The sequence below is a fragment of the Tetrao urogallus genome, assembly GCF_951394365.1.
Source record: "Tetrao urogallus genome assembly, chromosome: 8".
NCBI classification, from domain to species: domain Eukaryota; kingdom Metazoa; phylum Chordata; class Aves; order Galliformes; family Phasianidae; genus Tetrao; species Tetrao urogallus.
This window is the reverse complement of record NC_136821.1, coordinates 2150272-2222360: the sequence shown is the minus strand read 5'-3', so window position 1 is coordinate 2222360 and position 72089 is coordinate 2150272. Positions and strand designations below refer to the sequence as shown.

The 72089-nt window shown below is 40.8% G+C and overlaps 1 protein-coding gene across 2 annotated transcripts; it reads left to right on the top strand.

Moving 5' to 3' along the window:
- Positions 1-31064: 31064 nt before the first annotated feature.
- On the top strand, positions 31065-70307 carry MBD5 (methyl-CpG binding domain protein 5; the record flags this gene model as incomplete). Of its 2 annotated transcripts, none has more annotated exons than XM_079539006.1 (10): positions 31065-31177; positions 35489-35591; positions 36198-36378; positions 39555-41693; positions 52671-52997; positions 55280-55491; positions 57056-58264; positions 63925-63998; positions 67744-67819; positions 70236-70307. In XM_079539006.1, 10 exons carry the CDS (start codon positions 31065-31067, stop codon positions 70305-70307), a joined length of 4506 nt encoding a protein of 1501 aa, XP_079395132.1. The 2 variants fall into 2 exon arrangements, with proteins under 2 accessions (XP_079395132.1, XP_079395131.1); XM_079539005.1 differs by having other exon boundaries at positions 52671-53699.
- Between the last annotated feature and the right edge of the window lie 1782 nt (positions 70308-72089).

The following is a 72089-nucleotide window of genomic DNA, read 5'->3' as shown; positions in this document are numbered from 1 at the left end:
GTTAATTTACTCTGTTAATGTACACCAGTCCATACTGGTGCCAAAAACCCTCTGACTCCCCAGGAGATTCATTCTTAATGCTGTCCCATTCGGATGCGTGGTGATGGGTTTAGCATGTGATGGTGGGACACGAACAGCTATTGCTTCATAGATAGACACTTGCATGGCATGGGTTCTAAATGCATAACGTCCCAGCTTGTGCCAGGGCTGCTGACAAGCTGCATGCTTATTAGTGTTTCCATTTGCACTGGACAGGGAGGCAGAAGGAAGGTCACACCTGGGTTGCAGGCCTCTGAGCAATCCATCCCCAGAGTGAGCAGCGCTCTGTAACTTTTCCACCATATAGTAGCACTAAAGCAAGGTAATGTTAGTGTTAGAAGGAATAGACTTGAGCTGGTTGTCTGCAGTTTGAGGAATTGTTCCCGTGCTAGGGAAGGTGTGGCTGGCAGAACAGATTGAGGAAAAAGAAGGAGCCCTTACTAAGAAACCTGACTATTACATAGGCACTTCTGAAATCTCTTGCATTTATGTGCTGTGAGTTCTTGTTCCTAGTGTAACTTCAGCTACGCTTTTTCATTTTGCCAACTATTTAAGCTTAACGTGTTGCTTTTGAAATAAAATCAATATTCTCAAAAGCAATCTGGTAACTGTTAGGATACACCTTTATAGCTCTATCACTTCTTGTGCAAAACAGTACAACACTTAGCACCGCTGTTTTAACCAAGAGACAGCAATAGTAAATCAGATGCCTATTCCTTTTTTTTTTTCTATTTCCTGAGGAACAGAAACTATGCTCAGAGTTCTGTAGTATCCCTGGCACTTTCTTATGAAATCTGAAAATATAATAACCACAAAAGGAAACAAAAAAGGGGTTTCAGATAATGTATGAGTAGAACATTAGAAAACACAATCCTCTGCCAAACAGCATAGAGCATATGAGATTGCACACGTGTGAAAAGTAGCTGCTCTACCCTCGATGCGGTCCCACAGCTTTCTTTATACTGTGACAAAAAGCTGTTCCCTGCCACAGCAGAAGTCTGTCCGTGTCTCTGCACAGCACTGTCACCGCTTTCTGTCATTTGTTCATGTCCTTTTCTTTCTTTTTGTCATAATTTTCTGTGGTCAGTATTTCATACCAGCATTCTGTGGTTAGGTTTTTGTTTGGGGAGTGGTGTGGGGGACTCTGGAGCGTTTGATTTCAGCTGTAATTTTGAGCAGTACCTCATTTTGTACTGTGCTGATGCTTCAACCTCACTCCAAAGCTTCTGGTGGTTGGAAGCAGCCTTCTGCTTTCCAAACATTGAGCTACATGTAAAGGTTCAGGCCTGAGCAGTGGTCTGAGAGCATGGAGGGGAGAAGAGAGAAGTGAAAGATTTGGAAGTCTTCTGTATCTCACAGAAGAATCATATGATCATTAAGGTTGAAATAAACTTCTAAGACCATCAAGTCCAACCACCAACTCATCAGCATCATGCTCATGTCACTCAGAAGCAGCAGGTAGCAAATCCTGCTGTCCTGTCTCCCCCCACAAAGGATTGTTACGCTTTGGCGTGTGCAACCCTTATGTATCTGTGCTTATGGCCTTACAGGGGACGTAAAAGAGAAGAGATGCTTCTCTACAAAGTCCATTACATTTTTTTGGTGATTTGAAAGTCAGAAAGAAAAAATTGTTTATGTTGGAAGGAAAAAATGAGTCTTTTCTGCTGCAAATCAAGCAATTATTAGTACAGGGAATCTTTATGGTCCTCTTGTAGATCTTGCTCAGTTACAGAGAATGTACTGGTTTTAAATGTATGCAAATTGGAAACTATCTCTTCCAGAACTTCTTGTGCTAATGCCAGCTGAAAAGAAAGAAAACATCAAATTGATAGGTTTCAAAGTTGACAATTGTGCTTGAGTACTATGCCTGTAAATCACTGAATAACTTTGCCTTTGGTATAGTAGCTACTGTCTATAAAAGTACATATAGTGCCTTTGCAATAACACAAAGCATCTGAAATCCTGAATTGCTTGCAAAGCTTGTAGGGTTGCCATTGCTGAAATACAACCTGATGCAACGTACTGCCATTCAGCTTAACCTGAGATGATTCCATGAATGTCAAAGAAGTTAATGCTAAAAGATATTCAAAACTCATGCAATACTTGATGTCAGTGTGTGTGACCTCAACTCCATCGTAGAATAATGTGTTGAACTATTTTCCTGTAGCTCCAAAAAGCTTCATCATGAAGTGAGTTTTGAAAGGAGGCTGCACTGTAGCCTTGACTAACAATAAAAATGTTTTAAAATTCTACCTCTTCAGTTGTTCATTGCACCTTGACATACCAAACCTCATGTGTCTTGAAATGTCCTTCCAGTGTGACACTCCCTGCCTGTGTCTATAGGCATTTGGAGCAGAAAAAATCTTTGCTATGAAGGTGTGCTGAGACTACTTGTCACTGTGATTCTTCACACCCAGTTGCATACGTGGCAGACTCCATGCAGTCTGTCTATTGCTGATGGCACAAAAATTTGAAAGAAGACAGTAAAATAAGCGTGGGTTCCTTTTCATTGGCTTTATATGTTTTCTACTCATAAATGACATCTGGAAAGCACACTACAGAAACTTTCTAGCAAAGGCACTGACAAAATTTGTGCAGAGATGCTTTATGCGCTGTAGGTAGGAAATTTGGAGACTCAGAGGTTCAGTAGAGAATTGTTTGGGAGACCAGTGTGAAACTCAACAACTTTGAGGACTTGCTCTTTAATGCTCGCACATAAAGATAGTGTTTCCACCTTTGAGCCCTGTTTCAGCTGCCCAGGCTGCCATTCATTTGCAGCAAATTCAGAGTTTACTGTGGGATTTTGTATTCGGGCTAAGCCAACAAATAAAAATGACAGAGCAGAAATGGTAGTTTGCTCTGTAGTGTCAGGTGAGCTCAGCCACAAAACGGCTTACTTATGTCATGGGGGAAAAAATGCTGATGAAAATGTTGTGGTACGTGGGTAGAACAATAATAGTTCCTGGGTATTAGGATACTTTATGGCTGTTATGCAGTGAATTCATGTTTTCTTCATGCAAGGCTGAAGGAATAAACCAAAAGTCTATTTAAAGAAAAAGCTTGTTTAAAAGTGCTTGTTTTGATCTGCTGCCTGAAATACTTGGACGTGCCAAAGTACAGACTGTATTTACCATAGCACACTTAGTTGGTCTGAGCCGCAGCAGTCGCAGACACCTCATTTAAATGTTCCCATTTCCTACAGGTTTGTGTATGGTTACAATAAATTCTCACCCTGAGGGCACTGACACTGCTTTGTAGCTGTGTTCTCCTGCACTCAATGGGGATCTAGCTGCATGAGTAGGTTTTTGGTTTTGGTAGGGACATGAGGACATGTTTGTAGCCAAATCATTCAGAAAACTCTGGTTTATGCTGTTTGGAACCCTACTTAAAAGTGACCAATGTGGTTGTTTCACTCAGTAACTGCTAACTATCACCTAATTGCAGCATTCTGACTTTTTTGGTGATGTCTGTACTCAGTACTGTGGCTTGGTTATGCAGGTGATGTTATGATGACACTTCTGGATGCTGATTACAGTAGTGCTTGTGTTGGTACTCTGAAAGCACGTCAGGCTTGCTTTCTGCATCTCTGCTTAAACTCGTGTGAGGTCCATCACTTTCATAGCACTGAAACTTCTTGTTAAGGCACATCACCACAAGTATACAAGAACAGAATTCTCAAAGAGATGTATCTGGAATCAAGGAGAGAGCTGTATGCTGTTATTTATGCTTGCTAATTCAGGGCGTCAAAGAACATACTGACATATTCTTCATGTAAGTTGTTGTGAGGCTACTAGGAAGTTTGGATGCTGCGCAGCAGAAAACTTTTCAGTTATAGGGGAAGTTGGGTTGTAATTTTGTTGGTATGCAAGCCAGCAGTTCCTCTGGATAAAGCTGCTTTCGTTCCTGCCCACTGTTCCCACATCTGCACTGCTTCCTTCCGTCCCGCTGCTGTTTGTGCAGCCACATGGTGGGCCAGGCTAGGAGCACACAGCCACAAGAGAAAAGCTGCACCAGTGGGATCCGGTTTGAAGACATGGCTGTTACAGGGGGAGGATGTGTGCGTTTCCTTGCTTGTTCCCTGAACTGCTTTTCACTCACTAATTCTGTAACCCACTTCCATAATCTGGTGCCACCACGATCCATGCAGTCCCAGTGGCCATCAGGTGCCTTGGACAGCTTGCAGGACCGTGCTGTTCTACCACTGTCTGGTGTCAGGACGTTGAGAACCATTTCCCAAAATCTGGAAAATATGCTCTTACAGCTCAGTCAACTTTAAAGCAAGTTTATGTGAAGGTGAAGATGGGCTCTGGTCGTTAGGCTTGGGCTTACTGTTAGCATCTCAGTGCTTGGTTTGAGCAGAAATCTTTTTATCTGCTGAAAGATCTGATTGTCCCATCGATTTCAATCTAGCCTAATTCAGTAGGAATTTAAAGTTCTTCTACTTGAAAGGCTGTCTCAGGGCTCTCTTTGGGAATGATGTCTGTCATGTGCAAGCTCCCTTCAGCTCCTTCCTACCAGTGGCCATACTTCTGAATTAGGGAATTCTGCAAGTACAGAAGAGCAAACAAAGCTTCAGTGGTTAGAAACTAGCTTGCATTAAGCCTAAATCCAGATAGTGTCAAAACATGCTATGAAAGAGGAATCTGGGAGGTTTATGTAGTGGTTTCTGTGAAGAAAGAAAAAAAACTTTTGATTAAATTAGACCATTTGACATTGTGTAATTTGCTGTTCTTAGATCCATGTGAAATTGTAAGGCTATACTGCTATTACACTTAGATTATTTAATTACTAAATTAAGATAACTTAGCAATTAGAAGTGTTTAAGTTCTTGTTAATGACCGCAGGCCTTAAACGATTCAAGTCTTTCCCATAGTAGGTTAGGAGTTTCTTTGGTTTGAAAGGGTTTTGGGTTTCAGTGTTAGAGAAAATTTTACATATAATCTTGTAATAACAAAGCAAACTTTTCTATTGACTGCTGCTATAATTTGTATTCTTGGTTCTTTTCTATCTGTGTGCTCTGTTGGTGTGAAAAGTTGGCTAAGGTGAAGCCAGTACAATTCATTTGTTAGCTGCTGTAATGCATGGAACGCTCCTCTTGTCTGTGTACGACAGCATTAATATGGCCAGTCATCGAATGACTGCTGGATGAAAAACTTGTTTGAGGCAAGAAACCTAACGCACCGTATGTTTTGAATTTATATTGTACAGTTATATCTCTGATTTTCTTTTTATGGATTTTATTTCTCGTGGCAATAGTTTTCTGTTCTTCAATCCTTCAGTGTGTTTGTGTGTTTCATTTTAGAAGTGTGGGTTTTTACCTGCTCCTATTGTTGATTTACCACTCTTGACAATTTTAAGTGCTTACTTTTACTGTCCCCTCTTTTTCTTGTCTAATAATACTTATGGAGCAGACTTGGGATTAAAAAAAAAAAGGCACATCTAAGTTTGCAGAAGTGTTGGAGGGGTGGTTGTTTTCATGGAGGCATTGCTAAGGCGATCATTTGTACTATTCTTTTCATCTCCTCACCCCCAGAAGCTAGTCAGTTGTCTCAGCCAACCAAGGGGATAGCAAAGTTGTTATTCTCTGTGATACAGTTTTCTGAAATTTTTTTATTAAAATGTTTTTTCCCCTCTTTTTCTTTTTTAATTTACTGCATGAATAGCTGGCACTTCGCTATATACTGCACACTATATACTAGTGCCTTTAACTTCTAGCTTGGGATCCCACCTCATTCTTTCTTGTTGGTGAATTGCTCAGAGCAAAAACAACACCAGATTTTATGAAATAAAAATGATTGCTACTGTTTTACGTAATAAAAATTGAAAAACGAACCAATAAAGCAGCTTATGTGCCTTTGTCTACTCATTTTTCTTGAGCCTACATAAATCTGCAATACAAAGCTTTGCATTAAATAGGAATTGGACAATGCAAAGCTTTTTATTTGTAGTTATCTGCAAATTGAAAAGAGGCAAAACCTTTCTGTTGTCAAAGTTTTGAGTGCAAAGTGATCGATGATCTTGCAATTACTGGATTTTTTTGTGATTAGCACTATGTTGCAAAGATTCTTACTGAGTCCCCAGTAACTTTGTACCAAGTTTTGTTAAGGATTGTGGATGTTAAGCATGTGCCCTGAGTCTCTTTTTGGGGATGTCAAACGAAGTATGAAAAGCTCATTAACTCAGAGCCATGATCTGATGCTTATGATCAACTCTTCCAGGAACGGCTTTCTCGCTGACCTCAGGATGGTTCTGTGCACTGTACTTGTAGGTTAGCATGAAATCACTTTACTGTGGATAATACATTTTAAATTGTTGCTGCAGTTCTCCAATTGGAATGAAGTTTTCATCTTGTAGGTTTTCTTGGATTTGAATTTTATATAAATAGATATACAACGTATTAATGCTTTTGTATTTCAGTTGCTGTTGAAAATGTAGTTTCAGAAAAATTCAACATAGTCAAATCCTGTAGCAGAGGTAATTAGTTTTAGGATTGCAGCAGTGGCCAGAACAGTACTTGATATATAGCAATATCCACCATATATACAGCAATAGCCAAAGGTCACCCTAAAGCTTGCAGATTAGCAAATTCATTAAAACATCGTATAAGTTAAATACATATATTCACACATAGAGGTTGTTTATAGAAAATTAAAGAAGTCCATGTCAGCTAGATTCCTGGGGCCATTTTCTCATCTCTGGCCCTTTGGCAGATAAAGGGCTTCAGAAAACTCTTGCAATAAAGAAGTGAGTTAATTAGCTTTTTCATGAGATGGGTAATTTTTTCCCCAATGCCATTTGATACATTTGTCATTTGAAAAGCTTCATAGTATGTACATATGTTTGGCCTTAATGTTCCTTGCAGCAAGTGATGATTCTCATAGTCAGAGGGCTGCTTGATGACTTAGTACCATGGATTTTGGACATACCTTAAAAACAAACTCTCTGAATCGTGTCAGAACTTTCTGTAAAATCATTGTAGGCTAACTTTTTAGAGAATTCTAACATCTGTGAATAAATAAAGTGGATATCTTTTAAGTGATCAAACAGATTCAAATAGTAGGGCGTTTTATTCTAAATACAGACTCGGTAGTGATCCAGTGTGAGTTATATAAAACTCAGTGGGAAATTGTCTATTAACCTTAACAGAAATAGTATTAAAATTCCAGGAACAGAAACTGAGTTTTGATTTAAGAGTCCAGTGCCAGGGGATTATTAAAATACCATCCTGGTACTTTATGAATGAATTGGACAATTAGTAACGCTAATTAGTAGCAATGTCAGTTTGAAAGAGCTCCATGGAGGAAGCAAAAGGATGATTGTTGCTTGATGGGAAAGGAGGAGGCCTTCAGGAGAGAGCATGTTACATGCCAGGTGGTGTAGTGGCTTCCCTATGTAAATTCCTTTGGAGCATCCATGGCCAGGGTTGGAAGGAACGTCAAGGATGATGAAGCTCCAACCCCCCACCACAGGCAGGGCCACCAACCTCCACATTTCATAGCAGCCCAGGCTGCCCAGGGCCCCATCCAGCCTGGCCTTGAACACCTCCAGGGATGGACGGGGCATCACAGCCTCTCTGGGCAGCTGTTCCAGCACCTCACCACTCATAGGAAAGAACTTCCCCTCACGTCCAACCTCGATCTTCCCTCCTTCAACTTCAAACCATTTCTTCTTGTCCTGCTGTTATCTACCCTTTCAAAGAGTTGATTCCCCTCCTTTTTGTAGGCTGCCTTTAGGTACTGAAGGCTGCAATGAGGTCACCTCTCAGCCTTCTTTTCTCCACGCTGAACAAGCCCAGCTCCCTCAGCCTGCCCTCACAGGGGAGGTGCTCCAGTCCCCTGATCATCTTTGTGGCTCTCCTCTGGACCCTTTCCAACATCTCTCTGTATTTCTTGTACTGCTCCAGATTCCAGACCTGGACGCAGTGCTCCAGATGGGGCCTCACAAGAGCAGAGTAGAGGGGGACAATCAGCTCCTTATCCCTGCTGGCCACCCCTCTTCTGATGGAGCCCAGGATACCTTTTGCCTTCCAAGCCACAAGAGCACACTGCTGGCTCACGTTAAGCTTTTCATTCGTCAGAACCCCCAGCTCCCTTTCCCCAGGGCTGCTCTCAAGGATTGCTCCTTCCAGTCTGTATGGATGCCTGGAATTGCTCCAGCTCAAGTGCCAAACCTTGCTCTTTGCTGTGTTGAACCTCATCAGGTTCACCCAGGCCCACCTTTCAAGCCTATTGATGTTCCTCTGAATGGCATCCCTTCCTTCCACCGTGTCAACCGCACCACTCAGCTTGCTGTCATCAGCAAACTTGCTGAGGGTGCACTCGATTCCGTCATCGCTGTCACTGATAAAGATGTTAAAGAGCACCGTTCTAAGACAGACCCCTGGAGGACACTGCTCGTTACCCGCCTCCACCTGGACACAGAGCCATTGATGACCACCCTCTGTCTGCAGCCTTTCAGCCAATTTCTTACCATTGAATGGTCCACCCATCAAAGTCCCTGAACTCAGAGTCCCTGAACTTCCTTCAAGTATTTCTTCTGTAAAAGGCTTCACGATAAAGGATGGTGAAACAACACTGAGAAGGCTCAATGCTGGAAAGCAGGCACTGGTTCCCCCACTGCAGACTGCAATGGTACAGAGAGCTGCTCATTACAAAGCGAGAGCTGACAGCCATCAGGGATTGTCAGCTGCAGGGAACTGTGCCACAACTTTTTAAATAAGAGATAACACAGTTTAGGAAAGAGTATTTCATTTTGAATGATAGCATATCGTACCTAAAAGAAGGCAGTTTGTTATGTGATGATAAATTTCTTTTTTCCTAATGAGTTCAAGGCTTTGGGTATGAGATGCATCTTAAAGTCCAGATACGCTTCTCATCTGTTGCTTACTCTGTTGGCATGCTTATTCACCTGTTTGTTCACTGAAGTGGTCAGCAGGAAAGCTAGGCAGGAGGAAGGGCTGTTCTAGCTGTCTTTAGGATAAGTTCTGTGTTCTGTGCCTCATCTATGTTGAGCATTACTAAACAAGGGACGTTAAGGTAAATATGAGGCATTTAATGCGTTTGCAATTGCCCTTTTGCAATTTGCAAATATGCTTTAGGACTCTCTCTGTAGTTCTTACACCTCACGAAGCACAAGAGAAGTTAAAAAGTCATAATCCACTTCTACTGACCATGCTATGAAATTCTCTTTATTAGTTCCTAATGTCAAGAAATGATGCAATAGACAAATCGAGACATGTACAACTTCCTTCTTCTCAGGTGTGGGGAAAGAAGGACAGCACATACACACTGGCAGTGGAAAATACCATTACCATCAAAAGCAACAATTTATTATTTTTTTTCATTTCCCTTAAAAATATATATATATAACTTTGCAAGTACTCTCATGAATCTTTCTGTCAGCAGATGACGTTTGAGTTTGCCGTTGGTCTGGTGTGGAGATCTGTGGTGAGAAGAGGATTGTGTTTCTTCTATTGTGGTTAATTAATTAAGCCTTCCGTTTGAGATAGTTCTACTTTCATAGTAAGGCTTCATGTTAGTTGTGCAGATCAAGGAAAAAATGGATGAACATTCCTCATTAGGATGACTGTGGCATTGTGGCAAGAGCTGGCTGCTACACATCTTTTGAAATGTCTCTGTATTTCAGGAGAGACCATCCCAGAAAAGCACCCTGTTATTTGTTAGTTTGCCATAGCAATGGCTGTGTAAAGTTCTTTGTATTTTCTTTCTTTTTTATCTTTAACATCTATTCAAAGACAACAAGTGGAGGAAAGGCAAATTGGTATTATTCAGAACTAGAATTTGGATCTCATCTCAGTTCTCATCAGTTTCACAGCTATCTCTGTATCAAATTAAAGATCAATGAAGGAGAAAAGTAGATTACATTTCCATTGTGAGTTAGGAAGTAGAAAAGTGATTACAACAGGTACGCAAAGTAGCTAATGGAAATAAATCACAAGCAGATGAATGAAAATATTTTTTAAATATATCACTTGATTCTCAGTTGTTTTCGGAAAACCAAAGTGAATTGGAATGCATGATTATTTGAGAGAACTTACAGCTTTCGTATCTTTCAAGCCCAAAGCTCGAGTGTGAACTTCATCAAAATACCAAGAGGAAGGAGGCAGAAAACATATTACAGTTTAATGTACAAAACACGGGCAAATGCTTGCCATAGCAACCAGCAGTTAGGTGAGATGAGTGCTGTGGCACACGGGCCTGCGCTCTGCTTACCTCTTTATTACCCAAGGTTGTACATAGGAGTGATTTTCTTTATGGTGGGAAACTGATCTATTTGTCAATTTGATTGTTTTCGTTGTGTTTTGAAATTGCTGGGTGAAGGCTGTCTGTATGCTGTTTCTGAATAGTAGCATGCACCTTTCCTGTCAAAACCAAGGCTTTTTATAAGTAAAAGCATTTTCGTTTTTGTAAGATTTGTTATTAGTAGTTGTCACTTTCTTTATGAAAGTATGAGAGTTGTAGGATTTACAGGATGGAGATTTGATAAATTGATGTCTCTGATTTCCTCTGCTTTCAAATTAAAAATCCATTTCTTCTTTTTTCTTTTGGTGACAAAAAAAAAAAAAAAAAGGCAGTATCCCTTCTTACATCTTTTCTGTTCAAAGCTACATCCACTCCAGTGACACCATTGCCAAACCTGTGAAAAATGTTAGTATGTTAGCCTTGCAGCTATGTATCACATACGTAAAACAAATATGTTGGTATGTTAGCCTTATAGCTATGCATCACAGAAGTAAAACAAATGTGTTAGTATGTTAGCCTTAGTGCTGTGGCTAATTTCTAAATGAGCTTCTCTAAGGGACCTACCTTTTTTTGCCGTGCTCCTTTGAGCTCTAACATAATTCACACAGTGGTGGGGGGCACTTGACATGCATTTCTGATGTTACATTAGGATAGGCAGCTTCAGCCAATACAGAAGAGTAGCACACTTGTAAAAGGCATGTATTCGAGCAAAGGTTCTCTCAGAAGTTCAGATATTTATTTCTGATTTTGTTAGGACTTCTGCTATGTTTTAACTTGGCTTTAACCAAATACCTGGGAAATATTAGGTAATACATAGGAATTCTAGTCAGAAAAAGGAAAACGAGGTTCCACATTTCCAACACCTTTATGCTGACTTTTATCAGGTACTCAGAGGGTTTTTTAGACGTACCCACTCATCAATATCACAACAGTTATATTCTAAATTTAATTCTAAAATGTTTTGAATGCGAGACAGCTAAATATTGCTTTTATTTAAACAATTAAATAAAATACCAAAAAAAAAAAAAAAAACCAGGGGAGAAGACATTTCCAATAGCGTGGTGTTTTAAAGCAAGGAGGTGAGGAAGGAGCCCTGCAGAGCTCCAGGCAGAAGCAGGCCCTGCTCTTCCCTGCTGCACTGCTCCAGCACCCGCGTGCCTCCTGCCACAGAGATTAGGGCACCAATGTAGGTTAAGACTAATCCGACAGAAATACACAAATCGGCTCCCTTATCTGATTCTCTGGAGCCACGTTAGTGGAGGAGAGGAAGCAGCTTGGGGCTGCAGTGTGTGCTCCACAGCCTTCCATAAAGCAGAGGTGAGGAAGCGCACTGCCTCCTCCCAGCTCGCAGGCTTTCGGCAGGGTTCCAAATCTACCCTGGGGTAACTTGAAGGTCCTGTGGCCCCTGCTGTTTGTCCAGGTGTAATCACATGCGTGGAGATTTTCAGTGGTTGTTGATGTTGCATAATGAAGTACAAGGCCTTGGTTTGACTCAGCTTGTGATTGAACCTTCCCACCAATATCCCACTGTGTGATGGCAGCAGAGGGGCGTTTGGACCAGGTGGCGTCTGAGATGGAAGTATGTATGGAGCAAAGGAGTGCCTTTGAATTCCTCTGTGTGGAAACATGGCACCCATTGACGTTCACTGATGCTTGTGAACATTTATGGAGACCAAGCAGTGGGTGTGAGCACTGTGAGGGGGGCTGCTGCATTTCAGCAGTGGTAGCAGCAGTGGGTCACCTCACGTGGTGCAGATTTTTGCAAGGACACACAGGCTCCCAGGTTTGAAGGCCCACGAGGGTTATGGAGGTCTTCTCCAGAACACTTAATATAAAAGTCCCCTTATCCATTCTGGAGGCTGTATTTCTATCACTTTAAATTCTGTGCAAATGTGTAGCAAGAGGATATAGCCAGAGTCCATTCTACCCTTGAACACAGGGTTTTCTGTTTATGGTCATCAAAGATAGAGGTCCTTCTAGAGGGCAGTTAAGAATACAGGTGTATTTGGGACCAGATTACACTCATTTATTTTACATCACACTTTGAACTCTACCTCTCCTCACTGACTGCTGAGACAGCCTTGATAAACCAACCAGTTCTTTTCAGTGTTTGCTTTTGAGACTGTTCCCATGGTTTTTGTGTAGTGAAGCAGTCTTTCGGAGAAGCCATGCAGCCTGCATTAAGTACAGGTATCGATACTTTGTCTTTCTGCAAATTGTGTTTTATTAAAACATGCTTTTTATTGTAGGAAGAAGAGGCTAAAATCAAAACATAACAGACAGGAAAATATAAAGACTAGAAGAAACAGCACTTCACTTTTTCTTTCTAAAAATTCAGAGAACCACCAAAATCTGGTGGATTACCTCCACCGATCTTCTGGATTTGAGGTGAGTGGATTTCCTCATCCCCACCATTTCTCCTCATGCCATATCTATGTAAAAATTATTGAAAATAAAACGGTATCAGGCTGGATGCTTGTAATCAAGTCTCTGAACTTCTGCCAAATTTTTCCAGCGTGCAGCCCATGCCTGTGATTTGAAAGACACACTTTTGGAGGAGCATTTCTCAATTCTGCCACAGGGTAAATGGAAAGAATATATGAGAGTATGGGAAACAGCCAATGAACAAGCAGATTGCTGTAGAAGATATGTAGATAAAACAGACCTTAGAAAATGAAAGAGAACTGGCAGAGTGCCTCTTTTTTCTGTACGCGTTTGTGACAGCACACAGCTGAAAAGTTCCTGAGTTTGTTTCTTTTACTGGAAGATCATTGGCATTTTTATTTAGTTTTATAAAAAGTAGAGTCTCTTTAATTTTAGATGCATCAAATGCCATAGTTGTAAGAATACTGTATGTATCTTGGGAGATTAGATGGGGACAGGATTTCTTTTACTCTGTTATCACAGACTTGTTATGTAAATAGAAAGCTCACAAGCAAATGAGAAAGCACATTCACTGAAAAAAACCAGATGGCTTTTCCCCAGAAATACATCCACTGTCAGATTCTAGCAACTTGGTGAGAACTTGCTGGAAAATTTATTGTTATGGATATGCATGCAATAGGAAAATAAACATAGTGAAATCACTATGAGTGCCCTATACTTATCTCTGAATGATAAAAATAAACTGGTCTTTTTGTGCGTGGTGCAGTGCTGGCTATTTAATAAAGACTAGGATAGTCTGTGCAACCACTCTTACATTAAATAGCAGATGTTCAGAAGTGTGATTTTTATAATGTCAAATATCCATTCTTTTAATTAAAAAAAAAAAAAACAAAAAACACCTTCGCAACTTTTTTACAAATAATTATTTTAATATTTCATCATAGAATCACCAAGGTTGGAAAAGATCTTGGAATCATCAAGTCCAGTCAGTCTTGAGACCTGGTAGACCCTAGTAGGCAAAGAAGGATTGAGAGGCAGGATAAAAGGAGAGTGAAAACAAGACTTTCAGGAGGGAAAAAGCAATATGGAGCCTATTGAATTAGCCACAGAAATTCTCTTGAGTCACCGTGTAAAACTCTTTTGAGGGTCATATAAGACACTGGCAGCATGTGCTGAGTGTGATGCTATTACTTGGATGCTTGTAGGTTTGTAAATGGAATACGTACAGTAAAGGTAATTTTTTTCCCAGCAGAAAGTTTAATTACATCTTTGCTTACACGTTTCCATTTCTGTTTGTTCAGTACAGACAACTCTTATAATTAATGTATCGTTACTATTTTATTTAGAAGCTATAAGTTAAAAACTAGGTTCTTTATTTGAATTCGTTTTAGTAATGCTTTTTTTGTCAAATTCTTGAGACCTTTAGTAGAGCATTCTTTTACTGATGCTACTTAAATCTTCAGTATTGTCCACGTGACCTAGTTATTTTAAGCCCTGGTATGACATAGCTTTCATTGTTGGGCTGTTTCATCCATCTATTGAAATTGTTTCCAGTAAATCAGTTTTATATTGTTTGCTGTGCTTTTGCTTTAGGAAAGCCTTTACAAAAATCTCTCTTATCAATACCTTTCAATGTGATTAAACGTTAATAAGTAATTTTATCTGAAGAATATTAAATGCACAGTAAAAACTGTGTAATCTAAAATACATTTGTCTGCAAACTATTTAACAAAAAATAGCTATGTCGTATTTCTGTTTGCTTTGTCACTGTAAAAATTAGCTGCTCTGAAATCACAGATTCTTAAAGCATTCATCTATAGTTTTATGAATAACAAGTAAAAACGTTCCTTTAAAAAATAATCGTGCAGCTTATATAAAGAGTGGATTACATACAGAGGAAACATTAAACGTTTGTCATTTCTGCAATAGGAGAAGAAATTTTTATGTTTTAAGTGTGCCATTTACATGTCAGATTTTAGGACTCAGAATTTCTGAGTGATTTCTAAAGCACTGACATTCAGGTTCTCAATAAGCTAAAACCAGCAGCTCAGGCCCATTGCTTGGAGTCTGATAATACAAGTCTTGGGAGAAAGTTCAGTGCCTTCTCATCTCCACTGGATGTACCTGGATGTCTGTACCATGACATCCTTCTCCTTAGCATTATGTTCCAATTTTTCACTTAATCCAATGCAGTGTATTTCAGTGGTATGTAATCAGCATTTAGACCTCCTGCCTTTATAAAGTCACATGGTTCTGTTGGGATTGTTGTAAGCTGTTTCAATGAATGGGAAGAGAATTTTTTTACCAATAATAGCATTATTATTTCTTTATTATTATTTAATTTTCATTTTAATCATTTTAATAATATATAGGGACTGGATAATCTGGAAACGAGTGACTGCTGTCAGTCACTTTCTCTCTAAATAGTTTTCTTTCTAAACAGAGTCTGGAAGGCTCTACTGGGCTGCTGAATTCAGTGCAAAAAGGCAGATTCATTGTTACAGGATGTCATGCCCCAACTTTGCTCTGAAATTAGATGCCAATCAACTATCAGCTGATACTAAAATTACAACTACTAATAAAGTCAACAGAAGTTAAAGACCAGCTCATCACCAAGAAAACAAAAAGGATTTCCTTACAAACTTAAATATTTTAAGAATCACAGTAAATGCTGTGGTATGTGCTACCAGTGTACTTCCTGGCACTTAACTCCTTATACCCAATTCACATCACTTACCTGAAATTTTTGTTATATGTTTGTATAATGTTGTAAGGTAAGAGGAAAAGGTTTGTAACGACAACAAAGACCTTGACTAAATGACAGATGTCTTTAAGAGGAGTCCCAAATAAGTGATCTATAAACCAGAGCAAATTCTTCAGGCTTTCTGTAGGACGCAGAAATTGTTGATTGGTTGTGTTGCATCCACTTCAATGAAAGATTTGTTCATAACATGGGAAATTGCCTATAAATCTGAATTTGTTAAAAGCGTGTTACTGGTTTCTAGCTGTGCTCTCTTACTGAGACCTCAGGCTTTTGAGGTGCAACGCTGTAAAGGCCAACATCAACTCTTTTAGCTATGTCTTTAACCTAATGAGCTCCAATCCATTTCACTTCTAAAAGAACTAATTAGTTGACTTAAAGTCCTGCAAAGGTTGTTAACTCCTTTCAGTGTCAGAGAAATTGGAGCTGTCGTGCTCAAGTGGAGGGTTACAGATACGTGGTGCTGTTGTTTCCAAAGGAAATGGCTCAAGAGAAGCCCAGTGCTTTTGTTTTCGATAGGCAAATTTTGCTGTGATAACACGAGCTCTTACAGCTGCGGCTTCACCTGTGTCTGTGTACCTCTGCAGTAGCTCATACACAGTACATAACTAAGGTTTTAGAAGAGAGAGACTGCTGCTGTGTTTGTGTATGTTTTTATCATGTAGTATTAGCTGTGGTATTTAATTCTCTAAAGCCTAACTTCTAGCCTTACTATTTAAAGGCTATTAGCATGTGTCAGGACAGCTACAGTTATCTGAAGACATGAAGTTTGTATTATACAGTTTCACACTGGTTCTATCGTTATAAAAATCTTCAGCTGATTTTTCTAGAAATCTGCCCATTCCTGTGGACAGTGAACCATCATAATTTATTAAAAGCTATCTGTTTCTTATCAGAGCCATCCTTGCCTTCCTTAACAGCAAATATTATCTCAACTTTTGCTACAAAGTCATTGGGTAAGGCTTAGGAGGCAATCAAGAGAAACGAAATAAAAAAACATCAGTGTTTTAGTTTAAATAATTCTACTGTCTCAATAGATGTAACCTGGCGTGCAAGAGTTCCTCACATGAGGGGTGCAGTAAGACAAGGAGCCAGCCTCAATGGACATAGCCCATTATCGAGATCTCAACAGGAGAATAGCTAAAGCAAATCTCCAAGTGCATCAAGAATTCTAAGAAGACTAAATATCCCCAAGGTAACTAGAAGCAAGACCATGAGGAGTAATGTAGGTGAGTATTCAGAAGTGAATCAGTGCCTTTCTTAAGCCGGAAAACTTGTATTTTATTTTGATGGTTTCGTTCTGCGATAGTGGGGATTGTTACAAAATGTATTTCAAGTAATATAATACAAAAGATTTCAGCCAACGTTAAAAGAAAAAAAGCAACCAGAACAATGGATGTCTTCGACGTTTAATGGTGGTAAAGTAGAAAAGTAAGCAATTTGGCAATTTGTATCTTTATATGAGGTAAACAGTGCACCGATACATGGACCTTTTTGGTAACAGAACAAAGAAGAAAGCATTCTTGACCTAGATTTAACAGATTTTCTTGAAACAGTGTACAATGTACCGTGTTCTAAAGGTATGAAAAGTATCATTTTGTGGCAGCATGATTCATATGGAGTGTTAGTCATGATTGGTAGGAATATATTTTGATATAATTAAACAATAGAAATCCATTTGTCTGTATCAGAAAATACACAGCAGTTCTTGACCTACATGATATAGTAGTGGCAGAGCACAGCTGCCTTGCCCTGAGATAAAGGCAGAACTTTAGAGTAAAGTGCAAAGCATTTGCTCTTATACATTTTCATAATCAAAATATAAGGTTATACCATGTCAACAACCAGCAGATGGAGAAAAAAAATGTCTTAGAAGCTCAAAGAACACAGTAGGAAACTGAGCTATAAATACCAGGCTAATTCCATAGCTTTAAGATTTCTCCAAAGCTTTTTTAAATCCCTCCAGAAAAGACTGAAGAGATCCCTAATCTGAAGTGCCCCACTTGAGGAAATACGTACATTTTTCTTTTTAAATAAAATTATGTTAATCTACAACAGATTGTTTGGTCATCTCAATGAGTCAGTGTAGTATCTGTACTATATCCATTGCTTCAAAATAAGATTCTTAAACACACCAGTACATTTTCATTCTTATCAGTGAGTTCTTCTTCAGAGAAAATATAGAATTCTGTCTGATCACCTCTGAACCGATACATGCAGCATTCCCACAGAATACCTGATGACCAGAATTCATTTTGAATCTCTGTTTTTTAGAGAGCTATCCCTTTCAGTTGAGAGATGTAGCAGAAGACCATTCTTCTTTGATCAGATTTTGTGAAAATTTGGAGGACCTATTTGTATCTTTTTCCCATGTATTTGCAAACTGTACCTATGGAATATAATGTTCTAGCTATGTTCAGAAATATTTGTTTTTCCGGCTTAAGTGCTTAATACTGTAAATTCCTGAAAGCAGATGTTGAGATTTCCGGGGATATTTCCTAGGATACATCACTAGGTACTGAGCCCCACTTTGACTTTCTGCCACTGAGGTCATCTGATGCAGCTCTGAAAAGATTGTCCAGAGCTTTGTTAACTTCACACTTATGCATCTCCGAGGTTTGAAACCCTTCTCTGGACCATTGCCAGCAGTTTATTGAGTCATCCTCCATATGAAAGTTTTTTATTTTCCATACGTTTATTCAGAATTTTCCGTGTTGCATCTGAGTTTGTTGCGCGCCCCCTGTATAAGAGGAAGATGATTGAAGTGATTGAAAAATAACAAAGATCACAACTAGTCATTTCTCAAGTGCTGAGAGTTTTTACAAACATCAGTGTCTTTTGTCAGATCCTGCAAGTATTCGCTGTCAGTGAGACCTTAGAAAGTATTTTGCTGTACTGAACATGGTCTTTTATGGGAAGTTCTTATTAGTAGGAAGATGAGAAAGCAGAGCAACAAACTAGTGGCGGATTGAAAAAGCAGTACTTTTAAAGAGCAGCAGGAAGAATGAGGTTTGTTTGTGGCGGGGGAAAAAGGAGAACGCTGTAGGATGGGCATAAAACTTTAAAAAGATTAGAATTTTATCAAAAGCAATGGTAGTGGTTGCTCTGCAGATTTGAAAGAGAAAAGAGCAAGGAGAAAAGGCAAGTTTAAATTGCACCAAGGATTAAGAGAAAACAGTCCAACTTAGAGGACTTTTTTGTTACTAATAATCTTCTTCAAGGTAAATAGTTTAAGATATATGGTGTTTACACCATTTCCTTACAGCACTTTTAAGAAGAATAAATAACCTTTTTTTGTAAATGAAATGCTTTGAGTGCTTTGGAATGTCCACATTTAAAATGAAGTGAGAAATTCAGGTTCAGCAACACTGGGAAGTTTGCCTTTCATTGCCTTCAATTCACACTTCCATTGAGATAGCATGGCAAAGTGTAACGTAAGAACTAAACACTTCTTTTTTTAAATGCAGGGAGATACCTGTAGGTTGAAAATCACATTTTTTAGATTTTTCTGCCAAGAATCCAGAGTTGATGACACCGGTAGCTTTGTTTGTGGGGGTTTTTGACGGAATATGTTTGTGTTACTGATGGAGTTTCTTTTAATGAAGCTTTAAATTAGAGCTGACTGAAGGATTCTTCGCCAGTGTGCTTTCCAGTAGCTCAGTTTTTGGAGAATGGTACCAGAGTTTGTTTGATACCTGTTAGGTACTTACCTTTACCTTCTCCATTTCCTGGGACTCGTGTCATTGTTCAAGAATAAAGATCTGTTTGAGTTTTGAGTTAGGATCTAGCACAGTATGTTTTCCTGTTTGGGATGAAATTGTGCATTTTCTAGATTCTTCTCTTTTATGGCTAGTTCTTAAACTCCAGGTGGTGTAATGCCTCCTTGTAGGGACGCATGGTTTTAAATTCTGGCTGCCTGTAGTCCTTTACCCTCGTTTTTGTTTGCTCTGCTTTGATGAGCTGGTGCAATACTCTTGTCAGGCTTGAATGTGATTCACCCTTTTGTTCAGTTCTTTCTGAGGAGACCCAAACCTTTTTATGTCTGGCTTAGGGTTTGTGCAGTTTACTGCATGTGTAGTAAAGTCATGTTTTGTAGTGCACCAAGCAAGCAAAGCTATGGGCTGCTGGCAGAGCTCTGTGTTAAACCCAGTGCTGTCATGACGATATGCAACAGCAGGGCTTTCAGAGTAGTTGGGACCTGGTGTGAGTAACCATGCTCCCCAGGAAGTCTTTGAGGTCCTTTTCAGGTCCTAAAACATACCCTACGTTTTTGAGGAGGGAGGAAGAAGGCGCTTAAAGATACAAAAATCCTTTTACATGAAGTTCATTTGATAGCCCAACTATCCTTTTCTGTAGGCACACTGTATTGGCTTTTGTTGGCAGAAGTCCACATTAGCAAAATTTTACCCTTGTCAAGGTCCCACGGAGGGAAGAGTTGAAAGGGAAGAAGCAGTGGCAACAGAATTGGGCTCTGGAAGTCTTGAAGTCTGTTGTGCAGAGCGGTGCTTTAGGCACTTAGTGACAGTGCCCAGACTTTTGGCTTAGACAGCAGGTTGCTGACATCAAAACTCCACATTCCTCATCTCTGAGTCTGAAGTTACTCATACTTCTTTTCCTAAAATTGTGCTTCTGCAAACATACGCAGAGAATTTATTTATAAAGTATTTAAAATCTTTAATCCTAAATATGATGTTTTAAATCCTAATTTCAAAATTTTAAATTTTGGATGGTGTGAATGACAAAAATACTTCCAAGGAGAGAGTTTCACAACCTGTGTACTGTGGTGGAGAACAGAAAGCTTTTTATTATCACTGGAAGTAAGCGTTTCATTTTCTAAGAGCCAGACTTTAATCTTCACAGTTAATGGGAGAGTGTAATTTATGCTTACTAAGGTGTCATTGTGAATATGTCTGAAAATTGCTAGGTAAAATTTCAACCAAAAAATATACAGACATGAACATTTATGTACTTTGCTCATCTTATCGGGCTAAATATACCTTGCCATTCTTGACTGCAAATCTCCAGGCACAGGGATGGTGAGTTGATGAGTCAGAATCCCTAATGAAGCAGCCTGGCGAGGGCAGGGAGGGTTGATGTTGTTCTCACCTCTCTCTGGGGCAGGAAGAGGGGGGAAGAGGTTTTTGGCTTAAGAAACACAAAATCTTACCCCAAACGAACAGCACGTGTACAGCTGAGGACTGTATTGCATTGTTTACAGAATAAACTTTAATAGAACATATTTTCTAAAAGTTGTGCCTTAACATTTTTTTAAATAAGACTAGATTATCTTTTCTATGCTGTGTTTTTCGGAAATGAACTGTGAGCAAAACATGAAGTGGAAGCACGTATTTGTTTCAGAGGAAAAACAGTATTCAAAGCAACCTCTCCATTTAGATGTTCATCAATATGAAGGAATAATTAAGAATCACTTAATGTTGAAATTGTAGCATTCAGGAGGACCATTTTGCTTACTATTGCTCATATTCTCTTTCAACTGGATCTTTGTTTTTCAGCTTGGAATGAACGTGATGATAATATCCACCTTAAATCTAATGCTTAACGAGGAAAAAGGTCAGGCTCTTTTTTTCTTTTTTTCTAATTTGGTGTCCTACAGTTTATTAATAAACTAAAAACATACTTACAAATTGTGTTACTTACTGAATATTTTTTATAGAACAAGCCAGATAGAAAGTTTTAATGTGAGGATGAAGAAGAGTGTTTTTCAGTTCAGTGGTATATGCATGAAACAGTTGACTCGGATCAGTGTATGTGACAGAATGGAGCTGTATAAGGAAAGATCATGTATACAAATCTTCACAGAGATTTCACTTTAGAATGATTAAACCTACAATTAAGGGACATCTTGTATATCCATAAAGAAATATTGTCACAATTTTTGTGGAGTAAAAGCACTGAACAGGAGTAGAATCACCCACTTGTTTTTTGGTAAATATTCTTAAACTTCTGAGGGCAGTTTCAGAAATCAGAGGAATCCTTTTAACACTGTCTGTCTCATAAATAAAACAGTGGGGGCAAATTCTCAAAATACCCTTTCAGTTAGTGTGTCATTGAAAGGCAGTGAGTAATAATGCATTAATGCTGGAAAGAGAATCATGCATCAAATAGCATGGGTTGGTAGCACAGCAAATTTGAGAGAGGCAGCCTAAGCTTTCAAACAATTGCATTGATGCTCGATACTTCTGGGGTTTGTATTAAGATGCAGGAATAGCTAATTTTTATGAGGGTTTTTTGTTTGTTTGTTTGTTTTTAAATTCAGAGTTTTTTTCGTGTGGGAAATCACTGAGCAGAAATGCAGAATTCAGTAAACAATTCAGAGAATGGTATTTGGATAAAAAGTTCCATGTGTCTAAAAATAGTGCAGTCCTGTGACTTTGGCACAGAAGGCATCATTTACAGGTTTAATTTGCAATCCTGCTACGTTTCTGACATTCTCTTGCACAGAAATTCAGTCTGAATTATTCAGATGATTTAAATATTGCTGTGTCCTGAACTTCAGGTGCCTAACACAAAGGAAGTTTGTCTGGTTTATTCGCCGCCTGCATTTACAATACGGGAGTGAGATTCTCGTTTTTGCCGTTTCTTTCTTTCTGTTTCCACATCACATTGCACAGCTAATGGGGATTGGAACTAATCTGAGTAATTGTTATGACAGGAGATCAGAGCCTTTCACTGTATTTCCAGCAAACAGATTGTTCCATTTTTTTGACCATATATATATATAAATCAAATTGAATTCTCACGTTCAGGTTTTCAAATGGTTACTTTTAAATATTCTCTCTTTAGAAAATTAACTTTTCTTTTCCCATAGATAACTGTTTCTCTAGCAACCAGTCAATAACATAGCAAAGCTGTTAACAAGCACTAAACATTGACAGTAGTTATTTCCTATTTATTTTCTTAATTTCTTTATCAGGTAACATAAGAACATTCTGCATCAAATGGTCCTGAAGTGCATATAATCTCCATTATGAAAACTGTGACAGAATTGCATTTAATAACTCCACATTGTATTTAATCCCAAAACATGGGCATTAAAAGAACCAAATTGTTCTTCGTTGATGCTCTCCGATCTCCTTTTAAAGTGATTTTAACTTTGGCCAGAAACTCAATAATACCTGTAGCTCTGTTATTTGATAGGTCTTGGGAGGTCTGACTTCTCTCTCGTAGGCACATTTTGCAATCAGCTTTCTTTCTTTCGTTTGGGTCTTTATGTTAAATGTCCATTTTAGATTCTTCTAGAGCTTGATGGTTTCATAGGGAGCCAGCAGGACATCAGCCGCTGTAGAAAAATGAGTTACAACCATGAACAATACCTGAAGCCACAGAGAATTAATACCTTGTCTTAAAGCTAACGATTCGTCTTTGTTCCAAAATGATACAGAGAACTGGTGAAGAATTTCACTGGCAAAATCAAAATTGTGACTTTTCTGCAGCAAAATAGAGTTTGGGGGCAGATTTTCTCATCCAGCAAGGCCTAAAGGCCAAAACCAAAGTGACCATCACAGCTGTAAAACTGCTACAATGAGTGTGTGTGGGATGGTATAATTTGTCTTTACATTCAGGAAGGCTGAGTCCTTTACAATCCTCGTTAGGAACATCCCTCCTCTTTTTCACTATACTTGATTTACTGCCTTGTTTCAGAATATAAAAAGTAACCAGTTTGTATAGGGTTGATGGAACTTTGTATGTTGAAACACCACCAATGAGAAATAAATGCATCAAAGGCTTTCGGTCATTAAAAATCAAAACATAATTAAGAAAACAAACAAATTGAGCCTGGATTTGTACTGAAGATGGACATGCTTTTCATTAGTTCCTCTTTAGATGACAAAATGGATTGCTGGAATAATATTTCTTTACATTTCATTATTAGCATATAAGATAGTAATAATCTGCTCCATTATATACCCTAAGAAAGATTTTGTTGATAGTGGTAATATTCTTCTCTACAGAATAACTTGGTTCTTCTGTAGCCTACGTTCATACCCAATATTAATGATCTAAATGTGTATGTTTGGTGGCCCTGCTAGGCAGGGGGGTTGGAACTACATGATCCTTGAGGTCCCTTCCAACCCGGGTGATTCTGTGATTCTGTGATTCTGTGATTAGTTTCAAATTTAAAAATAGAAAACTTTGAATGTTTACATTATTTCGGCTCATAAGAAGGCCTATCACATACACACAGTTTTGACCTATTTTGCTTGCAAAGAAAGAAATTAATGTGGTGGAAGGCCTGAAAGCACGCTGAGTGCCGTGTCTTTGGTCTCTATCAAGTGATCGCTGTTACTGAGCAGACAGAGTTGAGATTTAAAAAGAAAAATACTTATTCCCAGCATCTTTTTTGATTGTTGTGTAGCTCAGTTTTGTTTTTTACCAAAGTGCTTTCAGAGCTGCTGTCTGTATGTGTCCATGCACACGTGTGCTTCCAAAGGTAGTCATCTGTTCTTGAAAAGGATGTGCTTTCTCTCTGCTTTCACTGGAAGTGAAAACCTCAATTGCTATGATAACACAGTTAAACCTCAGCAATGGAGGATGTATCACAGCTCAATCAGCTGCATTTTACCTGTCGTATAGGCACAGGCAGGAAGTGTATCTGATGCAAGGATTACAGCTTGTGATTAGTTAACAGCAGGCTGGTGCAAAAGTAAGAGGTTTGTATCATATGCTCTTAGTGATAACTAGAATCCATGAATGTGAGTCAGGCTCTTTTCCCCATCTAGCCATGATACAGCTAAAGATTGTTTTATTACTGTAGATTCCTAGATAGCAGGCCTGAAAGGACTGCTTTGATCATCCAGCCTGGCAGTAAAGGCAACCACATGCAACAGGGTTGTGTCCTTCCGCATGCGGAATGCAAGTGCCCTAGCTGGGGCAAGGCCAGCTCATTAACTGAGGATGCAGAGACAAGTGCATGGCCTGGGCTCTGGGAGTTGTTTGCTAATTAATAGCGAATTCTCCCAAATAGCTGTCCTCCTCTAGGGTGGTTAAATTGTTGGGGTCTTCCAATCTTAGAAAAACTGCTGCATCAAAGCCAGTATAAATTAGGATTACATAAGCCTTCTACATAATAAAACTACCTTTCATAAAGTTCAAAATACTGTTGCACCAAAAGTACTTGGATGGTATAAACTGATTCGTTACTATTTAAATTAAATAATTTTAGTAAGATCATTCTGTTCAGAACATTTTTTCAGGTTGTTGAAATGGATCTCTTTATTTACGAGTAGGATGAAGATGTCTTTCTCAAGCCAGAAGACAGAATATATCATATATACAGTAGTGTTGTACTGCAAGATACCAGTACAGACAGATAAGTTTGAAGGAAAAAGATTTCTCTTATACATTGGTAGGTTGTTGTAGATTGTTGAGTCACTCACATAAAAAGTCGAGCTTCATAAGGCATTCAATTCTAATTAGTAAGAGAAAGCTTCTTTTCAAAGTGTAAAAACATTCCCAAAAAGCAGTGCAACATTTCTAATTAGGTGACACGGGAGAATCCCAGCCAACTCCTGTGATAGACAAACTAATAATTAGCAAATAATAACTAAATAAAACCTTATTTTAACTCTCTGTAGTTTGAAAACAATGCTTTGAATGAAGCTAAACATTCCTTTTAGTCCTTAAAACCAGTCCAGGGGATCTGAGTGCATTTCCATTTCCAAATGTCTTATAGGTTTTTCTGTGATAAAAGGAAAGGCTGGGAAGTGAGATTGGTGTTTGTATTTATACTGATTTAGTTTTGTGGATATTCTAAGGGTTTGCAAAACATTATGCCCAAAATCTGTCACCGTCCCATAAGCAAGCATCCAGAGGCAGCCATTTCTCAGGGATCTGTAAGTAGCCTTTCCCTGTAATACCTGGAATTGTTTAGCATATTTAAAGGGTCATTTAAGAAAAAACTTACAGAGCATCTTTGCAGTATTAGACTGTCAAAATTTGATTTACTGGTTTTATATCCACTTATTAATAAAGGAAAGGCTGTATTGGTATTCATATCATATGTGATGGATCTGAATCCAGTCTATTAGTCTCTAATTTAATTTTCTTTAACCTTGTACCAAGTTTTCTGTATTGCCTCAAAAACTGTTAAACATTTTCAGCTGAGTGTGCAGTGAGGCTTCCAAAATGCAGCATCCAAAAAAGTGAGACAGATGCATTAAGAATGGAAAACATACTTTCAGTATGTGAAAGTAAAGGGGAAATTTTTCATGGGGGGGAGATATTTGAGGGATTGGATTGAGGAAACAATTTGGAGTCATTTTACAGAGTTCTTCAGTGAAATATTTTTGAGCATATTATAATGAAAGTGGACTGCAAAACAAATCTGAAAGGCATGTCTTGGCGCACAGAAAAAAGGATTAATTGATTTAGATGTGGAAAGTTGTGTTCCTCGTGGTAAGATAACATGAGTTGTCTGGAGTTATTACGAGATTACAGAAAAGAGGTATTTATTACATGGGTTGATGAAAATCAGCCCTTTGGGTAGAATCCAGTGTCCAGAGTGTTTTGAATGTGCTCCAAAATCCAAATGCTTTCTAAACCAATCTGAAGTACTTTGGTTAGAATACTCAGATACTGAAAAGCAAAACAGTGCATCAAAGGAGACCGTTTTTCAGCAGTTGGAAGACTTTGGTCTGGTCAGAAGCGTAAAGGGTTGGGTTGCCAAAGGGATGCTCTGTTTGGCAGAGCGTTGCTGGCCACGCTGATCCCTGCTGGGATTATCATGTCTCTTTTCAGTGACAGGACTTTGCAAATCCCATAGAGCAGTTCCACTTCCCTCTGGTTGTCCTCTTATGCTTCAGCTTCTTGTCTAGGCTGTCTTAGCATATAAAACGTTTTACAAATCCAGCCCGTGTCAGTGTTAAGGGGAAAAAGAGCCAGACTCAGACTGTATTAAGCGAGTCTTAACCTCTTTTTCACTGCTGTCTTCCTTAGCTCCATTTTCTTTGTTTGACTGATAACCAGGTATGGGGAAAATGCAGTGGGTGCCTTTTGTTAAATCAGATGTGGAGAGGATGAACCCATTTGGGAGAAGTCTGCAATGTGCTTAACTTTTCAATGGTGCTGTTAAATAAAGCAACTCAGCATATGAGGGCTACTGAAGAATTTCTCTACCAGAACATTGATGGCAATCTAATATTTTTGCAATTCATGCATAATAGAAATAGGCAACGCTTACGTTATATGAGAGTGCTCCGGAACTAATGCCTCCTGTGGTACTGTGTTGGCCCACATCAGAATAAGATGTTGGTGGTATGGCAGTTAAGGTTAAACCTTCCCTCCAGTATTTTGTTATGTTTTGTTGCTGTGTGACAAGTGGCAGCAGAGGGGCAGGGCAGTCAGACAAAATGGCACCTGCCATGGAAGTGCGTATGAAGCAAAGGTGTGTCACTGAATTCTTATATGCAGAAAAAATTGTTCCCATAGACATTCATTGATGCTTGCGGAATGCATATGGAGACCAAGCAGTGGATGGTGGTGCAGTGAGGCAGCGGGTGGTGCATTTCAACAGTGGCAACAGCAAGATGAAAGACAAACCGCGTTTCAGATGTCAGTGTATGCTTGTCACTCCATGAAATGAATCATGGGATCAAAGAACCACCAAAGTTGGAAACGAGCTCTAAGACCATTCAGTCCAACCGTCCGTCTGTCATATTTCCCTCTAAGCCTCAGTACAACATCTAAATGTTTCTTGAACATCTCCAGGGACAGTTGATCGGCTTATCATAGAATCAAAGAATCTTAGAATCACAAGGTTGGAAATGACCTATAAGATCATCTAGTCCAACCATCTCCTCATCACCATTGCCACCACAAGCACTAAAGTGTCTGCGTGGATCGGTGGATTACAAGCAGGGGACTGTGTATGGAGGTGAACATTGGCCTCAGTGTATTGGAAATGGTGGTGGCAATGTTGGAATATTGCAGAGATTTTGCCAGATGAGTCCCACACATGCTCACACAGGCACAGAAAGAATACTGTATGGAAGTTTGTCAGGACCTATTAAACAAGGCTGAAGTTTCCTGGATTGCATCATTACCAGTGACAAGGTGTGGTGTCACCACTAGGAGCCAGAGTCCAAACTGGCAGTCCATGGAGTGGCAACATGTGAATTCCCTATCAGAGAAAAAGTTGAAGATGCAGCCTTCTGTGGGTGAATTGATACGCACTGCCTTTTGTGATGGGAAATGGGTGATTTCCTGGATTTCCTGAAACAAGGGCAAACCATCCACTCTGTTCACTACATGATGTCACTGACTAAGCTGAAGGCTCAAACCTCCAGAAATCAAGCCAGAGTAGAAAAGAATCTCTTGCAACACAGGAACACCAGGCCCCACACCAGTTTGAGGACCATGGAGGACATTGCAGGTCTTGGCTGGACTGCACTACTTGACTGAACTCCCCATTATGTAGTCCAAATTTGGCACCTTCTGACTTCCATCTGTTTGGGACCATGAAAGATGGACAGCATGAGCAACATTTTCCTAGCAGTAACACCATCCTAGCAGCTGTGAAACTATGGATCACCTCCATTGCTGCAGATTTTCACAAGCGCAACTCGCACGCTTCTGTTCATCGCTGGTAAAAACGCAGAGCTGATGGTGGTGGCTATGTTGAGAAATGGCATTTTGCAGCTGAGAATTTTCTCTATCAAATAGTGTTACTGTGCTCCTTTTATCCATTGTCATTTCCATGGAAATAATTAGGAGGCATTACTTTCAAAGCACGTTTGCTACTTTATTGCCTGCAGTTTGTGCCAATTCGTTCAGAACTGGGAAGCAATCTCACTTTATATATATTTATAAATATATTTATATTTTCATATAAATGCATAAAACCATTCTAGTCACTCACTGCTGAGCTGTGTACTTGCACGGAGCTTCCAGAGAGCCTTAGACTTCTGTTCTACAATTCATTGCACGCAGAAACATCAGTGGATCCTCACAGAGCCCCACTTGCACATGGTAAATTGCAAGTTAGGTCAAATGCTGTAGTGTGAATAGCAGTGTTCTCTTTTCTCCTAAATGTGTTGTTTGAATTATTTTTGTACCTGGGGAAGAATGGATAATGCACATATGTTCTGATTCAGCTTTACGTTCCACGTTGCTCGGGTGTTTGTGTTAGTTTACATTTTTTAGCCTCTAGTATTTCTCAGGAAAAAGTCATGCCAATAATAAACTTGGATGGAAGGTATATGATAGAAGCAGCCATTGTATTCCAGTCCGTTGTACTGAGTAAAAATGTTTGAATATTCTCCACAGAAGAGACAGCTACATGAATTCTTTTGCTTCTTTTGGTACTGTTTCAAGCTATGTGCAGTACAAAAAAGTGGTTTATCTGATAAGTATTGCGGTGGTGATGGAATGGGATGTTAGCTAATGCAGGGTACTGCAGAACCAGTAGAAATATAGGGTTACTTCAAAGTGTCTCTTGCTGTTTGAGCAAAAAAGAAAGTGATGGCTTTTTTCTTGTAATGGATGCAGTGTAATTGCCCTAAATAGCAACATGAGCCACAGTAAGGCTGTGCAAAGAGATTAGCAATGCTCTCTGCGATATGCGCTTCCAGTATTTTATATATGTATTTTCTGAGTCAGATTTTACTGTATTAGAGAAAGTTAATTCTCAGTAAAAAACATTATTTATCTATTTTAGCCTTACATGAGACCTGTAATAGATCTGCCAATACACCATTCAATGGTAACGCTGAAAGTTAAAGATAAATTCTGCCTTGCTTTTGATGAAATGTCATCTGTTACCTTCTTAATCTTTCATCTTTAGATTTCAGCCCTTAGCCCAGGGCTATGTGCAGCTGGCTCCTTCCCAGTCCATATTGGTTTTGAAGACATTCTCTTTTATTTAGCGTTTTGAAATTTACATTTGTAAGTAGCACGTGTAAAGAGAATGTCCTGTGTAAGTGTACTTAGAGTATTTTTGAGGACTGTCTGTCTCTGTAGCCTTCTTCTAGTGGTCTGGGGGAAGACTGCTCTTACTGGTAAATGTAGATGTAATGTGTTGTTTGTACTGCTGTTGCAGAAACGTAGGATTCTTGGACTTAATGTTCTAGCTCAAAAAGCCTCTCCTTACTAAAATCTTTCAGATCTATAGTAACATATACTATGTTTTTTAATGTTAGCGTAACACTAGTGTTAGGAGTGAGGCAGAACTGACATACAATTCCAAATAAAGCCCATTAATGTCATTACTACAATAGTCATCAGTGCCGTTTTCTTTTATGTTCTATAGATTTCTCGTATGTACTGTTTACATGAAATATCCCATGTTTGTCTCACCTTAATAAGACTTCTGGTCTTATAAATGAAGTCACATCTACTTGGAAAACTTCTTTGAAGAACAGCACACTTTGTTTAATCCTGAAATACAGCAACGAAAATCTATTCATAGTATAACGTGGGGGGAAGTGACTGTTTATGATATCAGATTTTTTCATGGGAATACTGAGATCAGTACAGAAAAACATGAAGATTCCAAAACTAGATTGATTAGGAGGATCATAATTGCTGTCATTTTCCTGTTTGTTGTATAAGTGTTTGTTGGTTTTTTTTTTTTATGAAGTTATTTCAATCTAATCTAAATGTAACATTTTATTGATATTATCAACCCCAGAAGCAGATTCCTTCACATTAAATTTGTTCCATTTTATAAACAATTTTTAAAGGGCATTAATAGAGCTAGTCATCTGTTGATAATTTTGAATAGCAGCATATGTGGAACTCCTTGGTTTAATGATACATCTCTTAGTTCACCCAAACTGTGCTTTAACTATTTAATAGAAGTTGCATTGTCTTGGCTTTTAAGATGTAGTTCGGTGGCATCCACGTATAATCATAAAATATATTAGCCAGATTGTATTTTTATCATAACCCATATTATGATGGTTTCATTGACATTTGAAATTTGGATTCTAAGCTCTTTAAATGGATGCAGCTGTATACATCTTCATGAATTACTGGGCTGGACTGATAGACTTCAAAAAAGGGCTGATGTATTTTCTGTGTCTGTGTTTTGCAGGCTGTTTTGTTGGAGCCAGGAAGTCATGAAAGAAAGTCAAGAAGAGAACTTGGATAATGAACAGAAGATAAAAAGAAAACAAAAAGAATGTGGCATATAAAGGGTATAATACCTGGAGGTATTAGATCTGACTCATATTTATAAAAATGAGACGAGCTTTCACAAAATACAAGTTATCTTAGTCATCAAGCTTGGAACCATGCTGTTGAACTAGAAATTCTCCTTTTCCCCATTCTCCTTTCTGACAGGTAACAAAGGATTGGTGAATTATGATTTTCCCAAGTTGGAAGCACTAATTTTTATCTATATAGTTCGTCCTTATGAATATATAAGGAGTTAAACATTGCATATTTAATGTGGATTATAATGGGAAACTGACTCATTAACAAAAATGGCCACTTTTAAGGACTTGGTTTCAAACTGAGCCGGAGCCTCCCAATGCACTTTGTACAATTTGGGGAAAGATGTACTGAATGGCCTTCTTTGGGAGGCCATGATGACATGTAGTAAAAGGATATCATCTTACTGTTGATATCTTTGAAGACTCATAAACAGAAACAGAAAAATGAATGGTGGAAAGGAGTGTGACGGAGGGGACACGGATGGAGGGCCACCAGCAGTGCAAGTTCCCGTTGGTTGGCAGCGACGGGTGGACCAAAGTGGAGTGCTCTATATCAGGTATGGTTACCTCAAGTGGTTGCTGTTGTTGTTTGCACTGTAGTTTTGCCAGAACGTGTGGTAGATTAGTGACCTGGCTAGTTCTTACACTCAAGGAGTTCGAGGGCGTATTCTTTTGGAAGTGCTAGATCGTTCATCCTGCTGATATTAATGGAGTCCACTTGAGTTATGCCATTTGCACGCCTGCAGCACATACTCTGTCATTACAAATCTAATATTACTTGGTCTTGAAAATTTGATATCCTTACTATACATTTTGCTTTAGGCACGAATAGTTCTTTATTACTTATTATCGTCATGTGGATTTTAAAGCTGAGCAGTAGCAGATTTAACCTGACTTAATGCCTCCACTATTGAAGCCTTTTACAATGAAACTAGCCAGAGGATTTCTTAGGTCACATCTGAGATTGATGAGAAATTTCTCTCATTGCCTTTTCCTTGCTCAGCACCCACTTTCTACAAGACCATTTGCTGGTCGTGTTCAAAGGAACAATCAGGCATTCAAACAATTCATGGCAGATGAGATAGAACGGGACTTTTTTCTGGCTTCAGCTCAGTTTGTGTGGTGCCACGCAACTTTATCCTGACATTCAGTAGCTCTTCTTTGCTGTCTCTTTTGGGTTTACGTTCCAGATCTCCACTGTACTTTTGTGGTTTACTTACTGTCTTTTGAAAGGAAATTAGATGGTGTAACTATACTCAGTAGCCATAGAAAACGTTTTAAAGCCCATGAAGGTTCTTTGTACAAAATCACTGTCATGCCTCGGCGGGACCGACTTCTACAGCTTGCTCCCATTTCTAATGTAGAAAAAAAAATATACAGGAAAGCAAGCCTAAAGCCAAAGTTTCAGATATTTTATTTATTTTATTTGTTTCTGTTCCTAGCTTATAGAATTTTTTCCTTCATCTTGGAGCAGTCTCAAAGAAACGTATTGAAATTACCATTAAGTGTGTGTGCTCAGACAAACGTACTGCAATCTAAAGCTTATCGGAAAAAGATCAAAGTTAGCTTTAACAAAATGTAGGTACATCAGGTTTACATCACATTAATCTAAATGATTATCCATTCATTATTGTCTTATACTTATTCCACTCTTTTCTGATTAAAATAGCCTCTTGTACACAACGTTTTATATATTAACAATATCAAATTCTTTAATGAGTCTCAGCATACTCCAATTTTACACTAAACCACCATAAAAGATCAAATACATTCCAGGATTTCTTGTTTATATTCTCAGTTGGCAGAATCAAACAAAATCCACGTCAGTGATATGCATGTCAAAGATGAATAGCCTTCCCCTTGTATTTCTCATTATTGCTGTAATTTACGGGGCCTCTGCCTCAGTTAAAAATCAATGAAAAAGAAAGAGTTGTTTGGTTTGTGGTGCTTTTTGTTGGGTATTTTTTTTCCTTTCATCGTTGTATCCAGACATCGGGACTTAAAATTCTTTGCTATTTTTATATGCCTAATGAGCCCACCTGTTTTTGAATTTTCTTTTCTACAGCTGTAAGAAACAGATCATAAAGCTCTTAAAGAAGTCTTACGTGCTTAGAAACAAGTACATTTGTTTATAATTCTGACAGTTATTTGCTCTTCTTTTTTTAATGTTTTTTGTTGTTGTTGTTTCTTACTATTTCTATTCTCAATTGCCTTATGAGAAACACTGCTTTTATTCCAGTTGACCCTGTTAATCAAGTTTACCAGTTGTCTTTTTCGTTTTAGGGAAGCTGGTATTATTTCAGCCCTCTTTCCAAGTGTTGTCCATGTACTTTCTTTAATCCAATAGTGAGTTTGCTGCTGTTCCTCTGTAAGCCATTCTGCTTCAGGGAGGTCTAGATGTTGTCTAGATGCTCATCCACATTCTTATTTGGTGAAAGGCATGGGGTGGAAAGTAATGGTTGGAAGGGATGAATGTCATCTAATCCAACGTGGGATGTGAGCAGCACTCCATCAGGTCACTTGCTGGCGTTGTTAGCTGCATCTTCAAGGATGAACTCTCCCTAAGCTCTCTAGGGAAACTGCTGTTGAGCCCTTCTAAAGGAACAGCCACCCTGAAAATACCCACTGCATTTATCGAAGGAAAGGAAGGCCGAACTGTAGTGACTCAAAAGCTATCCAGAGGAAAATAAGTGTATGTATTAAGAGTAGATGATCTCAGCTGAATAAGGACTCGGTGTATTTGTGCTTCTTTATAAAGCTTACATGCTTTTTATCAGCTGTCAACAGTTGCTTTGAGTTAAATCTATTAATTAGTTTTTATTGTCAGGTTGAAGCACTGCTTTCTTAGTAACTAACAGTGCTGCTTGGAGATAATCTCTTCCTCAGGTTACTGCAAGCAGATAGTTACAGTGGAATAAACTGAGAAAAGGTTTTTAATAGCGGGTGGACATTCCATAGCTGTCAGTAACTGATGCAAATATGTAATTTGCTCTCCCATATTTCTTTGGAGTCTTAAAACCCCTGGATGTCCAGAGTGACAAAAAACCTGCATATCCTTTGCAGTACAAAAGCATGAGGAAATTTGTTCATGCAGAAGATGCCTTGCCATTACGTAGGTCCATGCAGTCCATAACTGGTGTGCAGCAGACCTGATTTCTGGCATGAATCAGTTGGGCTGTTCTCTATATCCGGGTTTCATTGCATGCACCCATTTGTTCTGTGCAAGAACCCAGCAGAACAGAAAAAAAAATGGGCCTTTTCTTAGTTTTGGTATTTCAGTGGGCAGATAACTGCGCATACATGCAGCAGGTACGGTGAATCCTGTAGTGCCACAGCTTCAGTGGGCTGCTCTGTGTGCTCCTGGTAAGCGTGGGTTATGCAGAGCTGGCTTTGCACCCTCCTTGGTGTGTGCATATACCCTATGGGTCAGTTGTTTCTAGTCTCCACTATCTCCTTGCACCTGTAGCTGCGTTTTGCAGGCAAGCTGTGCACTGGTAAAGCTTACTAAAAACTACTGGTGTGTGGATGGGCTTGTACAGAGCAAATGGCAGTCTGCAGTTCTCCTGTGGAAGCTGTGACACCCCAGGTGAGGACCTCACCTATGCAGCGTGGCTGCTCCGGGGTGCTTGCTCAGATTAGGCTGATGAAGATTTGGCTCTCTGGCCTGTAAGTCATTTTTCTTCGTGCTTCTACCATTATTTTTAGATTGCTTTTACTTTATCCTCAAATGTCAGTGTTGCACATATTCGACCTAAGTGGTTCTCTCTAAAATAACCATTTTAGGGCAGATCTGGTAAATAAATTACTGAAACTGTTAATGTGACTTTAAATGACATTTGCAGATGTTGCTTTGTAGATGAGTAAGTTCTTGTTGTGCGTTAGTTGTTTATACATCAGGTTTTAAGTATGAAAGTTCATCATAGTTTGGAATTTTGACTCTTGGCTGTTTTCATCATCCAGACTCTTCCACTTACGTTGTTTTTGTTAAAATAAGGGCTTTTAAGGACCAGTGTTTCAGCCAGTCCTCTCAAACTGTTGTGTTCTTTTCCTGATGAACAGTTCGGATGGCTAAGTAATAGAGAGCAGTGTGAAGGTTAGAGGTTTCTGACATAAGAACTTCTTTCATCTTATGACTTAGTGATTTTACCATAACAGAATTTCCAGTGTCCCATTTTTGGAGGTGGAGATAATGATTTTCTGATGGGAGCAAGAAAAATCCAAGTGCAGTTTATCAGAAACTCCCTGGGCTGGCTTCGTGGTGCAGTATTTCACACTTTCAGTGGGAAGGTTGAAGTTACAGCTGAATAAACTACACTGTATGCAGCCAACAGACCCAGCCCCAATACTTGTGCTACTGTTCTCCCTTTTCTTTCTGAGTTCTCTCATACTTGAAATACATTTGTGATGTTTTCTTTATAAATTAGATTCCAGCCCTAGAAAGTAGAAGTGACTGTCACGCCTCAGTGGAACTGCAGGGATGGGATCTGGGGGGGAGGTTTGTGGGGATTGCCCTCTGCTTGTGTGTTGCACTTTATAGGAGAGAAGATTGAGAAATTCATCTTAGTGTTGTAAGGCAATAGTTAAAGCTTTCAATATAATTGTATTTTGAATAGTAAATATCAATCATCTCAATTGGTTTCTTTGCACGTGTTCGTTTTTCTGGGGTAAAATCTTTCTTTAAAATGTTGCTGCTTTTTTTCACTGTTTTTGGTTTCTTCTCCGTTCTGGACTAAAAGCAAGAAGTACTATGAAACTAAATATGAAATCTTAGCTTTGTATCCAATTCTGTCTGTGTGAGCTGTTAGAATGGTGGATAGAGGTCATGACCTGTCAAATAGCTTGAATTTATCATTTCTGTTTCTTTACAGTCCCAGTGGGTCTTTATTATCCTGCTTGGAGCAGGTGAAGACTTACTTGCTGACTGATGGAACCTGCAAATGTGGCCTAGAATGTCCTCTTGTTCTTCCCAAGGTAAAGAAATAATAATCTCTGATTTCTGCAATGTAATCCTTATCAGCTAACTATGTCAGCTGATGTACTGTGCCGTGACTTAAATTCTGTTCTGATCGTATGTAGAATGCACACAAATAAGTGGATCTCCTCTCTGCCTTCTCCCTGCACGGAGGCTCAATTCTCATGGTGATTGAAAGTTCTCCTATTAAACTGGCAGCTTACCATCAACAGCAATGTGTTCATGTGTGGTGCTCAGACATGGCAGCTTCAGCAGGAGTCAGTTTCCCTAACCAGCTGCTGGGGTTTGGTTCACAGGGTGTATTTTAGAGCAAGCGTGTAGGTATGGTGGGTATTATGAAATGTAGTTTCCTTGATAATTCCAGAAAATGAAAAGCCTTTAATATAGCCAAGGGAGGTGGTGGAGTCACCGAGCCTGGGGGTGTTCAAGGAAAGGCTGGATGCTGTGTTGAGGGACATGGTTTAGTGGGGGCTATTGGGAACAGGTGAACGGTTGGACTGGATGATCTTTTAGGTCTTTTCCACCCTTGGTGATTCTATGGTTCTATGATTCTATAGTAATGGTAATACAGTAATGATTTTAAATGTTGGAATTTCTACACTCAGGTCTTTAATTTTGATCCTGGAGCTGCTGTGAAGCAGAGAACTGCTGAAGATGTTAAAGCAGATGAGGATGTCACCAAACTATGCATACATAAAAGAAAAATTATTGCTGTGGCTACACTTCATAAAAGCATGGAAGCACCACATCCTTCACTAGTTCTAACTAGTCCTGGTGGTGGAACAAGTGAGTAATAGCATGCAAAGTCATTTAGCTAACTAATTTTTTATGTATAATTAATGTACACCCCCAAAAGCCTTATATATCTGTGATTGCAGTAGTAAACAGATTCAAGTTAAAAATGGAAGTAGTAATTAGAGAGATGTAGGTAGATAGAAAATGAATCTAAAAAGCAGGTCATCCCAGAATAAGAGCATGATTTTCTTGGAAAAGATATCAGATTGTTCTACACAAAGAAAATACATTAGCTCTCATCTTTTGGAACTGTAGTAATATGTCTGATATTCTGTCACATGGGAAATTAGGGAAGCTGAATAAAGTGATTATAAAGGGATTAGAATGTGGCTAAGGACTTGGCTAAATGGGAAATTGTATTGCAAGGCAGAATATACAACTAAAAATCTCCACTGTAATTTCTCAAGGATTATTTTGGGAGAGCAACCTGGATTAGCATTTTAATTATCCAGATCAACAAAAGTCAAGTAATTTTGTTGATGGATGAAGCTGTGAGTATTATTTGAAACAAAAGAAGATCAAAACATTTTGGAAAATTGGAGGATCGTTGACACCTGGAGTGAAAGAAAAGTTGCAGTAACAAATCCTGTTAATTGTGAGGTTATTCACCTGGGGACTAGAGGAGAAAAGCTATTAGCCCTAAATTATTGAGAAAGAACACCTAGATATAGTAGCTGATCAGAGATGCCTGTGAGCAGTACCAGATGGCAGTATGGTGCACATCAATGTGATTCCGAGACAGAGAGGTACCAATGTCTTTTTGTGCTTGCTGCCTTCCTGTTCTACTGTTCTTGCTAGAGGCACTCAAGTTTAAATAGAGCAGAGGCTCTTCTGGGAGGGCAGTGCAGAATCTGCTCTACAGAAGTCATTTGAAAGTGTTTATCTTGTTTAGCCTCCCAGAATTGTGGCTGAAAGGGGATAGAGTTGCTGTCAATGAGGGCATCAGGAGAATGACTACCAGGAAACAAAGCTACTTCAGCTAAGATACAAAGTTAGCACTGATAGAAATAACTACAAAAACAGAGTGCATGGAAACCCAGATTGAAAATTTGGTATTTTCTAAGGATTGCAAGGACAAGAAAAGGTCTGAAGCAGTGTTACTGCAAGTAGTTAGGACAAAGGAGTAAACTTACTTTTAATACAGAGCTCTGAAAGATTATGCTTACATGCTGTGATGCTTACAACTTTAGGGAAACAACCCTTGATAATTACCATCTGCAGCCTGAATTAAAGTGAAAAATGTAATGGATATATAATAATAAATTGCAAGACAATATGAAGACATCAGTGAGGTTCATAGTAGTCAAGTGCTGTTGCACTTTGAGATTATTTATGGATTTAAATCTTTCTTTAAATTATGTTTTTTTGCAGCAGAGGCTTGTTTTTAGACCTAACTGTACAATTTCCCAAGTTGCTATGCATTTTCCTTACTATTGTTTTTGTTATTACTGTCTGTTAGTGTTACTTAAAATACAGTTACAGCTAAAAAGTAAAATAGCCAAATGAAGGAGAGGAGAACAGATAAGTATTTAAGACACGAATCTTATTTTTACCTTCTCTATTGATCAGAATTTTATCTCTAAAGGAAGAAGAAAATTTCCCACTAACTTGCCTTGGTAAACAAAACACTGTTTATCATCATTTACACATGCATTTGCCCATTTGTTTGGGTTCAGCACTACACACAAGGGTTCTTGTATTTCATGTTGCAGTTCAGTCTTGAGATTTGTCCCCAGAATGGGACTTGGTTTGTATTTTGAGAAGGGCAACGTGTTTGTGTCTGTCGTGATGTAGCTGGTTCAGCAAATAGGATGAAGGCAGGATTTTCAGTGCCATCTGTCTCCTATGGCCGGAGAGAAGGAAAGAAGGGAATTGAGTTCTTGTGTGTAGGAGAATTTAAAGGTACCTCTGAATTTGTTTGAACATGAAATCTTCAGCTCAGTGCTCAAGCTTAAGTTTGCATATTTAGGGGCTGCATGCCAAGAACGCAATCATTTTCCTTTGCTGAGTTCCTGCTGCAAACTGAATTACAAATCCCCAGAGCAGTAAAACTGGCAGAAAGTCCACAGGCTTGGAGCTGCCTGTGAGGGTATTCTTGAAGGAAGGTGCTGAAGGAGTATTTATTTATTAAACAAAACTGATGTTGATGGGCAGAAAAGGGAAGCGGTCTTTTGTGTGTTGGAAGATCAAGTCTCAACACTGAAGTTTACAGTAATTTTTTCCTTATTGTAGGGGTTCAAATGTGTGCATATCCCCAAACTCTTTATCCTGAAGGCAAATGTAAGAGGTAGAGCCCATTGTTAAGTTTAGCATGTTGATACCAAGGTAATCTGTTGCAAAACCTGCTAGAAAAGCCTTAATTCAGTAAAATACTGCGAGCCACTGTATAATATAACCTTTTTAGCACAGCTAAGAGCAGATTTACTCAGAGGACTGAAACTTGGTGCCCGCAGTGCCAGGGAGTGACACCGAGCAGCAAGTATGCTGCACCCTGCCTTGATCAGCCACATCCTCTCAGATCCACGCAATGAAGTGTTTTGCTGAATAGAAGTCAGTATCAAAGTAGCACAGTGCATTTCCCCAATCGTCTTTATCAGGCACAACTTGTAGGGCAGGGCTTTTTTTTCCTGTAGAGCAAGGAGAGATTAACCTAAACCCTTCTTGGGCCTTGTTCCTCCTGTACTCAATAGATGGTGCCAGAGGTTCCTTTTCCCTGTGATAGTGATAGACTGCTCCTCCTGCCAGCTCTTCCAGCTGGTGCTGTAGCTGAAGTGATGATGCTGGAGATTCAGGAGTGGAAAACTGGAGATGATGTTTAGAGAAAGGGGAAAAAATAAAAGCATATGTATCGAAGTTTTGAAAGAACAGCACTGAAATACATTTTAAGTGGGCAGCAAATGTGCTTAAAACCTGAGAAACACAAGATCTAAAGTTGTCTATGTATATGCAAGTTTTATTTGGGAAATGGAGTTGTGATCTGTTCAACTGTGCTCTGTAGTAGGGTAGTCTGCACCATTCCAGCAACAGTTTGGTGATTTAGGTATTACTGCTGTTTAAGTAAAAGTTTAGCCAAAAGGCTGTAATGACTGATTTCACACACATTATTTGTGTACTGAAATGTGTGATTCCAGATTTCAAAATAGTAACTGTTGTGTTTTTAATATCAGGTGCAACTCCGGTAGTTCCTACTCGAGCAGCAACTCCAAGATCAATGAGGAATAAATCACATGAAGGAATTACAAATTCTGTGATGCCAGAATGTAAGACTCCTTTCAAGTTGATGATAGGGGCATCTAATGCCATGGGTAGGCTTTATGTGCAAGAAATGGCTGGAAGCCAGCAACAAGAACTTCATTCTGTCTATCCTAGGCAGAGATTGGGTAGTAATGAACTTGGACAGAAGTCTCCATATCGTGGCAGTCATGGTGGGATGCCCAGTCCAGCTTCATCAGGATCACAGATATATGGAGACGGCTCAATCTCTCCTAGGACTGACCCACTTGGAAGCCCTGATGTTTTCACAAGGAACAATCCCAGTTTTCATGGAGCACCCAACTCAAGTCCTATTCATATGAACAGGACACCTCTGTCTCCGCCATCAGTAATGCTACATGGTTCTCCCATACAGTCATCCTGTGCAATGGCTGGAAGGACTAATATACCTCTTTCCCCAACCTTGACCACAAAAAGCCCTGTAATGAAAAAACCCATGTGTAATTTTTCAACTGGTATGGAAATACCACGAGCAATGTTTCACCATAAACCACCCCAAGGTCCACCTCCTCCTCCTCCACCGCCTTCTTGTGCTCTTCAGAAAAAGCCATTAACATCAGAAAAGGATCCACTTGGCATACTTGACCCTATTCCTAGCAAACCAGTCAATCAGAATCCTGTTATCATTAACCCAACTACTTTCCATTCAAATGTCCACTCTCAGGTACCCGTGATGAATGTAAGCATGCCTCCTGCTGTCGTCCCTTTGCCAAGTAATCTTCCTTTGCCAACTGTAAAACCTGGTCACATGAACCATGGAAGTCATGTTCAAAGAGTTCAGCATTCGGCTTCTACTTCCCTATCTCCTTCACCAGTGACATCCCCAGTTCACATGATGGGATCCGGGATTGGAAGGATAGAGGCTTCTCCCCAAAGATCACGTTCTTCTTCCACATCATCAGACCATGGAAATTTCCTGCTGCCTCCAGTAGGACCGCAGCCATCCTGTACTGGTATTAAAGTTCCTCCCAGGTCCCCACGGTCAACAATAGGGTCGCCAAGACCATCTATGCCATCTAGCCCCTCCACCAAGCATGATGGACTTAATCAATACAAGGACATCCCTAACCCATTAATTGCTGGAATGAGTAATGTATTAAATCCTCCAAACAATGCAGTTTTTTCCACTGCATCGGCTGGAAGTGGTTCTTTGAAGAGTCAGCCTGGTTTGCTGGGAATGCCTTTAAATCAGATCTTGAACCAGCACAATGCTGCCTCTTTTCCAGCAAGTAGTTTACTCTCAGCAGCAGCCAAAGCACAGCTAGCAAATCAAAATAAACTTGCTGGTAACAACAATAACAGCAGTAGCAATTCTGGACCTGTTGCCAGCGGTGGCAACAACGAAGGACATAGCACTTTAAATACCATGTTCCCTCCTGCTGCCAATGTGCTTCTACCAACGACTGAAGGGCAAAGTGGTCGAGCAGCACTGAGAGATAAATTGATGTCTCAGCAAAAAGATCCTCTGAGAAAACGAAAGCAGCCAACCACCACAGTGTTGAGTTTGCTGAGACAGTCTCAGTTGGAGAGTTCTGGAGTTTCCAAAGCTGGATCTGATTTAGTAAGAAAGCAAAGTCAAAGCTCTTTTCCCATCAGCTCTATGTCCCAGTTACTTCAGTCCATGAGTTGTCAAAGCTCTCACATGAGCAGCAATAGTACTACCAGCTGTGGGAGCTCAAATACTGTTTTACCTTGCTCTGGTAACCAGATGCATTTTGCAGACACCAGTATGAACCCTGGCACTCTTCAGAACTCACTGGCACAGAGTTTACCGTTACGAGGGGAAGGTATGCACTGCCAGAACACAAACACTAACTTTGTCCACGGTACTGGCCCTGCCACCACCAACCATCTCGCAGGTTTAATAAATCAGATGCAGGCTAGCGGGAACTGTGGGATGCTCAGTCAGTCAGGAATGGCTTTAGGAAATTCATTACATCCGAACCCACCTCAGCCAAGAATCCAGGCATCCTCCACTCCAGTGATACCAAACAGCATTGCTAGCAGCTGTAATCAAACAAGTCCTGAAGCAGGTATGTTTCCTTTTAAAAGGATACCCTTATGTTTGACTGTTCGGAAGTATATGGTGACTGCTTTTAAATGGGTTCCTTTTACTTATCTACTTTCTAAATTTGAGTTTACCAGTCTGAAAAGTATGCCTATTTCATGCTCATATCCAGATACTCAAAAATAAATAAGAAAAGTATCTCCCTTTTTCTAAACAGAATCATCATGACCTCCTTCCTGTTACAACTCTTCCCAAATTCCACACACTTCACAGATAAAATCCATGCACATTTGTACACACCTAGACCTCAGTTTTCATCTCTTGCCCAAATAAATTTTTCTGCATCATGCTGAGCTACTTCAACCCTGGAAGGCTATAGCTAGCCAGGTAGTTGGTGTCTAGGCTATACATGTGTTCCTCACTGCTTGCATTAAATAGTTGAGAGTTGTCAGAGATGGCAGCAGATACTAGAAATGTAAGAGTTTTCAAAATAACCTTTTTTGGAGGCAGAAAGGAGGCTGCCAGGTCCGTGTTTGCCTTTGTCATGGTAATTTTGCTCTGCCAGTAATTAAATGGTTGAATAAATTGTATGTGCAGTTGGAAGAGCGTAGCGAGATTTCCTGATTTATTCATCAGTGAAGACTTTAAGAGGAAGCAAGTCTGCCACTGTTACTAACTTCATCCTCTTTATTGGTGAAAGGGAGACAGCTCAGAAATGTTGATTTTGTTTAACTACTATTGACTGAACAAAGCATGAATTTTTGAAGGATGGTTCTACGTTAATTTCTTAGGCAGGAAAGACAAACTATTTGATACTTCAGTATTTCAGCGTGGTTAACTGTCAGAATGTGGGTTTGATGTAATCACAGCTAAATACATCAGGTCAAATGAAAGTGAGGTAAGCATACAAGCTTGTTAACACAAGAAAACCTGATGTGTGTTCTTGGTCTTCCTCTAAGAGAGCCGCTTATTCTTTAAAGTACAGAATGGAATTAAATAGGTAAACATTACTTTTAAAAGCCATGGTAATTACAGTTTCTAATGACTTTGGAGGGTTCCTCTCCATTCCTGGGGAAATAAGGCTTTTTTTTCCATAGCTGTATCAGTGGTTTGTGTTGCAAGCAAGTAGCCATTAATCCTTGCATGGGTGTTTTGCCTTGTCACGCTGACAAAGAATATTTTCTTGTATGTTTTCTGTTACGAGTCCTTGTACTCTTGCCAACAGAACAGAGGTCTCATTTTGCCCTAGGAGCTTTGTTCTGTGTCCCACTCAGCATACCAGAAACTCTCTTTTCCAAGAACTCTTTGGGTTTCCACCTCTTTGATGGTCAGTGGGAATCAGCAGTATGCTTTGTCAGTGTCCATGCTGCTGAAGAAAGCTATGAAGTTGTTGCAACATTGGACTGCATTGCCTTACAGAGAACTGAAGACACCGTTATGTGAGATAAGAGCCTGTGTGCCAGCAGTTACCATCAAGAAACTGAGCAGTGGTAATTTGTCTTCTGGGAAAGGATTGAAATAATTCAGGGTTCCTGAAGTTAATCCAGACAGGAACTGATCAAGAGAAGTTTTGCACTGTATAGAAGTTACCAATAAAACATTGCACAAAGCTATTAAGGTAGGCTTCCGAGCATCTAAATTCATCCCTATGTGGGATCTTGTTGCTGCTCCACCGCTGTGACCCCAGCCCTGTGCCAGAGCCTTGCCCCACTAGGTTGGTAGTGCAGGCACCACTCATGATAGCTGTCTTCAGGCTGGTGACACACAGCAGCAGCTCATCAGAGCCTTTCTTTGTCTTGCCTGTCTTGGTCCTCAGGCAAGCAGAATTCCTCCCAAGAAGACTCATGCTATTGTATTAGGGAAAAACAATAGTAGTGTCTGCTCTCAAACTTCTGTGGGACAACAGCAACAGAACAAATCTGTATAAGTGCACTGAGCTGCACGCTGCCTTTAGAGAGCTGGGGGCAAACCCCTATGGAGAAAGGGGCATCAACTTAAGCAGCTAATACAGTTCTCATCCATAATATATAGAATTATGGGATCACTAAGGCTGGAGAAGACCTCTAGGACCATCTAGTCCAACCGTCTGCCTACCACCAATATTGCCTGCTAACCCACGTTCCTTAGTACCACGTCTACACATTTCTTTGAGCACCATGCAGGGATGATGATCAGTAATAAATAGATAACTCCACGTGTGAACTTCAGATTTACCTGAAACCTTTCAAACAACCAAACTTCAATCAGAAAAGGATGGTATTTCTAATACTGTAGGGATAACTGTTAGATTTCTAGTTATAAGGGCTTAAATTGATGCTTTTCTTCTTAACCAAATGGTAAATGGCAACCTTGCTTAGGCAAAGACTGCGCTTCTGCTCCTCACTGCTGACTGCTTTTGTTTCCTTATTTTTGGTGTTGGGGAAGTACGTGCAACCTGCAACTGTTTATGTATTGTTATTGATACCTGTGATGGCTAGAAACCTGGAGAGCCTTTTACTTTCTAAAGATGGAATTTCAGAAGCTGGTGCCTTTGCATTATTCCCTGTGGCAGCGCCCTGAAAACTGCACAGTCCTTCATGCAGCCTCCTGCCTGAGTCATCGCAGAAGCGCGCGGCTCAGACGTTAGGTCTGAATCCAATCCATAGCCAGTGAAAATCCAGATAAGGGCATTTTGCTGTATTTGCAGAGGAATGGAAGTGTTCCTGCCTCGAAATGAGCATGAAACGTTGAGAATCTTGCGTTAATGGTAACCTTTAAAAATAAAAGTTTATTTCCAGGCTGCATTCAGTTACACAGAATGTGACTAAAATGGCAAGAGGTATATTATGAATTATTCTGTATGAAGCTGATAATTGTGGTGTATGGAGTTGAACAGTGTCAAGCATGCAGAAGGAGCCGTGTGTGCGAGCTGAGTTGAGCTGTGTACGATGTCTTCAGGAAATTCATACATTCATTTTGAGTTTGTGGCTTTTTTTTCCCCTTGTTTCTACATATTTTAATTGCTGAGTCTGTTTTCTGTTTCTGTGCCAGTATTGGGAATAGCTACTAATCAGTTAATGGTTCCTGAGAGAAAATACCGAGAATCACCACAATTAAATCGCTGATTATTGCCCAAGCTTTTAGTTAGGCTTTAATCACATGGACCAAATTTTATTATTCTGCCTTTTGTCAGCTTCTTGCAGAGGTAATACCCGGAGTTTCCAGGGTTTCAGTATGAGTGTGATTGAATTAAAACCGAATAGGTACAAAAATGAGCGTTTTTATTTACAGAGTGGAACGATTTTTTACTTTTCCAATTTTGAACCCTTAGAAACCTGTTGCACTTGTTTTTATTGACAACTTCTGTATTGTTTCCATAGTACTTAGGTTGCAAACATTTTATTTGAAAACAGTGGTCTTATGTGAGGAGCTAGCATCAAATCCACTGCTGGATGGACTGCTTACAGCTATTCATTCTGGAAGAAGTCTCCTTTTTTTGCCAAGAGATGTGGTTCTGGACTCACTTTCTGTGATGAGTGCTGTTAGTACTTGTGTTAGCCTTTGACACTGAATTTCTCGTTACGAATCAAGCCCTCAGACTTCAGATGCAAGCTGAAGGTAGCATCCAATTTGCTAATTCGGCAGCTTTATGGATTTATTCGTTAAGCCACTTTGCCTCCCAGAAGCAGTCTTTGTATTTGTCTGTTTGTCTGTTTTTGTTTGTTTCTTGTTTTTTGTTTGTAAAAAATGCTGCTTCACTGTGTCATAGATCTTAGTGTAGAGTCTGCTTCATCTATTATTTTCTTGCTGTTAGTCCAGGAGTTCAGCGGGTAGGAAACCTCTGTGCAAAGCATTGAATGTTTAGCAATGCAAATCCTGCTAAGAATGCCACTTGTATAAAAGGATGCAGGAAAACAAGTGAAAAGATATTTGGGAGTAAAAGCTACACGTGGCTGAGAATGGGGCGAACTGTAGCTAATGGGAATAAAGATAATAAAGTATCTGAAATATCAGAAACACGAGGAACTTCTAAACGTTCACCAGTGACAATTAAAGGACAGGTTTGGCAAAAAAAAAATACTGAGACTATATCCTAGATGCAGAATAGTAAAATTGTATCGGTGAAATTTGCAGTACAGAGAACAGACAGATATAATTAATTGAAGAGGAGCACACAAGACCGATGCCAATCAGTGAGGAGCTTCTATCCCACTCAAACAGAATTTATTTTAATGCAGTCAAGTCTGGTGTAATATAATTGGGAATGGAACATTGCCTTGGAAAACAGTGACTCAAAGATTTAATAGACTTAATGCAAACTGTCAGATCAGTGATGTTGCAAAACAGAAGGAAGAAAAGAGAAGCTGGGTAGGTCCTTGGATGCATAAAAGAGAAATGCCCATGGAATTTGGGTGCTCCTGGGTCTGTGCATAGCTTGAGAAAACCAGAGCTTGGCTGTGGCATTCTGGTTAGCTGTCACTTCTCATGAAAGGCCCAGAAGTACTGGATTTCAAAGAACCACAAAGCTGTGGTGGTGGTGGGTCAGACCTCAGGCTGTGAGCCTGGTGGTGCCATTTCTGCTGTACCTGACAGAAGGTCATGGAGCCAGGCTGAGCCCACACCGAGAGCTGGTCAGCAGGTCAGAGAGTCAAGCCGGGTGGTTTTCCAGCTGTTGGGAATGCCCTGCCATCTGCTCTTTCAAAAAATATGGGCATAGCCAAGGAGTTGTGTCACTTGCTGTGGGTATTCATACTTCAGTAGCACCTGAAAAGGTGGAGAGCTGAGTTTGGGTCAGGTTGATGGTTGGACTCGATGATGTTGATGGGCGCTTCCAGGCTGGATGATTCTGTGGCTCTCTGGTTTTTACTTTGTTGACAGGTGCTCAATGACAACATCCACTGGCAGAGTGCTGGTAAATTCAGCATGGAAGAAATAGATGGCTTCGTTTTTTTGAGGCTACTAAACACTGAAACGAGCTTGCAGAGTTCAGCTTGACCTAAGTGAAATTTCACAATCCAGGTTCTTTCTCAACAGTAATGGTAGTTATGTCAGAGCTTTGTATCTGTTCAGCTCACATCTCCCCTCTTACTGCCCTCCCTTCTGAGCATAGGAAATCTCAGAGAAGTGTGCTGCTTTCATGCTGATGGCCCAGAATATTTGTCTGTGTTAACTGTTACAGTAGTTCTCATCTACCCTCATCGGTTGGGATTTCATCCTGATAGAACCAGGACTTGTGAAGGACTCTTTTCTGCCATGCTAACAGTTGGCTAGAGCTGTTCAGAGAGAAGCCATCGGAGATCATCTTGGCAAAATCAGAAATTATCTTGTTGGTCATCAGATCACCATTCAAAGAAAAATTGCCTTCAAATCAAACCAGTGTTCATTTATTTCTTCTTCATTGGCGTGAGTTATGATCTTCAGGACACATCCCACTTCTGTACCATTTGTAATGTGCCCACTTGCTTTTTTGCCTGTGCTGCAAAGCTGAACCTCCTGAGTAATGAATTGCATCAGTCCAACCACAGGATTTGTCCATAATCTACGTGAAAAATACCAGTTGTTATAAAACACTACAGTGCATACACATAGAAAATGCCATTTTGTATATCTTTAAGGTGTTACATTCTAAAGTAACCCAATATGAGAGCCTCTGATTTGCCCCCCTTACTTTTATGGATCGCTGAAATATAAAAACAGAACTTTTCAACTTAAGATTTAGAAGAGTGGCTGGCTGGCATCCTTTATGGGACTTGTTATGTCTGAGAAAAGTTTCTTTTTAAGCTGAAATAACCCCTAGACAGGATGCCAGACAGCTACTCTTCTAATTATAAAGCCAATTGAATTGTTCTATTGATTTTGGGTTTCGGTGTTTATATAAGCATGTAGAGAGACTTTCCTTGGGGGCAGGGGTGAGGCAGGAAAGTATCATTACAAGGAATTGCTGTTGTTTGAAATCTGGCATGGCTTTTCAACATTGTGCCCTATGTTCTCGCGTTGTTATCTTGGGGGGGGGGGGGGAAGTGATTATTTTCCTCTTCAAATAAGAACCGTAAAGAAAATCTATTATATGAGGAATAAGGTTTCCACGAGTGAAAATGTACGGTACATCAAGTCTGCTTCCTACCCTCCCATTGAAATTTATTTGCTTTTTTGACTCTGGAGAGAGGTCTTACACTCAAAACCACTCTCATTCTCTGAACCTAAAAGAGTTTCTGGCTTAATAGGCATTGTGATGGTGTTAGGTAAACTGTTAACAAGGGATTTTTACAGCCCTGACATGAACATACACTCTACCAGGAGATTCACAGTGGAGAAAGAGTGTGGAAGTGGAATAGACATTGCCTTTCAGATTTTTGGATGTTTATCAGCAGCAGCTATGAGCAAATGGGAAAAAATTAGGAAAAACTCAGTTCAAGCTCTGTTTAATTAACTCATTTGTTCAGTAAAGGGAGCTGCAATTGAGTAAACCTCCAATTCAGCAGTAATGGAAGAAGGAAATTCAGTATTATGTTTGTGTGTGTACGGGTTGTGTTGGGCTGGTTTTGCTTTGAACACCAGAAGTGCTGGCTTCTCCAGGCTTTCAGAGGGATCACTTACCCTCTTCCTATACCTAAGATGAGCACCTTCGCATTACCACTACCTCCCTCATCTTCCTCTTTGCACATAGGAATAGTTTTCCCCAGGTCAGGTTGATGTCTTCTCACTGGTGACAGGTGACAGGATGAGAGGAAATGGCTTTAAGTTGCACCAGAGGAGGTTCAGGTTGGATATCAGGAAAAATTTCTTTACAGGAAGGATTGTGAAGCACTGGAATGGGCTCCCCAGGGAGGTGGTTGAGTCACCATCTCTGGATGTGTTTAAAAACCATTTGGATGTGGTGCTCAGGGTCGTGATTTAGCAGAAGGTTGTTGGTTAGGGTAGGATATTTAGGCCATGGTTGGCCTCGATGATCTCTAAGGTCTTTTCAAACCTGAGTGGTTCTGTGATTCTGTTATTTTAAAAGCAGCACTGATGATAAAATGTAGAGGAGGAGAAGTCAGAACACACAAGGGCAGTAAAAAGAACCAAGATTGAAATTGATTCAGGCACTTAAGGTACCTAATTTCAAGCATTTATGTTGTCCTAGAAACTGCTTTGGGCGTTCTGCCCTTGTACAAAATTTTAATGGTCTTGGTCTTGGTTTAGTCTGTGTTCAGAGGATGCAGAGACCTCATGCTGTAGTCCTGAGTGATTTTCATCCTTAAATGAACAGAAGAGCAGAAGAGCACAGTCTTGTCCTTGTACACGAGAGGAGGCTGGGCTCTGCCTGATCCTGCTGGCCTGGGAGGAGCACTCCACTTATTGGCCCGGGGTTCGTTGTTTCTGTTGTCTCAAGGGAGCAGAGGATCTTGATAAGGAACCCAGCCATCGGTGGTTTGTGGTTAACTGCTGAACTGTGGCTTCTTTGGAATTGAAAGCACTAGGATGAATGCGATAGCAGATAAATATCTTAAATGTTTTCCATTCTGAAGAAATACAGAGAATATAATTACAGGAATGTATAGCTGTTGGTTCTGAGTGCATAGGTAAGTGATGGAATATGGAGTTAAAGCAGGCAGACGTCTCCAGTTTTAAAGGGATGTGAGATCACATTGCTTCCATTAGCGATGGTCGTTCTGTGAAAGGTAAACCTCCTAAAACTGCCTGTTTAAAGATATTGCCACGTATGCCAGCTGTGTGCTGTGTCTCTAGGCTGACAGTAGTCCCCACTGCCTACTGATGTAACTTCTGGAGGCCTGGCACGTGGCTGGGCGGCCCTAAGGACACCTCTGAAACTTGCCATGCTTAGTATTATTCACATCTTAGATCTTAGCACTGTTTAAAAAGCAGGATTCACAACAAGACTGCAGACCTCTGACTGCATTGTTCCATCCGTACAGCAGCACATGCACAGATGTGTGCCAGTGTTTTCATGGCGGAACAAGTAAATGATAAATATCTTTTAATGTTTTTAACTGGGCAGGGAGTGAGTCTTCTCAGTGCTAATTGATTTCATTACGTGCTGCATCTGCTTGAGAATACCTCTCAAACAAGAGTTGGGAAAAAAAAAATTAAGGAGCAAAGATGAAATCCACATAGGAAAATCAACTTGCTTTCAAAAGAAAGCAAAACAGAAATGTACGTGAACAAACTAGTGTAGCCACAAAGGAATAATTTGAAAAATGTGTGCCTTATTCAATTTCAAATTAATTTATTCCCAAAGCATTTATTTGAACTTCTAGAAGAATGGATATAGATCTATTCTAGCTCTTCCTCTCAACCACAGGCAGAAGTTCTGCAGACATCTGTGTCTGCAAGAGTTGAAAGCCTGCAGTCGTCCTGGGCTTTTACAACTTTTAGTGCAAGTCTTCATTCTTTGTTTCACTCTGTATCTACTCTTAAGAGCTTCTGAATAGCAAGGGCTCCTGTTTCTGGGCTAACATTTACGATGCCCTGGGTATCCAGGATTCAGAATACCATGTTTTTAGGAAACCTGTCACTTCCCTTCAGCTCTGGACTCTCACTCACATTTCTCATCAGAACATCTTAACTGTCACTGGAATTTGGGTATGGCATGAAGGCAGCATTTCATGTTGGAGCTCTGGGTTCTGTTCTCTCTGTGAATGGAAGCAGTCAGGATTATTACAGCCTCGGTTTCCCAGCAGCGTTGCTGAGCGAGGCAGCTCATATGCAAAGGGGCTTTTTTTAGCTGACATCTATGTTTGGTCTTCACTGTCAGCCTTCCCTCTTTGAAACTCCCAGCAAATACTGCATCTGTATAGCCTGCGTATCACTGTGGATGAGAGTCAGACCTCAAAGGACAGCTGAGTCAGTTCTGTATTGCAGTTGCTACTGCCCAGTCGAAAGGGCAGACTTATTAGGACTTTGCTTCTGTCATGCTGGCAGTCCTTTCCACAGGCGCTTTGATGAGGTATGTGGCTTTTTTCCTTGCTGCTTTGCTGACCTGTTCACACCTTCACTTGCAGTGTGGGCCATCGCTTTTTTCTCTATGTCAGCCAAACTCATGTTCGTCCTGGGCCTTGAGAGTCTGGTGTGTGACAGGGGAGGGACAGGTCTGGACTACCCCTCACCTCGGTCCTTCCAAGGAAGGTGCTCCTTCTTGCTGCAGTGCTGTGAATCACAATTACGGAAGCTATCCGTCTTTTGGAAGGGAAAAAAATAACTCAGATGTTGTCTTTCGGTTTGGGGCCAAGCATTGAGGAGTTTTCCAGCCACACTGGGCTTCAGCGAGGATGGGTGTGCACGTATCCTTCATTGAAACGTTGGCTCTGAGGAGGTGGTGGTTTTGGAAGAGATCCAGAAACTCTTTTCTGGTGCTTCAGTCCATGTGTGTGGATAGACCTGCCCCAGGTGTTCCAAACATTGCTTTAGCAGCTGCCCAGTACAGAACTCCTCAGTAGCAACCGGAAGCCTTCCTGCCTGTTGGGGTGTCTGTGTGCCTGGGGCAGGTTCACAGCAACAGCAGCAGGCAGTGATGCTCTCCTCTTTTCTTCTGCTTGTCCCCTCCGTGGCTCTCCAGCTTCTCAGGTCCTGGCTGCAGTTCATGCACATCCCTCTCTTCTGCTCAGAATCCATCAAGACTTTTTTCAGTAGCAATCAATTGCCTAATTAATCTGGAGAGAGGACGAGCGTTGCTCTGCACCTCTCAGATTAGGTCTCCAGAAGCTTTATGTGGGATAGAAAGCAGACCAGTGCACGACAGAATCCTAAAGCAACAGTTTTCTGAGTCTGGGCTTTGCTTTCTTGCAGGTGATTGTGTGATCGTTTACCTCAGTGGTATGAAAAATGAGATCATAAATAAAAAATAATTAGAAATAAGGATTAGGTCCATTTGAAAATACCAAAATTAGGTTTGATACTCATGAGTATACACTGTGTATAGAAGAGTTTCAGCATGCCTGAATTAAAAAATCTCTCCATGTGCTGCTTAGCACGTGGTGTGGTTGTTAGTGGTGTCACAAAACTGGTTTCATTGCCTTGTTAACATGTTTCTCCTCACATCAGAATAGGATACCTTGTGCTTTTTTAATTAGTCTGCACTTACTTCGTCTTTTGTTAATTTATTATCTGATTTCTTTATGGAAGTGTCATAGTGATACCTGCAAGAGAGCATATGGACTTCGTTCTCATGCGATCAGTGCAATGCCTCATGAACTGTGTTAGTTTTGCACCTTTTAGAGTAGTCAGTACGTTACAGTACTTGAAAAAAATGGTATTTTGAGCTAGGAGTGACGTGAAGATTGGATTCTGCTCATGTCAATTGAAGGCATGGCTGCATGTCCCTTTCCAGATAGTATTTGTTTAGAGAAATGATAACTGACACTTTCAGATAATCAAGGTGGTTTTGTATCAGCTGTGTTTTCAGGGCAATTGAGAATGGAAAATAGTTCTATTGCATCAAAGCCCCAATTTAATCCTTCTTTAGTTTTACATTTTTCTAATGTGCTTTCCATACAGGTTCTTACTGTTTGCTCTCCAATGCATTGCAATGCGAATAAAGAAGAAGAGTGTGGTTCAAAGTAATTTCACTTGCTTTAATTCTCTCAGAAGAGCATAAGTTTCACAGCTGCACTTGGGTCATTTACTTTTCACCGAACATCATTCATGTCTCACCTTGATATTTCATCCTAGCAGTTAATTCAGTATTGGTCCATCATGATGTAAATGGAGTTATGATTGCTTTTAGTTTTACACTGGCCAACACTTGTATGACTGAGATCCCCTTAAATCCTCATTCAGAGACATGTGAGAGAAGTACAGGCGTGTTAAAGAATTGCTGATGAGATGTGCACAGCCAGTAGTAATGAAGTAGCTGATGCAGATTCCTTTGTATTTTAAGTTTTGATGCTCAAAACGTTTTTTTTTTTCCTGTGCACGGGTATCCAACGTTGCTGTTTTGGATTGGCCCAGTTACTTTATGACATGGATGAATGTCTCCCAGCAGGCAGCATACTCTTAATATTCTTGTTCTTTTGCATTGCAGGGGGTTCGGGACCATCATCATCAATAGCCATAGCTGGCACCAGCCAACCTGCCATCACCAAGACAACATCTGTTCTTCAAGATGGTGTTATAGTCACTACTGCAGCTGGAAACCCACTTCAGAGCCAGCTGCCCATTGGGGGTGATTTCCCTTTCGCTGGCCACGAACACTCGCTTCATTTCCCGCAGAACAGCTCTTCAAACAACAATCTTCCACCTTCTTTGAATCAAAACCTCCTCAGTTCTCTACCTATCTCTTTGCCAGTGAATCAGCAACATCTCCTAAGCCAGAATCTATTAAATATACTGCAGCCTTCAGCAGGAGAAGGCAAGTCTGAGGTCAACCTCAACCCTTTAGGTTTTCTCAACCCGAATGTAAATGCTGCTTTAGCTTTTCTCTCCAGTGACGTGGATGGGCAGGTATTACAGCCTGTTCATTTTCAGCTTCTAGCAACCCTCCTCCAGAACCAAGCCCAAGCAGCTGCCATGCTTCCCCTACCATCTTTCAATCTGACCATCTCAGATTTGTTGCAACAGCAAAATAACCCTTTGCCCTCAGTAACACAGATGACAGCCCCACCTGACCATTTGCCAAGCAATCAGTCAGAAAGCAACAGGGTTGAGACCCTTTTAAGCAACCCCCTGGGGAACCCTTTACCAAGCTTTTCAGGCACTGACACTACTTCTAACCCCCTGCTCCTCCCAGCTGTCTCTGGGGCCTCAGCATTAATGGCCTTGAATCCCCAGCTGGTGGGAGGTGTCCTGAACTCTGCATCGGGCAACACTGCTAATCATCCAGAGGTTTCCATAGCCACCTCCTCCCAAGCAACCACTACCACAACCACTACATCATCAGCAGTGGCAGCACTGTCTGTCTCTACCCTGGGTGGTGGGACAGCAGTGGTGTCAATGGCAGAAACATTGCTGAACATATCTAATAATGCTGGGAATACATCTGGTCCAGCTAAACTCAACAGTAACTCTGTGGTGCCACAGCTACTTAACCCTCTACTGGGGACAGGTCTGCTTGGTAAGTTCAATTTCTTCACAGATATAAAAGGAAAAGCAAGGAGGGGTGGGGTGGGGGAATTTCTGATTCTAGTTTCTAAAGATGACACTTTATCATACTTTTTTGTAAGGCTTTTGTATGTTACAGCTTGTTTATAATTGCTCCTGTACGGCATTTGAACTATATTCTAATTCTATTCAACAAGATTTAATACTGGTTTTGGAAATTATTTTATATTCTATTCTTAATTCTGATGCCACCTAGACCGACTGCATACACCTTACAGTTCTCTAATCAAGTGGACTTGGTTCGTTTTTCAAGTCTTCAAGCATAGGTGCATCTCTGGGATGCAGTGCTTCATTTCAAGTGCGTGTGGCATCACAGGGTTAGTACGAGTAGCTGTGCAGTAGGTGAGAAACGGCCAAGCGCCGCTTTCCAAATGAATCAGAAGTGCCAAAGCCATCAGAAAGCACACTGCCTGTAAAGCAAATACATCGAGCACTCGAAGCTTTGCAAGTTCAAAGAGGAAGGCTGCCCTTCTGAGCCCTTTGTTGTGCGTTTCTGTTTTCTCATTTCTCTGGTGGTTTTTTTTTTTAACTTTATCTTGGAGCTTAGGTAGCCAGGGTGTTTCACTGACAAGAACCGACAGCCCAAACCAAGTGCTAAAGTCCTCAAATATGAGGTTTTCACCCATGACTTTTGATGATTTTTTTCCTAGAATATGTAGTGTAGGCAGTACTCCTCTGCTGTTTGGACTGCAGCAGGAGGAGGAAAAAATACTGGCAGAGCTGATAAGTGTGGAACCCTCATGCCTACTTGCTAAATGGCTACCAGGAAGTCAAACCCTCCTTGACCTACGTCATGTAAAATACAGCGAACCAGAGATGATGCAAATGCAAATCTTAAGGAAAACATTAAATTTATATGAAAAAAGCTGGTAAATTGATACATTCTAAAGCTTTGTTACTTCCTAGCCATGTATACTTCAGTAAAACCAGAATTGTTGTGTACAGTGAGATTTTCATATTGTACGAAATGCTAGTGCAGTGATTTCTCTAGAATGTTTAAAAAAATTGTCTAGAGTATGGTGTGACATGTCTGTGATCCAAAAAGCCTTTGCTCACTTGCAACTAGATCGCGTTATTTTGTCATAGCTAATGCAACAAATAGTTTTGTTGGGGTTTTTAAATTATTTTCTCTTTTTTTCTCTCTCTCTCCTCCTCCTCTCCCCCCCTCACCACCTCAGTACTGTTTGAAGCAGTCACTCTTTGGAAACTAGGAGTAAGATCCCAAGACACCGAGTATCATAGAAGCTCACTGTGCCATACTTGGCTCTGTACCGTTCCAAAAGCAAAGATAGTCGTGTCAGAAACTGTTAGAGTCCAGATAGATGTGACATGCAAAAGAAGCAAAACTGAAGAAATAAAGGAATAAGGAGTAGGAGACGCATGCCTTGAGGACCGTTCCATAGAAGATTGAAGGGGAAAAGTGTGGTTTTACACAGGCATTTGCTTAGCACTCAGTTGAAATTTGAGCTGAGGAAATTCCTCCTGCTTGTTGAAAAGTGTACTGACTTACGTTTCCCTGTGTTTGAATTACAGGTGACATGTCATCTATAAACACTACTTTGAATAACCATCAACTGAGTCATCTCCAGTCACTATTAAACAACAATCAGATGTTTCCTTCAAATCAGCAGCAACAGCACCTTCTCCAGGGGTATCAGAACATGCAGGGCTTTCAAGGCCAGCCCCCAATTCCTGGCCCAGCTAACAACCCCAACCCCATGGCATGTCTGTTCCAAAATTTCCAGGTAGAAAGCAAAATGAAATCCATATTCGAACTTATGTGCAAGTCTCAGTAGGTAAAATCGTATCCTCTGTAGTTGGACTTTTTTTTTTTTTTTCCCTTTTTTGTTTTGTTTTGTTTTGCTGAATGTTTAAGACAACGTGACCAATGCAGCTGCTTGCCTCTTTCAGTAGTTTTTGAGTTTTGCAAGTCGGTAACATTTGTACTGAAACTTGGTATTTTCTGTCTTAGCAACTGGCTATAGTTTCTTTGGAAATGGTTCTGCTCAATGTATTGGAAAAATAATAGGCTGTGCATGTTCTGACAATTACTGTGCATTTTCAGCAAAATTGTTTTCCATTCTGAAAAAAAAGGATCATAAATTCCCTTTTAGACCACTCTGCAATTCAGGGGTGAGAAGGAAATGTTGGTAGCACTCTACAGTAATTAAAAACTTAAATGATTATAGGTGACTGCGTACCAGCCCTCTCACACGTTCCCACTAAGATTGAATGGAAGAGCTGGCTTGGATGTATAGACTGACAAAACCAGGGATGAGCATGAACGTACAGTGGCAAATTGAGCAAAAGCAGTGATACCTCCCTGCTGTCCTACTGATCAGTTCTTCATCATCCAACGCGAACTGTTCAACTAACAAACTAACAGAAGCATAGCAACTGAAATAGTTAATAAAAGCAGAGTTACAGTCTGTGTTTGTTAGTACTCAGTATGGCTGCGGTTGCTGCAGAACTTGAGACGTGAAGATGGATGCGTGCATGCTGCCAAAAAGTGTTTTTTTCCCTTAAGAAGGAAAAAGAAGACGTGTCATTCTCTCAGTGTAGACAATTCACTGCTACTGCAAAATCAGTCCTCTAACCGCCTGTTACCTCCCTTGGTTTGTGAATGAATTCTCATAGCTTCATCTCAGTATTTTTGTTGCTTCAGTTATATAAATAGTAGTGGTAAGTACTTAAGGGAGCTTTTGGAAATATTTTGCCCTTGTTTGAAGCATTTTTTTTGGTTGCAGCAGTATTAGTGGCAGCGTCCTCACTGCCTACATGTGCAACTAGAAATACAAAACACATAGTTACTTCCATCTGAAGGTCACAGTTTGCTGTGGCCATGCCTGACATTACAGATGCAATACTGAGGGGTGCAGGAATGGTTTACACGGGTCTGAAGGAAAGACATCCCATGAGAGAAGCACATGACTGAAAGGCAGAGAACAGAAATGCTAGCCAGTCAAAAAAGAACAGTGATGGCCTACATTCCAGAAACAGAAGGAGGGATGTAGAGGGAGCCCAGAGGGAACCGCTGGTAGGGAGGGCCAAAGAAAATTCGGGGGTGTGAAGAGGAGCAAAACAGAACAGTTGAGAACAGAAATATTGAAGTACTTTGTGGTATTGTTAAAGATTTGGGAGAGAAAAGGGGGGAGCCTCTAAAAAGACTCTGAAAAAGGAGTTGAGAACATAGGCTCAGTGGTAGGTTGTGTCATTTCCATTTTTTTCTGATTAAAATGAGACAGTTTTCTGTTGAAGTGGAATTTTAAGCACAGTAGCAATTTCCATCTTTCTCTCTACTTTTTTCAGGTGAGAATGCAGGAAGATGCTGCTGCCCTAAACAAAAGAATGATCACTCAGATGGGAATGGCACCGGTTCCTGAGAGCTCCAACGCTATGCTTCCTCCTTTCCAAGAAACATCTTGTGATTTGCAGCAAAGAACTGAACCAGCTCTTGGTCAACAGGCAAAGGATAACCTCAATGTCGCTGCTCAGGGTGATACATCAGTGGATGCGATCTACAAAGCAGTCGTAGATGCTGCAAGCAAGGGAATGCAAGTAGTGATCACCACTGCTGTTAGCAGTACCACGCAAATGAGTCCCATTCCAGCTTTGAGTGCCATGAGTGCCTTCACAGCCTCAATTGGTGACCCGCTAAATCTCTCTAGTGCTGTCAGTGCAGTAATCCATGGAAGAAACATTGCTGTTTCTGATCACGAAGGTAGGATAAGGAACACTAGAGGAACGCGAGTACTGAAGAATTCAGAGCATGGTAAAAATTCAACTGAAGGGGATGGGTATGAATATTACAAATCAACAAGTTGTAACACACCCAAAAAACAGTGGGAAGGGGAGCAAAGTCCTGTCAGTGAGATAAATAGGTGGAAATGTGAGGAGTTTCTAGACCACTCCACCCATATCCATAGTAGTCCTTGTCACGAAAGGCCCAATAACATCTCCACACTGCCATTATTGCAAGGCGAGCAGCATCAGATACTGTTATCACAGCGAAACTGTCAAAGTGATAAAATGTTGGAGGAGAATTTCAGGTATAACAATTACAAAAGAACTATGATGAGTTTTAAGGAAAGACTGGAGAACACTGTGGAACGATGTGCACACATAAATGGAAATAGGCCTCAGCAGAACAGAGGATACGGGGAGTTGCTGAACACTTCTAAACAAGACCTGATTCTGGAAGAGCAATCTCCGAGTTCCTCAAATAGTTTGGAAAGTTCGTTAGTTAAAGACTACATCCATTACAATGGAGATTTTAATGCCAAAAGCATTAATGGGTGTGTGCCTAGCCCTTCAGATGCTAAAAGCATCAGTAGTGAAGATGACCTAAGGAATCCAGATTCCCCTTCTTCCAATGAGCTGATACATTACAGGCCGAGGACGTTTAATGTTGGCGACTTGGTCTGGGGCCAAATCAAAGGACTGACTTCATGGCCTGGAAAGCTAGTAAGAGAAGAAGACGTTCACAATTCATGTCAACAAAACGCTGAGGAGGGGAAGGTATATTTATATATATATGCACATATCTATCTATCTGTCTGTTTACATGCACGTGTGTCCTAATGCTTATACAGATGTGTATCCAACCTTTATCTCAGTTCTTTATTTTTTTCTTTGTCTTATTTTAATAGTATAAATTTTTTCTTTGTGCTATATCTTGCAGAACTGAGTTTGTACCTAGTTATCTATTGCGAAATTTCTGGCAGTGCTGTGAAACAGGCCATATTTTGGCTTGATGATGCTTCCCTAACTGGTTTATGCACCAAAGGCTTGCTACACAAAAGATATCTTCAAGAAAAAATTGTTAGCCTAACACGTGTGTCTATAGCTGAACTATAGCTATGTCCAAAAGAACAGATTGAATGCGTAAGGAGTGTGACATCTAAAAGTGGTTGGAACTGCAAAAAGGAAAAGTGTGATCTAATGGGAGTGAGGAGTCTGTAATAAGAAAAGCTGTGCTGAGTGATACGTACGCTCTGTGATGAAATGCATGGGTACCTTCATCCTGAAAGGAGGTCTGCAATATCTTACAGCAGGGAAAGCTTTTTAATTTGCTCTTTTGTCGTAAAATCCAGAGTTTTGAACACCAATTGTGTGCTTGTCAGAGAAGGTATGAGAATATTTCAAATTCTAGTCTACACTAGGTGTATAAAATCATGTTTTTGTGGCTTTCCAAATCTGTTTCATATCTTCCTTATGTAAATGTTTTCTAAGTGCCAATTTAAAAAAAAAAAAAAAAAAAAAAAAAAAAAAAGCAACTTTAAGAAATTAGGAAGTAGAAAAGAAAGACGGTACAAAACATTATCTCTGGCACAAAGAAAGCAAACCACTTGAAAATTTAGTATTTTCATATACTCATGCCTGGTGGATTGTATGACAGCAGTCATAAAAACGTAAGAAAGGCCACAGTAGGTTGGACCAAAGTACTCCCTTACCCTAGAAGTGTCCAGCAGCAGCTGTCCAGCAGAGACTACAAGGACAGGGTGAGGAGCTCTCCACCATCAGCCTCTGCATCCCACCAGAGTGCAGCTCAGGAACTTCTGAGCCCCATCTGCTGTCTGTTGTAACCGTAGCTGTTCTCCCTGCACTGCCCATAGAGTTATCTGAGGCTGATGCACAAACATAATTTCCTCCAACAATCCCAATTCTAGAGGAATTGGTAGTATAAGTAATTGGAGCATTGCCTGGCCAGGATGGCTTCAAGCTTAGTTCAACAGAACTTGGCTTCTTCCTTGTTCTCCTTAGGCAGAGCGGTTTCAGAGCTCCCGTTTGAGTAGAGGAAACAAAAATATTCACTTCAGAGCACTCAGCATGCTTACTAACAGGACTGGTGTGCTGAGCAGCTCGTTCCTTATAAAGGTTGGATCACCAAGTTGAAGATCACTCTTATTAAAAGTATTAGCAAATGAGATAGGTCACAAAGTGTGAAAGACTGAAACTGGAAGAAGGAGGAGGTGAGCAGTGACGCTGTCCCATAGAAATGATGAATACGGCCTTCCAGTATTTGAAGGGAGCACATAAACAGGAAGGGGAACGGCTGTTTGTGAGGGTGGACAGTGATAGGACAAGGGGGAATGGTTTAAAACGGAGACAGGGGAGGTTTAGGTTGGATGTTAGGAGGAAGTTTTTCACACACAGGGTGCTGAGGCACTGGAACAGGTTGCCCAAGGAGGCTGTGGATGCCCCATCCCTGCAGGCATTCAAGGCCAGGCTGGATGTGGCTCTGGGCAGCCTGGGCTGCTGGTTGGCGACCTGCACACAGCAGGGGGTTGGAACTGGATGAGCACTGTGCTCCTTTGCAACCCAGGCCATTCTGTGATTCTATGATCCTTGCATTGCATGTGTGCTCAAAGTATGCATTTCTGTTAGCTTCACATACCCGTATTTATTAGATTGTTTTGGTACATTTTAAAAGCTTATTTTTGATAACCTTTATAAGGAACTGTTTTTCATTTTTTTTCATTTTCATTCCTTAGCCATTTTTAACTTTTCTCTCTATTTGTGGTTACCGGAATGTATGACTGCTCTTTGTGCAAACACACTTTAATTTTGTCTCTTATGTGCATTATGTGACCATACTGTGTAACACAACATTTAGCGGTATAGATGTAATTGTATACAGAAGCACAAACAACAGGAAAGCAATGTATGGATCCCTTCTACACCACGGAAATGCACTTTGCCATCAAACACGTGGGGATGCAGCAGAGGGACTGACTCAGTTTTTCTCCGGGAAGGCCCACGGATCATCTCTCACATCAGAAGGCCTTTCATTTACTAATAACTAAACGTGTCTATGTCTCCTTCTCTCCAACAAGAAGTGCAGAGTGAATGACCACTCAGAGGTCAGGATTTCAGTTGAAGTGTGGGATACAGGGAGCTATGAAAGAGAAAAGTATGAAAACGTGCATGTGCTGTGCAATAGTTGTGTTTCCAGCTGAACTCTCATGCACAGTGGCTATCTATGCAAGTGTCCACACGCTCCTGTAGCAATGTGTTCAGCCCCGTCCTTTGGGTGTTTGGGCAACCTGCTCTGAAAAAAAATAGTCCTCCAAAAGTCTGCACTCCAGAAAATCCTGAAATGTTGTCATTCATGGTGGGAATTGCTGTTAGCAGCAGTTCTGGAAACTGTATTTTCAGAGGAGCTGTGTTAAATAGTCTTTTAAATATTTGTGTAATCAAATGTTAACTTCCCTTCCTGCCCTGCATGGAAGCAGGAGTTGGACTCGATGGTCCCTTCCAACCTGGGATATTCTATTCTACTGTACCATTGCTATAGCTGTGTTGCAGGGTATCACTGTAAGTTGTTACGTTCTCTGTTCTTGAAATCATACTTTAATTTGATTTTTATTTCCATTTACAAAAACGTGGGCAGTAAATGTAATGGTACTTCTATGTGCAGAGCAGCTGGAGTGGTGCATTAATGCATGTCACAGGTGTGACCCCCACGGGGCCTCCCATTAGTTCTGCTCTGTGTTCCTGAGCAGAGCTATCTGGGAAGGTGCTGCTGCTTTCCTTCTGGGGATTTTTGCTTTTTGCTGCAATGGATGTATGTAAAATGGCCTAAAAGCAGCATTTCAACAGAGGGGTTTATAGTTGCAGTAATTATCCACTATTTTGTGCCCAGGAACTACGCTGACAGTCAGCCTCCTCTCTTTGAAAGCACAACTTAATTTCTCTCAGATTTTACAGCTAATTAGTACCTGATGCTAAAGAGTTCACAATAGGAAAAAGCAAGTTTTGGTGCTTCATGACAACTCGGCTTCTGAACGTTCCTTATAGACTGGCATACAACGTTGGGCTTTTATCAGCCCGTAGAGATATTTCCCCAAGGAAGCTGAGCTTTTCTAGTGCTAGAGATAGGTGTGATTTATCTGTGTCCTGGAAATCCAATCTGTATGTATTATTTACTGTTGTAATGGGTTATTGTAAATGAAGGCATGTGATGTGATTAATCCCAACGTATCTGTTACAGTTGCTGATAATAGTGTGTTCCATTAGCCATGTGCTGCTGCTACAGAAAAGTGCTGGTGGGTGGCGGTGGGTTTGTTTCTGTTTTACTGTCGTGCTGTCATGAAATTCCAATGAGGAAGATATTCTTTTCTTTGTAATGTAACACGAGTCCTTTTTTAATCAAACACAGTGCTAATTCTTCATGCAAATGTCTACATTTGAACTTTCTCATGTACCTAATGGCAGACGTGTCCAGCACTCTGCAAAGTTTGTCCCTCTGTCTCTGCATACCCATATAGATATCTAAATTTTGTGGCTGAGAATGCCATACAGCTTGAGTAACCGTGACAGCGTTGCCTCATGGTGCAGTTCCAGGTGTAAAGCATCAGGATGATCCCATTACCACCATTTAATTCTGCTCAGTTTGAAAAATGTCTTTTTCCATAGCGCTTTTTCTTGCAAACGTGCTGCGAGATGAAGGACTGAACCTGAGCTCAGATAGGAGCGCTGCCTCTGCCAGCTGCGTGGCAGTGCTGGGCCCAAAGGAGATCACAGCTGCACCCAGCCTGCTCTCATCACGTGTGCTTTCTGCTCTCCTGTTTATCCATAAAAACTCAGCAGCTTTGCAGCAGGCTGTGCATGCACTTCTGCTTTTACAGAGCCACGTTAGGACTCAGCTTCACATTAAAAGTAACCATAGCTTTAAGGGAGAAGTGCCACAGTCTGTGCCTATTGAGCCCTGCCTCATGAGAGCAGAAGCCTTGCCTCCCTGTGTGCCACCCTCACCAGGAACTGCTGGTCTTTAAGGTTGCTGTGGCTGCTCTGTTTCCCAACTTCGTTATCAGATGTGTGAGTTCCAAACAGGAGAATTGCTCTAAACGCGTATTTGATTTGCCATTATTTCCAGACGTTTTGACAACTTGCTCACTCATTAACATCAGATTGTCACATCTAAAATAAGTGCCATTGTGAATAGATAAGTTATTTAGAAATTGAAAGGTTGAGTTTCAAGTCAAGTTGTGTTCAAATTAACGTTCAGGGTTGTATATAGATATGCTTAATAAATTGGTATTTACGGAGTTAATTTGCTTTGTGTCAAAAGACAGGGTGTACTTTTTAATGAAACAAATGCTCCGTAAAGTTCTTGTGATGTTATGCAAATAAGTCAGCAAAATATAATGCTGTGCCAAAGAAGGAATTTATCAGCTCATTTTCTTTTAAGTGATGTGTTTTAAACATCTTCTGTTTTGTTGTTCTTAAAAGCAGAAATGGCTGCGAATCAAATTTAAGCAATACCAAGAGTTGAGTGGAATTAATGTTTTGATGATAAGGTCCTGCAGACGATGCCATTGGTTTTCTTTCATGTCTGCATTGTTTGCAGCAGCACTGCCCGGTACCACTGGTCAGATGCTGTGGTTTATTGCTCAGAAGATAACAATTCTGGTTGATCTGGGGAGAAATGAAGTTTGCAGTTACAGTGCCTTCGACACCAGCTCAGCAGCCCTGTGCAGCACAGCCAGCTTTGTTACTGACTCAGCAGAGCACTAAAAGCATGCGCTTAAGGCCAAAAAATTGGAAAGATCTTCCCCAAGCTGGTTGAATTAGTCGGGCACTGGTTGGAAATCATTCACTCAGCATGCACAACCAGCTCTCATCGCTCACCAGTCTCCTCAAGGCCAGAACCCTTTAGCTGGAGCGTGGGTGTGCCAGCAGCGCTGCTGGGCTGGGACCTGAAATGTGAGGGCATGTCAAACCTTCATGTCGTGGTGTCTGTAAGAACTGTACCATGTGCATTAGGCACAGTGCTGTTGTAACACATCCGAGGAGCTCCAGGGATACCAGGTGTGGCTGTGGAGTGAGTACACAACGTGAGGCTTCAACAGCAATGTTTGTATTAATGCTGTAAAGACAAACTACGTTCTGAAGTATTACTTTTCCCTCTTAGTTTTGTTTTCCTACATGCTGTGTTTTTGTTCTTACACTTGTATTGGCAGTGTGGACACGGAGAGAAATTCTGATGCATACATGCACGTCTGAGGGGGTGCGCACATAGTTGTACATTGATTTCTTCTTTGCTGGGACGTTGTGTCTTACGGATGCGGTGAACTTTAGGCTCCGCAGTAATGCATGTCTAGCAGTAAAGTAAAAGCAGTGTTTGATAATTGCAGGTCTGGGTAATGTGGTTTGGTGTTCATACCTTCACTCAGGTGGAGCCAGAGAAGTTGAAGACACTAACAGAAGGTCTAGAAGCTTACAACCGAGCCAGGAAAAGGAACAGAAAGTAAGTGTGTGCTCATTTGTTTACCAATGGGATGAATAATCACATTCTTTTGCTTCCAGGGTCTCCTTTTGGGGACCCTTGCAGATCTGCCAAAATGAAAAGTTAATTTTCTGAATTCCTTGTGCTGGTTGTGATAATCATCCGAGATCTTTGATATCTGCATTTTTATTGCATCTTCTGATATTTACTGTAGCCTTTGTAAAATGTCAGCCTGCTTGTTTGAGCTTTCATGTGTGGGATTCTAATTTACAGCAAAAAAAAAAAAAAAAAAAAAAAAAGTTATTACATCCAAACTGCTCTGACCAAATCCAATTTTTCACAAGATCTGCCCTTCTTATCTCTTCCCTCTCTCTCTGTTGGCTGCTGCAGCAGGCAGAGCCCGCCTGTATTCGGATGAGTTCTGTTGTTTCACGTTGCAGAGGAGCTTCTGGCAGTGGCTGAGGGCTGGCTGCAGTTAGCCGGGCAGCAGCTCCCATGCAGTCACACATCTCTGACCTGCTTGGTTTCCTCTCACCTTTTGGCCTTCGTTCACAAACGTGCAAGGATAGAAAGACTGGGAAACATGAAGAGGTGAAGCATAAGCATACACAGAAAGAGGAAAATGAAATTGGCTTTCGGAGAACAAAATCTTGATGGCTGTCAAAGGACAAGGGTAGAGATGGGGGTTATTCTGGGATGGTGGTGTTTATTTGCTGTTGTGGTGAAAACGCATCGCTCTGTGAGAATTCAGTCAGTTTGCAGTGCTGCCTTCAGAACAATAAACACAGACTTTCAGAAATTAAATAATTATTTGCCCTCAGCTCCTTTTAAGGTGTAAGCTTTTCCTCTATTTATATGTCATGCGGTGCTTAGGAGAAATATTTTTAATGCCAGCGAGACAACGTTGGGTTTCTTTCAACGCCATCCTCTGAACATCCGAGTGCAGTCTGAGGGCGAGCGCTGAGCAGCCAGGAGGGCTGCTGGCACCCCCAGCTATTGCTGCTCCCTGAAGCAAAATACACAACTTGAGGAAGGTGGCAGCAGCAGCACGTGGAAAGAGGAGCTGGAGCTGGAAGAAGCAGTGCAATTTAAGAAGAGCTCCCGTCTTCTGGTTTGCAGTTGTTTATTTAGCAGATTGCAAGGGTTGACCAGAATTGCAGCGAGCCCAGTCGCCTTTTTGTGGCATTACTGGTTCTGCATCATTGCTTGCACTTCAGGAAACAGCAGCTGTCAGGTACCCCAGCAGCTTGGGGCCTCAGGTGCTCCTTTTCATAGGGTTACTTCACAGCCCGTACAGGTTTTTCTCCATATTTCTACTTCCATATATTTTATGTTTCAAATGTTTTGCTCGCTCTTTGTGGACCAGAGGGTAGCTCCTTCTCTTTGACCTGTGCTCTGTGCTGAATGTATCTGAAACAGCTTTTGACCTCTTTATGGTCTGCTGTGGTGCCTGTGCCTCTTATTCTACATGAGATCACAATTTTGGAACATCAACTATTAGATTTAATTGTTAGATGTGTCACACAACTCTCTTTTTGTTGCTGCATGGATAAGCACCCAGCACTTACATATACCAGCTACTCACATCAAGTTGGACACTTCTATAATAAAGAAGACATGCAAAGAAGTCCAAGAGAATATGGACTAGCAGCACATCAGTTCAGTGTCTTTAGCAGAGCAAGGTCAACATCCAGATCCTCAAAATGATGTTTCATGCTTTGTGTTCCTACCATTAGGAAAAAAATCCTACCTAGTAGGAACACTTTCTTCTATGACAGAGCAGTCAGGCAGTGGCACAGTTGCCCAGGGAATGGGGGCTCATTGACCCTGGGGCTGTCCCAGAGCTGTGGGGAGGTGGCACTGAGGGACGTGGGCAGAGGGCGCTGGGCTGGGCTTGGGGATCCTAGAGGTCATTTCCATCCTTAATGATTCTATCAAGACTTTAAGCTCTCCACCTCAAACTGCGAGCTGTGGTGCTTGCAGGTTGTTTCTGATCACCAGCAACCTGTTGCATACGTTCAACTGATGTCAGGTTTTCTGGTTGTCAGGGTGTTGCCTGCTGTAAATGATATCTCAGTGATGGGCCTTTCTGAAACATTGGTTTGCTTGAGGGCAGTTCATTATCTTCATAGTGAAGTGTTGCTATTAAAAATACGTAGCAGCAGTGTCTTAAGACTGCATGTCATCATTTGTATATCAAATACTTTCAAACGGCTGTTGGCACTACTGGCAGTAATTACATGAGCATCTAGTGGGGGTGGAAAAGACCTCAAGCAGTCGTCTAGCCAAGCTTCTACCCAAAGGCAACACATGAAGAAATCAACCTCATATGTAATATTGCTTTGGTTATTCTAATTGCTAGTGCTAGTGACAGTGAACATCAGCCTAGATGAAGTCACATCAGTCATTTTTTGCTTTGCCATACTTCTTATTGTGTTTATGGGGGGAAAAAAAGAAAAAGCCTGCTTTGGCAGGGGGGTTGGACTCGATGATCTCAGGAGGTCCCTTCCAACCCCTACAGTTCTGTGATTCTGTGATTCTGTGAAAAGCCACATCCCCAGTGAAAAACTACACCCTGATCCTTTTAATTGGGAAAGAGTGGAAGTGTTCTGTGCCATTTCAGTGTTTGCCAGCATCTTGTTAGAACTGGTTACTACCGAAATGCTGCTGGACACTGAATATCCCAGCAGTTTCTTGCTGAATCACCTCCAATGCAATTGTGTTGAAGCACAAATTCAAACTTACAGTGTCAGCGCAGGATTTTTGCTGCTGCAAAAGCTGTAGCAGTGTGCATACCTGTACAATGAAGTGTTGCAGTTCCTTCTAGCTCTCATTGGAAGCTCTGAGCAATGCAGGTTGTTTGTGCAGGCACATCTGTCCTTACCTAACGCCATTCACTGGGGACATTTTGTAGAACGGAGCTCATCAGTGCTGCTTGAAATTGACTTCTATTAACTCAATTTTGGGGAAATATTATGAAAAAGTATTTTGGTTTGGGTTTCCAAACACTGTTTGGTTTTCAGTTATCTGACAAAAAAAAAGAAGGAGATTCTGAAACAGTAAGGGAAAAAATGTGGAAAAAACGTATGTAGGGTTGCTGACAGAGCTTAGTGGTGATTAAATAACTTCCTGTTACATAAGGAATCTGAGATCTGAAAGCTGCTGCTAAATGACATTAAACTCAGCATTGCTATCAGATATTAATGAGGCTGTATTATAGATGGAATTGTTGCATTACCTGTCCAGGAAGTTACCAAACAATATTGTGGTGTCATTTATCGCATCCAAAGTTGCCATCACTTGTCCACACTGCCAAACCTACACTTGTTTTTGCAGTCCAGCTGCAGGGAGTCAGAAACCCACCTGGATATGTGTGGCTTTGTATGAGTCCGTTTCAGTTCATCTTAGAATTTCTGTGGTCTGAGGGATGTTGATGTTCTATAGGAAAGACCCAACACCAGATCGCACGGAATGCTGGGTTACTGCCAAGTGCTCTTGTTCTCCACGATGCCATTTGTCTTGTGGATGCTGTAACTAACAGCACATGTCGCCGAAGTGCTGTCTTTTATTTTTCCTCTGTAATTCTAACACAAGCCTTTAGCCAGCATCATGTTATTTATAGAACCGATTGTGCTGTTTGTGCTGCACCAACCTGGGAGGCTCTGCGGATGCCAGACTGTGTCTGATGAGTTAATGTCTTTATTATTAATTTTAAGTGTTTTTCTGCTACTAAGAATTACTGATGCCATTAATCTTTTCTTCCTAGAAGTGGAAAGCTAAATAACCATTTAGAAGCTGCTATACATGAGGCCATGAGTGAACTAGACAAAATGTCTGGGAATGTAAGTTTCTTTTCACGTTGGCAATAATCGTGTCCCTTTTCTCTGTTTGTGTGTGTGTGTCTGCTGAGGGCTGGGATTGCTGGTTGGGGCTTCTTTCTAAGAGAGAGATTCTTTTCAGTTTGTAAAATGATGTGTAGCTGCTGTCAATATTTTTCTTGCCTTTCAAACTATTTGCAAATGTCTGGTCCTTCTGAAAAATGAGGAAGAGGTGCATCATTTCAGTGGTCTTGCAGTTGCAGTGCTTTTTAAGAGCTGGATGCCTGCATGTAGTTCCACGTGGAGCTGACAGCTTCTGGGTGCCACGCATGCTGTGGGGCTGTCTCTGGCTGCTGACAAGTCAGCCTCATTCATTGAAACCACACTTAAAAACATGGTTCTTTTGCGTATCAGACATTTTCCATATGTTGACACGGAAGCTGTCCTGACAGGTAAGGTAGAGTCTTCCTGACATCACGGCCAGCAGAACCCTTGTAAAAACATTCACGCTGTTCTTGTATAAGATCAATGAATAGGATAAAATTTGGCTCACATAATCACAGAATTGTGTATCTAATCACAATCATAGAATCATAGAACGGCCTGGGTTGTAATTACCACAGTGCTCATCCAGTTTCAACCCCCTGCTGTGTGCAGGGTCGCCAGCCACCAGACCAGGCTGCCCAGAGCCACATGCAGCACAGTGTGCTCATCTTCGTATTTGAAACATGCCTGCAGTGTCTTTAAGACAGACATAGAAATGCAAAGAAGTGTCTCGCAGTACAGCCTCCCCGATCTTAGCATCAGCAATTCTTATAGTTATTAATTTACACATTGTTTGAATGCAGAATAATTTCTTTCTCCCGATAGCCGGCGCTCATTGCTGGGGATGCGTGTACACATGCATACTTGGGAGAATGAGTAAGGCTTCACGGGAGCTGCTGGAGGACATAAAAGGAAATCTGTTCTGAACTGCAGACGTGCAGCTGACTTCAGAACCACCACGAAATATTAAATAAATTATTCAGCAGCTCTTAGTGGTTGCCATAAGTAATAACAAATCCAAAGCTTTTGGTGAAACTTGGGAATTTTATGAAGCGAGCTTGAGTTCTGATGTGAAAGCTGGATCTGACTGCAGGTCTGGTGCAAATAGTTGGGGCTGCATACAGCACATGCATCCCTACTGTCAGTTATGGCAGCACCATCCTGCTGGTGACAGTTTCCTTGCCTTCGTATCTAAATGCAGCAATGCTATAAAATTATAAGTAATACACAGTTGATTGTGATACAGATTGGCTCAGGTGAAGGCACTGCAGCAGGACATGCTGATGGATGCAGACAAGCTGCTCCACCAGCCTGCGTGTCACTGCTTAGTCTTGATTTATATTTCAATTATCTGGTCCCAGAATTTGTAATCAGGGTTTATTTCCACGAAAACGATGATCCTTAGAAACAATCATAGGGAATCAATGATTCCCTTTCTGGTGACTTGCATTTTTTTCAGCTCCTGCAGTTCAGTCATCGGTTACACTTTAAGTGTGCAAACAAGATAATGAGCTTAAATCATCATTTCTGCTGGGAAGAGCCAGTAAATGAGCAGCAAATGGTCATGGTCTGAAGGCGTTCAGGAAGGAGCCAGGAGGCGACTGACAGCACTGCTTGGGGCTGTGCAGCCTCTGCCCAGCTGTGGCCAGGAGCTGCAGCTGCCAGCAGATGGTGGTGGCACTCCATGGCCCTTCTGGCAGCGCTGTGCTTGTGCTGAGCACTCAGCAGTGCTTCATCCAGCACCGAGCTCAAACTGGAGTATTGCACGTAGTGATGAGTGGGAAACAGCTTGGTGATCAGAGCTTCTTCCTTAGTAATGCTACTGCCATCCTGAGTTTGGTAGTTTTTTTTCACGTTGCCAGTATTTTCTCAACATATAATTGTTAATTAATTGCTACTGTCAGAATGATTGATAAAGATTTGTGTCACAGAATGTGGTGCAACTGCAGTCTCAGTTCAGTTGGCACTTTCCCTGAGGTCCCAGAGCTTTGGGGCACACAGACTGCGGCAGCCAGGAGCTGCCTTCTTCTCCCTGGGGCTGTGAGGTTGTGGAACCACTGTGATGGCCTCAAGTTGTACCAAGGAGGGTCAGGTTGGCTATGAGGAACAATTCCTTCTCCAAAGAGCAGGCAGGCAGTGGCACAGCTGCACAGGGAGTGGGGGGTCACTATCCCTGGGGGTGTCCCAGAGCTGTGGGGATGTGGCACTGAGGGATGTGGGCAGTGGGCATGGGGGGGTGGGTGGGGGTGGGCATGGGGATCTGAGAGGGCTTTTCCAGCCTTAAAGATTCCATGAGGGCAGCTGAGCAGCATCTCAGCAGTCCACGGCTCGTTTGCTTTTGGCTGGTTACTCTGACCAATCTTCTTCACTAACCTGTGACTGTACTTATTTCTAGGTCCACCAAATCCCACAGGGAGACAGACAAGTGAAGCCTCCAAAACCCAAGAGGAGGAAGATCTCTAGATAACATTGAATGTCTTTGTTACTGGTCCAGTACTTATCAAAACGAACGTGCACATAAGTCTGTATGTAGGTATTGATATAGACGTGGTTATATCAATATTTATATGAAGACGGCCGCCGCCGCGGGGTGCTACGTGGAGTGTGGTACAGTGTGTGGATGAGCAGGAGGGAGAGAGGTTGCTGGAAAAGCCAGTCAGAAATCTGGGAAGGTTACAGTAACCATGTCAGATGATTACTGAGGGGTTTTTTTGTTTTTTTGTTTTTTTTTTCTATAATACTAAAATTGTGATTATAAGGAATAGTCCAAATGTTTCTGAGAAATTTTCATTGTGTATATAGATAATACAGAATTTCATGGTGATATCTGAAATGTAAATATTGTACAATATTGTCATGTACAAGCGTACCTAATGCACACTTTATCTTTTATTGTACAAAAAAATAGTGTACAAAATTCTTTGGTTTCTATTGAGTACACATACAAGAGACTACCAGTGTAAAGTGATAAATAAAAATACAGCCTAAATGCTTTTATATGATAATGTAAAAGATGCTGTTTTTGTATTTAACAGCAGAGAGAAGGCATGATTATGTAATACCTTAATTATGACATACACTTCACGCCACTGAGTGTCCATTTATCCTGTCTGTTTGGAATGAACCTTGCCTGGAAGTACTGTACTCCATTTCAGGTCTCTGTAGGAGAGTGCAACCTTGCAGATTCCTAACGGGATGTGGGATCACAGCTCTAAGTGATGATTCAAAGGCTGCAACTGTTGGTTGCATTTTTATTTACTTAACTTTTAAAGTAGAATGGTGTAGATTTTATTAAAGAAAAAAAAAAAAAAGTAGATGGGCTATTTTAGTCAGCTATTTCTGTAGTTAAGGTTTCATAGCCACCTGCTAAAGTAAAGAGTTTCTATCCCCAGTAACCCTGACCCCAAGCACCTAGGTTGAGTAGCTGAAATTACCTGACATTGTGAAGCATCGCGTTGGCTGTTAATGGGGCTCCAACCCGTGACTGGTGCTGGCTGCAGATTGGTTTTGCAGAACGCACGGCATGCTCCCAGCCCTCAGAGGGGTAATCCCAGACCCATCTCACAGTCCTGAAACAGAAAATCAGGGGTGGCTTACAGAACTATTAGCAGCAGTAATTTTTATCAGTATTATGTAACATATCAGATTTATTTTATTTAAAAAGAATTATTTATACCATTAACAGATTTCTTATATATATTAATGTGGCTGAAATGTGCAGGTTAAATCTATTAACCAAATTATTTATGTTATATTAAGTGAGAAATGTGAAACAAATGTAGAAAAAATTAATACACTACAGATTTAAAAGTCTAAAGCTATGAGCCATTATAAATTAACGAACAGAAGTGTAGCACAACGTTATTTCCATTCTAGCTCATACATTTTTCACGTGGATGGTGGTGATGGCGATGGAAGCAGTGACAGCCTCTGTCCTCAGGGCTTCCTGAAATTGCTCCCAGGTCACCGCTGGCCCCCGGGCACAGCCAGAGCTCCCCTCTGTCCTCCCCCGGCCCAGCACTGGCAGCAGTCAGCATCCCGTTGGCTCCGGGAGCAGCGGCCCTGCACGCAGCCCGTGGCAGAGGCCAGCTGACCCCGAGGACCCGGCCCCCAGGGCTCCAGCACAGAGCAGTCCCTCCGGGCTCACCGCTTCCTCGTGTCTCACCAAACAGCTCTTTCTCCTCCTTCCCCAGCCCGAGGGATCGCAATAGCTACACTGGCTACAGGGGCCTGGAGCAGGAGCCCTTCC